Here is a 72,089-nt window from a genome sequence, read left to right as displayed (position 1 = left end):
TCTCTAGATACAAAAATTATTGAAAAAACAAGGCATAATAGGTTAAAAAAAAGGGATGGTAGCAGAACTACAAATTCAAACAAGCATCAACTTAGCTATGATACTTAGCATTTCCCTTCTTGCATACTCTGTTGAGTTGCAGCACATGTCATTTGGAAAGAGGAAATGGAAGTCCACTGATTAACCTTTATTCTTATTCATGTGTTTCCTTCCCTTTCTTCTGAGTATTATTTTCAATTTGATAGATCATGGTAAACAATTGAAAGTCTTTTTGGAGACACTGACTGTTGCTTTATCTGATCAAGGAAAATACCACATCACTGATGTGTGCAGCCAGCCAATCGGAAGTTATTTAGGGACTAATCCTGTCTTCTTAAATATCTTGAGTGGAATGATAAAACAACAATCTAATTTTCACCCAGTTGTAATATTATATGAATGGGATTACTTAGGAGAGGCTTTTCTTGGGGAGACAAGAAGTGAATTCTGTTTATTTAGGCTTCTTAGTCTGAATTTACCAGATGCTTTAGGGGGCACTGTAATCCCACATCAAAATTAGGACTTTGTCACAAGGTGTCAATAGCCAATTGATAGCATCCAGCTTCACATTTCTTATGATCTTTCCCAGTGATTTCATGTATATATTGGAAAAAAAAAATAGAGAAATAGGAATGGAACAATTACAAAAGGAATGTCTCCTAATCCCTGATCACTTCAGTGAGTCAGAAGGATACCATGGTTGATTGATTCAAACGTTCAGAAATCAAGAAGAACTATTAGAATCACAGTTCCTCAGTTGATCTCCAAAGAAATATCCATCAGGTGACTAAGGTAATCTCAATCTTATAGTTCACTTTAAGGCCAACTTAAAATGGGTCATGGCAATCCATTTCCTCTTTCATCTGAGAAACTATAATTATTTTGATCACCTTACCCAACCATATAATGTTAAAGATTAGACTATAAGTGTACCTCTTCAAGAGATGCAATACAGTATTTTTTAGAAGTGGTTTAACAATTGCTCCCTTAGCCAAGCCAAGCTGGGCAAGAATCCAGAGGACAAATGGTGGAGCATGCCTTTCTAAATAATCAAACCACACCCCTGGGTGTCACAAATTGTGGCAAGAGGAATTAGTAAGCATCTTCATAATTAACTTTGCATTTGTGATGGCATCCAAACTAACTTAAATACAAGAGGCTTTTTCCAGCAGGGAAAAAAAAAATCATAACCTGCCTCTGGGGATTTTGTAGTCAAATTCAAGAAGAAGGCAACAAGTCAACCACTCATGACCCAAAAGAATACAGAAGGCTGTATGTCTGCAGATGCCATATATCTATAAACTGCCTCCCTGTCTCCCTGTAACAATTTTTGCAGTAAAATAAGCTGGCTAATGAACTTTACATGTTCTCTGTTTCCTTGATGCTTCAGCTTCTGTATTTGCAGACACAGAACTATCTTTGAGGCAGGTTGGAAAGGTCACCTAGCACTAGTAGCTTTAATGATGACAATGCAACTACAAAAGGATTTCACTCATTGTCCAACAACCCATCTACCAGACAGAATGAATTATAGTTCTTGTTTTACTACTGTTAAACCAGAAGCTATGTAAGCACATCTACAACACTGGAGAGTGGGTGCTGCCTGAACATGCCTATGAGCAATTCTAACTGGCTTGGCAGGAGCCATTGCAAGCTCATGAGACCTAACAGGGCTGGGGTGAATGCCAGAAGCAGCAGGTGATCCATAAGAAAACAGACTGTTTTGAACTGCGCTGCAGTATAAAATCAAAATGCTTTAGGGTAAGAACCCATCAGTAGCTCACATGTTAAAGAGATTTAACTATAATTCTTTTTTGTTTGTATACGATTGCACAATTTTATGTGATTGTGGTATGGCATTGCTCAATTGGCCAGGTGCAAGGTTCTGAAGATTGCTCAATTCTTTCCAGATGTATCAGGGTTGAAATAAATACCTTGTTTTAATACATCCTTTATTAGGTCTTGATAGAGACAGAACAGGAGAGCGAAATGGATCTGCTTACTTGGCTATTCATTTGACTGGTTTCAGAATGTCATAAACGAAGACAATGTGAGTTAAAGATACCAGCAAATTGTGGCAAGCCACAAGAATACTTAGTTTATTGTCCAGATAGATGACCTGCAAAAAAGACAAGATAGAAAAGGCCAGGTTCAAAATATTTTTATGACGCATTGGTATCACTGATATTCATAATAGTCTGTTAAGGCTAATGAATGCAACACTTTCTTGTTTCTTCTTCTACTGCTATTTTAAATATAAATCTTACAGGGGTGTTCAAAGTCTCCCAAAGCATCGGGATTACAACTTCCACCATTCCAATTTAAGAGAACTGAAGTACACTATAAAGTAATAGCATAATAAGGAAATTCTCTCAACATTTGTGGCATTATAGCCCCAATATAGTGACAGGACAATATTATGGGAAATAATGGCTCTTTAGTGGGTGAGAAGTAAACACCAGCCTAGAAGCTTTATATGCAACTGTTGAGCTGAATCCGAGTCCTGGTCACTAGCCTGAGAAATGAATAATAGTTTCATATGGTTGTTTCCAACAGCCATTGGCTTCTGGGGGTATAGAAAGAAAACTTTTGAACAGTTTGATGTATTTAGTTTGTTTAGTATACATATTAATTCTTATTTTCCTTTTAATTTCCTATCACAATATTACCTTCATATAGATAGCACAAAGTAAATAAATTTGGTAAATACTAAATTTTTTAGTGTACAGAAAAAGTATCCAAAACCTATTGAGAAAGATGACTAACAGCCAAGCAACAACATCTCCTTTTAACAAAAAGAAGAAAACGAACTGCAGACAAATTTGGCTCCTCCCCTTTGAAAGTTAGTAAAAATGAGGTAATTCTATTACCAAACATTCTGGGCAAGTCCAAGGCTTACAGACTCAAGTCCTCTCCTGCATCAACACATAGCAGAAAACTTCTGGAAATCAGGAGGGTAGCTGCTCGCCTGTTTATTTTTCCTTGAAGAAAACAATTGACTCTTCAGAACTCATTCTCCAAATGACTGGAAACAGATGGCTTGGGAGATGCTTCCCAGTCTCAAATCCTCAAGATAGTTATGAATTCCTGGGGGCTTATGTTATTGCTTGCTTGCCTAGAGCATTAACGTAGGAGAAAACTTGAAAATAATAATAATAAAAAACCTCTAAAGGGCATTCTCTCTTCTTGGCAAATAGCCACTAGAGCTTCCTCACTCTTCAAACTGCACAGAAAGCCAACAAGAAAAATTTCTCTCAAAATTTGTGGATGATGCTTTTCTGCCCAGCCTGATGCCTGGTGGATTATATCTCCTATCACTCTCAGCCAAGTTAGAGGAGGCTAGTCACCATAGCCATCTCCCTCTCTCTCTCTCTCTCTCTCTCTCTCTCTCTCTCTCTCTCTCTCCCTCCCTCTCCCTCTCCCTCTCCCTCTCCCTCTCCCTCTCTCCTCTCTCAGATCCTTTAGTGTAGCTCATTTTCAATCCCTTCTTCCTCTAGTCATTATGCATAAAGGAGTTATTTTGGATGAGGGACTATAAAGGGAAGCTACTATAAATTTTTAAAGTCTTCTCTGCAATATTAACCATTTTTGCTCCCCAGAACTTTGAAGATCATACTTACTTTTGCTTCAGCCCACCTGCTAATGCTGAGAAAAGGAACTAAAATTCCTGCAGTGACCTCTCCTAAAAACTGCCTCTTGTCTACCAGCAACCAAAATTTCTCACTCTCTTTCCATGCTAGAAAGAGCTGAAATAAATGTTCATCCCGCCTCCTTTTTGCATGTTCTATTTCTTTGGTGACCAGAGGTTTTCTTAAAGAGAAGGAGCTGAAAAGCTGTCAAGCTACCTTTCATGTTTTAGTTTGGCTGCAGCCAGTCCCTGGGGAGGGGAAGGAGCCATCCACAGTGCTGCAGTGTTGTAAAAAATAAACCAATGTTGCAGCAACTGCAAATCCCTGGAACCAAGACAGAAATAAACTTGCTTAGCTGCTGAAAAAAGAGAAAATCATGGTGTTGCAGAAGTGCAGAGTTGATTCAAGAATGGTGTAATGTTCTAACAATTAGATTTTTCTTCTGTCCCATCTATTTTCTACCTCATGATAGAGGTTATTACTTTTTTAATGGTAGTGGTCAGGTAATGGTCATAATTCCTCTAAGTATTTAGGTACAAGTGGGGAAAAAACCCTTTGTATCAAATTAGATTCATTGAAACTGGTTGAGTTATACCTCATTCTCTAAAACATGGCTTCCTTAAGTCCCTGAATGAAACAATATCAAACTGAAGGATGGGAAAACACTTTGTGGCACAGTTCAGCCCCATTTGGCAGATTTGGAACAGAGGTAACCGAAGCAGGATAGGAATCGGCATCAGAGTCACCAGTTTGTAGATTAGACTTTCTCTATAATTTCTCCTCCCCAACTATAGCCCTGTGAGATTGGGTGGGCTGGGCTAGTGAGAAGGATTGGCTCCCAGTTACCCAGTCAGCTTCTTTGGCTGATGGTCCTAATCCACTCCAACACACAAGCTGCCTCAGAGCCCACTTAACGATAGGATTTAGGTTCGTTAATCCAGCACAGCTTTTTTTAAGCTTCGAAAGTGTAGACAAGGCTGGAGATTTATAACCTGGACATGTTTATCCTCTTTTATAAGATGGTGAGTCTTTCCAACCCTATATCTAATATTTCATTTAATAATAGCATTGAGACTTCTTAAGAAGCACATTTCCAGGAAAATGTTATCCTTCATAGGAGCTGAATACCATTCCATCTTTACCATCCTCACCTTTGACCTTATCTTGCCCTGTTGAACATACCAGAAGGTCACATGTAAGCACACTCTTTGGCATGGTCTCCATTGCATGTATATCTTTTAGCAAGGAGGTATATCCATCTGATAAAGTAGCACCAAGCATTGTTGACTTAAAATTTAATTCCTCAAGAGGCTGCAGTGTTTCAAAGTATAGCTCAAAGAAAAGAGTTTTTTAAATATAAAATTAGAAAGTTATACTGTTGAGGAGAATACTTTATTCCTTAATTTATTTATTTGACAATTTCTATACTTCCCTCTCAAAATGACTTTGTGCAGTGCAGAAATATTTACACAGGGTGACATCAGACTTGATTTCTCTGAACACTGTTGTTTTACTGCATGATATGAATCTGGATAAGCAAATTCTTGTTGTGATATGTTAACAAAAATCCCTTTGAATTTGGGTCTTGATTTTTGCTCATATACCAAAATGAAGTTGAAATTATTTGTCAGTGACAAAGGGATTTTTGCTATCTTCTTATATGCCCAGGGGGTCCTTTAAAACTACTCTCCAATATCACAATCTTACTTAGGAATAACTGTAATAATGTTCATATATTTCTTGAAAATTAGCTAAAGATCTTGGTGTATATTTGTTCTAGTCTGTGGATCAAATGCCCAACTTACGTCAAGGGGGAACAGGAAGAATACTTGGCATATGTTGTGCATCTAATCCACAAACTAGAACAAATATAGTAAAGTGATTTCAGAGTAGGAAGTTTAGGCTTCTGTCTTCGTGCTCATAAACAGGATTCACACTTTATTTTGACAAATTCATGCTTGTTATGGACTCCGCCTTAGGTCTGAGTTAAGAATCAGCACACAATAGTGCCTTCATTGCCCCTTGATGACTTTCTCCTTTTCTTTTTTTTTAAAAAAATGAGGTCATATTGGCTATTTTTCAGTCCTTGGGAACAAATGACAATTTTAGGAAAAGTTACATATTTTGGAGAAAGGATTAACAGTTTTGTGTTTAAGTTTTTAAGAACTCTTTAAGAATGCTCTTTTGGCCCAAGAATTACTTTAGTTTTAGCATGTCAGTTTGCCTTATAACTTAATTTCTTATCAGATCTGTTTGTTTCTGCTCATCTGCTCTTCCTCCGGAAAATGCCAGCTTGGACATAGGCATGTGTCATATGTTCTTAACAGTAAAAACAAAAGCAAAGAATTTATTCAGTTTGCCTGCTCTTTGCCTATCCTCCGTTAGCATACCTGTAATGCTTCCTGGCTGGTTTCCTATTCCAAATATATTTGAAGATTTTTTGTTTTTGTCTTAATGTGCTATGTCCCTAGCTATCCTTGGGTGGGGGCAGGCAAGGGAGGGAGTGACAAAATATGTTTTGAGATGTAATGAGAGAAAACCTCTGGCTTATGTACTTGGGCCCAATATTGGGACTCAAGTACCAAGGAATAGGGTTTGCGTTGTGACTTCACCATGCATGTTGCCACTTGTTTGTCCCTGTGGTTAGTTCTGGATCTGATCAAGTCTCTTTGATCAATTTTTATTGGCTCTTTACAGATTGTACTATACATCTGCAAAGATATGTTTCTGATCTATGCAATAACTGATAACCTCACAATTTTATGAATGGCCAGAATGGAATTAAATAGTTCTCTTTAATACAAAATTATGCTATCTATTGATATGACTCAACATCAACAATATATACAGCGTATCTATGTGTGTGCATACACACCCACAAAAACACATACATATATTCTTAAGATGCTGTAGTCTCAGACTGCTTAGAAATTTAAAGCAAAGTATTTTGCTTTAACTGGATATTGTCTTCTTATTGTTAAACCAGAACTGGGGAAAAAAGGATAATGCAGCAAAAATGCTTTGCACTGAATACCTGGGTAAAGCTTTGGTAACTTTCCAGAGTTAAGAGGATGGAGGAAATAGAAAAACAAAAAATGTCATAGAAATGAACCAGGATAAATAGTTGCATATGAAATGAAAGAGTTATCCCACACAAAAAAGAGCTTGTTTTAGTATTAATATCTATCTGCCAGAGAATTAAACACTTTCCTGATGTGAAATCAGGCTAAAGTTAAACAGTTAACTATCCCTGTTGCTTGGTGTTGTATACTGTGCTCCCGCAATCTTAGTATGATTGGGTTGTTATATTTTATCTTCCCAGCTTGCAATCTTCCCTTTTTTAAGGTCATTTCATGGTTTATGGCATGATATAAATTGATAGCATTATCTGACAGTCTTGAAAATGACCCCAAGTACCTTTTTGTTTTCTTTTAAACCTCATGTCTTCTTGAATTATTGAGACTAACATGATGTCCTTGATGTAAACATGGACTTTTGAACCGACTGTATACAGAAATTCATTATGTTTGTATTGCTAAGTAGGGACGGTGGTGAGAAAAATAAAAGGCTGGCTGGGACCCAAAGAATTGGAAAAGCAACATGTGTCAGATGTACCTGTTGATAAACATTGCTTTGAATACCAACTTGGAATGCATGGGTGCTCTTTGAAATAAGGCAAGAGCCAGCACATTCAGATATGCTTGGTGTAGCTTCCATTCCTATTTGCCAAATATGCTTCAACAAAATCTTTTTCAAAGCGTGACTAATAGTCATTTAATGAGCCACATGATTCATAGTTCAAAATATTCAGAGCAGGGTAACCATATACCTTCTCTGGCTTTAATAGGTGACTCTCCACCAACAGCCTATGCATGCATGTTACCCAGGCATTGGAAGAGGATTTAAAACTTGTCTGCATACTGTCTGCTGAGGATGAAAATATTCTGGCTGAGGAATTCCAGGAGTTGACGTTCACAAGTCATAAAAGGGCCAAGTTTGAAGACCCCTGCACTAATGGTTCTAAGCCATCTCTGTCATATTATACTCATTTGAGGATTGTGGATGTTTTTTTTGATGCAGGTCAGTTACTGTTTTGTATTTAATGTCTACAGCTGAAAACAGATGAATTTCTTCTCCTTGCTTTATGTGATGATCATCAACATTACCAAGGCATCTACCAGAGCTGAAAAAACAAAGCTATCAGCAGATGTTCTTTACACTTAAGTTTAATAAGTGAAAAGATATTAAGGCGAAAAGAAAACCACAAAAGATCTATTAGTACAAACCATGCTTTTCTTACAGAGGGTCCCAGAATCAGCTTTTAGTTTTTACAAATAGAAAGAAAGAACTTTTCTGAAATTCTTCAAAGATCTACTGACAATGTAACAATGTGCTTGATGGACAATATGCTTTCACAGTTTAGAAGATACATTGCCAATTGTCTGTAATTTGTATTGCTGAACAATAATTAATTGACAGCTAGAGGTGCTTATACTTTAATTCCCAAGACTAATTTTAAATGTAGCAGAAGGGGGAAATAATTAAATATGCAGAAAATATTTACAGTACTTGTATTTATATTTAACAAGAAATAGCTGTTTCTTGGGCTGCATATTTGTTTGCTCTAGCTCCATGTTTTGAAGTATAGTGCTTACCCAAAATTTTGTTAAAATAAAGATTGGAGAGCAAGCAACCCTACACGGTCCTGTTTGTGTCCCCACAGCTGTTTGTAATGAGAAGGCCAACAGTTCTAGAAGTGTGTGTGTTTGTGCACATTTGTGCATGTTACAGTTATTGGATTAGGCACAATGGTAAACACTAGGAAACCCAATCCATTCACTCCACCACCCTGTTTTGTGCATTTTAAAAGGCATATAGGCAGTGGTGGGATTCAAATATGTGAACAACCGGTTCTCTGTGTGGATGCCACTTCTGGAAATCCATTCTGGGCCTGGGCAACAAAAAATTAGCTACCGGTTCTGCCAAAGTGGAGTGAACCTGCTGAATCCCACCATTGCCTAAAACATTTGGGAATATAAGAGGAAGGTCTTACCCCTCAAAATATTACTCAGCTTGTTTTTTTTTTTTTTAAATTCTTCAACTCTAGTTATGCCCTTTTTTAAATTATGGTGACACTGGCAACACACACAGACACTCCCTGCCAGCCTGGTTATAATGGTGACCAATTTTTGCCAGTAGTTTGTCAGAAATTTTATGGAATGATTATGAGTCATCAGGTTCATAGTAACCACATAGATAGTAACCACGCAGATAAATTTCCTTCATGACAATCTGTCCCTAACCTAGTCTTGCAAGTCTTCTAATGATGCTCTCATCAGTATTGTAACCGAGTCCATTGACCTTACTGCTGAACATCCCTTCTTCTCTGTCCTTCCCCGATTTCCAGAGAGCTAACTTTTCATATAATGTTTCTAAAAGTAGGTTATTTGAGCCTGAAAATGTATAGGAAGATTATACAAAGCCGAACAGTCTAAAATTTTCATTTCCATTGAAAATGCGATATGAGATCCAAAATATTTCTTACTGAGCTTGAGGCCTTGGATGTGTGATTGAATCCATATATATTAGCGTTAATTGTTGTTGGCGCATTGATTTTTCTTTTAATATCAGCATATGTTATTTATTACTTGCCATAATTTATTTTTATCTTATTTTAATAGTTGTTAGATACCCAGAATAATGTATTTGAAGTGGGCAGCTACATAAATAGAATGAATACTAAATAAATAATTTTTAAATACTATAACTCTCATCACTTAACATCACTACTGCCTGTACAGTAGTAGCCTCAATAAGTTGAGAAAATGCCTAGGCTGACAACATCAAGCACACTGAAGTCAAGAGTAAGCTTATACATAGCGGTATTAGAGTGAAGAACATCTTAAATTCCAAACTCAGCGACTTCCGGTGGATCTGCGCGCGCGATGGCGGCTACTTTGTAGCCGTCCTCCTGGGTAAGTGTTTGAATCGCTATGAACAGCGGACATCAGCTGTTCTGCGGTTCAAAATCCCCCTCCCAGGCAAAGGGAGGGGGAAGAGGATTGTCTGAATAGTGGTAGAGCCTCTTATGCACCCCAAGGCTTTTTTGGGGGGGTGAGAGGAGTGCTCCCATGGAGTTCAGACTGTCTCTGCTTCCCAGCTGCTTTTGTCTCTAGGGACAAAACAAGCCGCTGCAACAACCTCCGCGATTAAAGTGATCTGGTGAGTTTTTCTTAGAAGTGGACAGAGCTGAGTAGAGGATTTTGCTTTTGCTTTTCTGATCTTATTTGGATTTTAAGTTTAAAGATTTACTTTTATATTCCCTCTTTTTATTTTTTTTCCTTTGTTGAAAGGGAAAGTAAAATGGCGATCGGCAGGCTTTTCGGTGGTTTTTTCCCTTTTTTTTAATGACTGGAACGGAATGTGGACTTGATTATTTATAATGATTTTTTGATGTTGGGTTTGGATTTTAGGAGGATTATTATTTTTGTTTAACTTTTTTGTTTTGTTTTTTGTACTTTTAAAAAAAATGGAATGGATTTTTTCTATTTAATCATTTTTTTCTCTTTCCCTTTTCTTTTTTTTAACTTTTTTCTTTTTATTATAATGATCTCCTTTTGAAGGATTTTTTGATTTTTTGGAGTTAATCTCTCTTTTTCTTTTGCTTAACTTTTTTTCCCCTTTTTTGGGGGGGGGGTAATTTTTAAGAAGGAGTAAAGATTTTTTTAAGATGGCTCCAAAGCGTTCAGTAATTCCTACAGCTCCTAAGGTGGTTTCTTCTTCGGTGTTATCATCAGCGCAACAACCTAAATCAATAGCTTCACCCTCTTCTTTGGCACAGTTAATAATGGTGAAGGATTTGCAAGACATGATGGGAAATGTTATATCTCAAATTAGGGGAGAAATGAAAGAGATTTTAGAGTAAAATAATAAGATTTTGAGGCAAGAGATAGTTTTGGCTTTAAAAGGAGTTGCCTCTGTTCTTGAAAAACTGAACTCTCGTGTAGAAGAGATAGCAGAAAAAGTGGAATTGATGGAGGGAAAATTTGAAAGCATGGAAAAAGAGATGGAAAATTTTCAAGATGAGATTCTTATGCTTCAATATAGACAAATGGAATATGCTTTAAGAATTAGAGGCTTGAGAGAGTCTGTGCAAGGAGATCTGAGAGAGATGGTTGCAAATGACTTTGCTGTGATTTTGAATAGAGAAAAAGAGGAAATACTTAGTGAAATTGAAAAAACATTTAGAGTTAACTCTGTGGTGGCAGAGCAAAAGAATTTGCCAAGAGATGTGGTAATTTATTTTGGGAAAAGATCCCTGCGCAACGAAATTATACAAGCTTTTTATAAGAAGAGGTTTCAAATTGCTTCACAAGATGTTATAATTTTAAAGGAGATCCCATCTAAAATTTTAAGAAGAAGAAAGGAGTTTGTTTTTTTAGCAGATGAACTTAAAAAGAGGCGAATCTTGTTCAGATGGGATGTTCCGACTTTAATGGTGGTGAGTTACCTGGGGATACGTTATAGACTTAATACTGTTTCTAAAGCAAAAGACTTTTACACTTCGGTCCTGGGGGTATGTTCATCGCCATCTATTACGTTTAAAGCTTTGGAAGAGAAGAAGGTAGAATTGCAGTCCGAAGAGCCTATACTTATGAAAATTGGGAAATCTCAGTTCGAGGGGCCTCAAGAAGTTGAGATAGAGGAGCAGAGGATAACCTGTGCAACATATAATTGTAAAGAAAAGGAGCAACAGAAGAAGGAGGTCAAGGAAGCCTCACAAGTATTGGTTTCTGAATCTGCGGGAGAAGTAAGATTTATAAACTTTTTGGAGCAACATTTAAGGGTAGAATTGCAGTCTGAAGAGCCTATATTAATGAAAAATGGGAAATCTCAGTTTGAGGGGCCTCAACAAGTTGAGATGAAGGAGCAGAGGACAACCCGTTCAACATATAAACGTAAAGAAAAGGAGCAACAGAAGAAGGAGGTTAAGGAAGCCTCACAAGTATTGGTTCCTGAGTCTGCGGGAGAAGCAAGATTTATAAACTTTTTGGAGCAACCTTTAAGGGCAGATTTCAAAGCACTTCTTTCGAGGTTTATGGATAAGAGAGACTGATAAGGAATGTGTTTATTGTGGATGGAATTGGTTATTGGTAAAGATTTAAATATGTATAAGGGAATTTTAATGTTTTAAGTAATGTTTAAATTTGTGTTTTGGAGGGAGTTTATAAAGAATGATGGATAATAATATAAGTATGATATTAGAAAATGTTTAGAGTATATTATAACGTGTTTAATGATTGTAATTATTATTTTTAAGAGAAGATAACTTATTTAATTTAATGTATTTAGATTTGCTTAGGATTTATATGTGTTTTAAGTTTTTTTGAAAATTTTTAACTAAGCCTGTACTCAGCTCTGGGAAGGTTGGGGGAGGGTATGGGAGGTTTGGGGAGGTGGGGGAGGGTTTGGGAGGGTTGGGGGAAGGGAATTGTTTTGTAAAATTTAAAAATTTTCAATTAAAAAAAAAATTCCAAACTCAGTGGTGGAAATACCACTAAGGCAATTAACACCTAGGCAATTCCAGTCATTAGATACAAAGCTGGAAGAGTGGTCTAGATTCAAGTAGAATTAAAGTTCTGAATAGGAAGACTGGAAAATGATGATAATGAATTATGCCTTTCATCCACACAATGACGTTGACAGATTCTACTTACCAAGGTACGCAGATAGGCATGGAATGTTGCAAATACACCAAACATTTGAAGAAGAAAAAAGGGCGTTGGAAGAATATCTGTAAAGAAGTATACCAGGAAGATTTACTAGGTACTGGAGAGACTAAACTGGCCTACAGTCCAGTCCAAATGAAGAACAGAAGAACAGAAAAGAGACATCTCAAGGCAAAGTGTTACATGGCTAGTACATTAAAAAAAGCAGGTAAAGCAGACAATAACAACAGGCAATAGCGAAGAGCTGAAGAAAGAGATAGAAGGACTCATTCTGGCTGTGCAACATCAAGCCTTAAGAACAAATGCACAAAAAGAAAAAAATTAAGTATATTCCTTTTTCTCTTGCAGTTTAGTAATTGTGTCAAAGCCTAAATCATCTTACTCCTTATATTTTCCCCAACATCTTCAGGAATAGCTCAAAACCTTAAATAAAATATTTCTTGTTGAGTCCTCGGCTAATGGCAATGACGACGCGAGACATTCTTAATGTTCAGTAACCTTCTTTATTTCTCTTCAGCAGCCCCGTTACAACTCAAGGCAGCACGGACTTCTCAGCCTCTCTTAAGGACGTTTTCCCTGGGCCAAAAGGCAACATTTAGGCGTGCGAAGCGCCTCGTGCATGCGTGTGAGCGCTGGCGCCAACCAGTCTGGTCCCAGGCAACTTGCAGCTGCCCGGGACCATTGCAACGTCCTGAGCCTGCCCTTTTGCAGGCTCAGGACATAACACCCCTTTCCCCCCGGCTAAGACTACATGACAATTTTAACGCGACCTCAACACGAGCATGGTGTACACTTTTGTTAAATGGTACCACGCTATAGTGCTGGGGATTAACTCCAGTGTTCCCATTTCCAGCTTCCACAGAATACACTTAAGTCTTCTGCCTGGCCAGTAAGGTTATAAAATCTTCAAGATATTTGGGAGACCTCTTATCTCTCTGTGACCTACATAGGCCTGGATTATTTACAAGTACACCTTGTCCTGTGGAGGTTATAGGTTCACCCCCCTTCTCATACCCTGGTGGCCCCCGTGGACTGTGCCCTGATGCCTGCTTGCTTGCCCACCGGGCTCGTCAGGCCAGGACTTTGCTCTCTCTCTAACCTGGTTGACCTGCCTAGTTGCAGGCGATCTGACCCTTCTATTAAGCTGCCATTGTTGGGTTGCTCTGAATAGCCTCTCAAGCCCACACTGGACCTAATGGGAGGCTGGCTTCCTCCACTCCCCAGTTCCATAGCAGGACTGTCTGTTATTTCAGTATTGTCCCAAAACTCAGTTCCCCCCTCCGTTGAACCAGAGGGTCCAATGTCTAGAATTGGCTCTTCTCCCACTTCCCTGTGGCAGTGTCCTTCTCTGGGGACTGTAGCTGTGTTGGGCCACTTGTATTGATTGTGTGCCAGCTCTCTTGCAATGTTTGAGTTATTAGGATGCTCCTGGTTATTCTCCCTGACTGGAGTGCTGAAAGGTGTACGTGTGTAATGATTATGCCCCCGGGGTGACTCCCTGGCTGGAGTCTGCACTGTAGCTTGTGTGCTAACTGGTTCCCTTGAATTCCTGTTTGGAACACTTGCGGAATCATGTAACAGGCCGTCTGTGGCCTCACTGTGAGAGTCTGAATGCTGCCAACACCCTTCCCTTTGCCCGTAAGGGTCCCCCTCCCCCCCTGGAAAAGAACCAGGAGTCTCTGCAGGTGAGTCCAGTCTTGTACACAGCTGGTCAATATGCCGTCGCAGGATGCGGCCGTCTTCCAAGGAGACCTCATAAGACAAAGGGCCTGTAACCTTGCAAACAGTGGCAGGAACCCATAAATGGCCTGGCCCATAGTTATAGGTCCATACAGGGGCACCCACTTGCAATTGCCGCAGTGCCCTGGGCTGTGTACCCCTAGGTGGCAGTCTATCCGGATGCAACCAGTCAAGTTTAGTAATGAGTTTGTGCCTCCATCGAAGTTCAGCTGGGGTCCTCCCAATAGAAGTGGAAGGTGTAGTGCAGTATGAAAGGAGGAAGTCAGCCAACCTGTGATGCCAGTCCCCATAGGTAAGTCTCTTTAAAGCATCCTTGGTGATGCGGACCATCCGTTCAGCCATCCCATTGGTGGAAGGGTGGAAAGGAGCAGAAGTGGCATGACGAATCATGTTGGCCTGTAAGAAAGCTTGGAATTCGGAAGAAGTGAATTGTGGGCCATTGTCAGACACCAAAACATCCGGAAGCCCATGTGCAGCAAAAATTCCCCGCAGTACTTGGATAGTCTTTGCAGTGGTGGTGGACGAGACAGGTACAACCTCAAGCCATTTTGAATAGCTATCAACCAGGACCAAGAAGAATTGACCCTGAAAGGGCCCAGCGTAGTCAATGTGCACCCTAGACCATGGGGCCTGTGTTTCCTCCCACCTATGTACAGAAGCCTGAGGCATTTCTGGGTGGGAGCATTGACAAAGGTGACAAGCATGCACCTTAGCCTCAATTTCCTTATCTAACCCAGGCCACCACAAGTGGCTGCGCGCAAGCGCCTTCATACGTACAATGTCAGGATGACCCTCGTGAAGGGACCCTAAGACTCTAGACCTCATTGAGGTAGGAATGACAACTCTGCTACCCCACAGCAGACAGCCCTGGAAGGTGGACAACTCGTTCCTTTTTAACCAGAAACTCTGAAACTCAGTACCTGGACAACTCTCTGGCCATCCAGACAAAACCCAGGATAAGACTCGAGAGAGTGTAAGATCCGTGGCTGATTCAGCAGCCACATCCCTGGCGGTAAGGGTTGACTCAGGCAGTGCTTGAATTGAAAGAATATTGATTGCCGGGGCAGGGTCAGCCTCAACTACCTGTAAGGGTAATCTACTGAGGCCATCAGCATAGCCCATTTCTTTGCCCGGTTTGTGAATTAAAGAAAAATCATAAGCTGACAGGAAGATTGACCATCTGAGCATCCTGGGAGAGATAATGTGAGGGGTCTGTTTGTTAGTTGTAAACAATCCCAACAAAGGCTTATGGTCAGTGTAGACCGTGAAATGTCTGCCATATAAAAAATCATGGAATTTTTTGATTCCAGCAACAACAGCTAAGGCCTCCCTGTCTATCTGGGCATAATTCCTCTCAGCAGAGGATAAAGTTCTGGAGTAATATGCAACAGGAACCTGAGTTCCATCAGGTGTGAGATGGCTGAGTACAGCTCCTACGCCATAAGGGGAAGCATCACAAGCAATGCACACAGGGAATGTTTCATTAAAATGTGCAAGCATATTGTTAGATGTTAGCAAGGCCTTAACCTTATTGAAGCTTGCTTCATGTGCTTGTGACCATTCCCATACAGCTTGTTTGTCAAGAAGCCTATGAAGTGGTTCAGCTACATCAGCCTTGTTAGGAATGAATGAATTGTAGAAATTCAAAAGTCCCAGAAAAGCTTGCAGTTCAGCTTTGGACTTGGGCCTGGGAGCTTGTGTGATAGCTTTTAATTTGGACTCAGCAGGATGAATCCCATTGGCATCAATTCTGAACCCCAGAAAATCTGTAGAAGACACCCCAATTTTACATTTGTCCTTTTTGAGTTTGAGTCCTGTTTTCCGAAACCTCAGCAGGACAGCCCTCAATCTTTCAGCCAGATTTTGGATAGACTCTCCAGCAATTAAGATATCATCAAAATAGGGGCAAACCCCTGGAATACCCCTCAAGGTATTTTCCATTACTCTTTGGAAAATTCCAGGAGCTACGTTTACTCCAAATTGCAGTCTCTTGACCTTGAATGCCCCCCTATGAGTTACAATGGTTTGTGCCACAGCAGCAGCTTCGTCCACAGGCAACTGTTGGTAAGCCTGAGCTAAATCAAGCTTTGCAAAAATACGCTCCCCTTTGAGGGAAGCCAGAATGTGGCTGACAATAGGCACAGGATAGGCATGTTGTTGTAATGCCTTATTGAGCGTGCATTTGTAATCTGCACAAATGCGAATATCCCCATTAGCCTTAAGAGGCGTTACTATGGGAGTTTCCCATGGACTGGAGTCAACAGGTTCTAAGACTCCTTGCTGAATCAATTTGTCCAATTCAGCATCAATTTTCCCTTTTAAGGCAAAAGGTACCCTTCTTGCCTTTACTCTGATAGGAGTGACAGTGGGGTCTAATTTCAAAGACACTGGGGGACCCTTGTATGTGCCCAACTGAGGGCTGAATACATCTGCAAATTCCTTGCAGACTTCCTGTAAGTCTAATGTTTGCAAGCTGTTGAGCCCTGTAACTTGTATTCTCAGGGCCTCAAACCAATCAAGACCTATGAGACTCATACGATCACCCCCCACTACCAATACATCTAATGGACCTTCAAAATCCTTATACTGCACGTTAAGGGTGGCCTCCCCCTTAACACAAACTTTGGAGTTTTGAAAGTCTGTTAGTACTATGTTAGAAGGCCTAAGCTTGGCCTGGAAACCACTACCAGAACAAATCTTTCTGAATGTGTGAATGGAGATGATTGAAAGTGCAGACCCAGTGTCTAGTTCCATGACCAATGGAACTCCTTGCAATTTCACCCTAAGTGACAGCTTCTTTTTAAGTGGTCTGTGTGTGCCTGTCTTAAAAATGCTTCTTCGTGAAGCACAGAAACCCACCCTGTTTTGGCTGGGGACCCTGGTACCTTTCAGGCGCAATTCTTCTCGTGGTTGTACCTTCTGTCGGCCCAGACACACAGCTGCTATGTGGCCTTGCTTCCCACATGCTCTACAGATTGCAGAACGGAACTTGCAGTCGGTCCTCTTGTGGCGACCTCCACACCCGAAGCACTTGGGTACAGGTGAAGACTTTTCTTTGCCTTCCCTCTGCTTTCCTTCTTTGGTTGGGTAGAGATGATCTATTTCTTCATTAGGCTCCTCTTCTGAGCTTCCTTGAACTCCCTCGTGATGCACGGAAACAGCTTCTGGAAAGCTTTTGATGTGCCTCATATTCTTGATTGCCCCACTTGCTGCCTCTTCTGCAGTAATCTCCCTCAAGGCATCTTGGAATGATATGTCCTCTTTGGCAAAAAGCCTTTGTTGTACATCTCTGTTTCTCAGTCCACATACAAATCTGTCTCTCAGTCTTTCCTCTAAGTCTTTAAATTCGCAATGCTTAGCTGCCCTTCTTAATGCAGCAATGTACTCTTTAGTTGATTCACCAGCCCGTTGATCCCGCTGTTCAAAATTATGTCTCCAAGCAATAACAGACAACTTGGGTTGAAAATGCTCTTTCAGTAATTTCTTAAGATCTGTGTAGGTAACAGATTCAAGAGGTGCAGGGGCTACTAAGTTTTCAGCAATTTCAAATGCATCTTGACCACAAACGCAGAGTAGGGTGGCGGCCTTTAAGCCCTCTTCTCTTACTTGATTAACTTTGAAATAATTTTCTGCTCGGGCCACGTAAGATTCCCATCTTTCGGGATGTGTAATATCAAACTCTGAAAGTTTTCCAATCTTTGCCATTTTAGTAAAGCAGGAAGGGTCTGTCAGCCAGCTTACCTCCAATGAAGCTGTACTGGCAGGCAGTTGCTGAATTTAACGCCGTTTCCTCGCTGTGCTGGACTCCAGGGTAAGCTTACAATCATTTGCGTAATTGCAAGGCAATCCCACCTTCGTCGCCAGTGTTGAGTCCTCGGCTAATGGCAATGACGACGTGAGATATTCTTAATGTTCAGTAACCTTCTTTATTTCTCTTCAGCAGCCCCGTTACAACTCAAGGCAGCACGGACTTCTCAGCCTCTCTTAAGGATGTTTTCCCCGGGCCAAAAGACAACATTTAGGCACGCGAAGCGCCTCGCACATGCGCGTGAGCGCTGGCGCCAACCAGTCTGGTCCTGGGCAACTTGCAGCTGCCCGGGACTGTTGCAACGTCCCGACCCTGCCCTTTTGCAGGCTCAGGACATAACATTTCTCATGCTGTTCCATCAGGGCAGTGCTATCCAGATTATTTTCCCATTGTCTTTATTTTCATTTATATTTTATATTAAGATTTTTTAAAATTATATATCTATATATACATATAGAATAAACACCTAAAAATTGAGTATTGAGAGGAGAGCAACAGAAAGCAAATGCCATCTTTGCAAAGAAGCTGAAGAAATAGTAGACCACCTAGTTAATTGCTGCAAGAAGACCACACCAACTGACTACAAACAATGGCATACTAAGTAGCAGCAATGGTACACTAGAATATCTGCAAGAAATACCACTTGCCTGCAAGCAAGAACTGGCTGGATAACAAAATAGACAAAGTAATAGAAAATGAAAAAGCTAAATTGCTCTGGGACTTTAGAATTCAAACAGACAAACATCTGCCACATAACACCCCAGACTTAATAAGTGTTGATAAAAAAAAAGACAAAAGAAAAGTCTGTATAGTGGATACTGCAGTACCTGGAGATAGCAGAATGGAAGAGAAAGAACTGGAGAAAATCATACATTATAAAGACCTGCAAATAGAAGTAGAATGACTATGTCAAACGAAAGCAAAGCTAGAACCAATAATAATAGGCAGTTTGGGTGTAATCCCAAAACATTCTAGAGTGTCACTTGAACACCATCAACACTGACAAAATCACCATCGGTCAATTGCAAAATGCAGTTTTACTTGGAAGAGCTTACATCCGGCGACAACATCTCTAATACCCTCAAACAATATAGGCCTATCCCAGGTCCTTGGGAATGACTTGATAAGTGGTTAAAATGCCAGATCCAGTCTATACATCCTGCTGACTGTGCGATCTACATAATAATTGATTAAGCTTGCATGCTGCCTGACTCTTATTGAGTAGGAAGCTCACATAAATGAAACAAGGAAATTATTGTACAATAAAAATCAACAAAACATACAAAATAAAGATAAAAATGGCAATGAAGCAATGGCCTGGACGAAGAGGCAGGTCTTCATGCATGGTTTTTCTAAACCACAACAGGGTGGGGGTCATCCAGATCTCACGGAGAATGTCATTTCAGAGGACATTCTGGAATGTCACACTTCTGGGATCCTGATAGACGACATTGTTTAATTGAAGGAACCGGGAGCAAACCTGTAGGGTCTAATTTGGCTTGGGCAGGTGTTATGTGAGACAGTCAGTTATCCCTCCAGTATCTAGGCTCTATGCCAAAAACTCAATTTATGATATTCAGAGGGTGGCTCTATCTTTGAAGCAGCCTTTTGTAGGCTGTTGTATTCCTGGAGAAGACATATTTATCATTAAGGGGTTTTAAAAAGGAAATAGATTTTTAGAAAGGTCTGACCTTCAACTGTTATAAATCTCAGACAGGAGTAAAAACGTTGCTTTTCCTAGCCAGAAAAATCTTTCAAATGATAAAAGTATTTTCAACTGTTGAATAAATCAACACCTAAGCTCTTTTTTCATGTTCCTGTTCAACATGTGATTTAAAAAAAATATACATGAAGCGAATTTTGTTTAATGCCTTTGATGTTTAAGATATTTTGGCAACTAAACTGCCTGCAGTCTGCAAGTTGTCATTGCTAACATTTAGCTTGCATTGGCTCTTCTATTAATCTATTAGTGTTTATTATTTTCACATTGATTTACTCTATTGGTTAACCACCCCAATTTTGCAACTCTGTACAACAAAATAAAGCAAACCAGAAATAATATTGAAAATAAGATATTTATCAGTTAAGTCAATTTTTTTTTTTTGGGTGGCAACCATAGAGGTAATGAAAGTTGTTCACTATTCCATTTCAGTCTGGCTCCAAAGAAGTCATTTTCCATGTTGGCTTTGGAATATAGCGGCTTCAAACTCCTGCATATTGATACAAATGCACATTTAAGTCATCAGGATGGAAGTAAAACCAAGTGAATACCAGGTTAAAGCAATTTTGAACATTAATGGTATGATAATATTAGAACAAAGATAGCAGAGATTCTCCCCTCCCCAGCCCCGCACATATGTGAAATTGCCCAGAAATTGATAACCATGAAATATCAGCTAAATATTTATATCTCTCCTTTCCTGCAGGGAGCTTACATAGTATGCCCTTACCTATTTGTTGCCATAATAAATTTTCTGTGGGAAAAATTGGACTGATTGACTGTTGTTTTTATAGTCATCCAGCGAGCTTTGGAGGCTGAAGGAAGTCTAGATCCTGGAACTGTCTTTGTCTCTATCACTATTTGTTTTAAAGTCTTGGATACCACTTTAATTTCCTAGCTTATCAGACTCAGTTCTTGCCAGGCAGCAAAGAGGAGATTCAAGGAACAAGTGACCTTAACAAGAATGTTGTGGAGTGGGAGGCTAGCAAGACAAGGTCTATGGCAAGAAAATAAAGTTGAGGGTTGTTGCTCACAAAAGAGACTGGCTGCCCATGTTGATGGGGAAATCTGTCCTGTGGCCTCTAGCCAAGGACACCAATTGAAAAGTTATTTAGACAGTCATATCTGGCATGTAGCCTTTCCAGACAGATCTTAAAAGCTCCTGTGAGTTTCTGGGAGTTTTCTCATACTTTCTACAAACTTTCTCTACATCAAAGTAAAAATGTGAGATATTCAGTTGTTTATCACTTTGTAGGATAAAAATGTATTCCCAGTCTTGAGACAAAGAGGAGTAAGACCAGGTCAAGGTTACAGGGAGCCTGCAAGTTTCCAGTTTGGCATCTTTGTGTCGAATAGTTCTCCTTTTTTCCGATAAAATCAAAGAGTTATTCTGCAATGTGTAATTGGGTAGGTGCCACAAATCCATTCTGTTCAGGCTTTATTGATGGCTAAATTCAATTCTGGATAAGTGGAAACACATGGCTATAGGAAACGTGTGAATTTCCAGATAAACAAAAGACACTCATATAAAATGTACTGAACTATATAGCATGACAATAATTATACTAGCAAATTGCAAATGAAGTGTTTTAAAAATATTATTTTTTGGTAAAATATGGTGTGTGAAATAAGAAAAGAAAGAGGCCTATTTCATTTAACATCTTGTTTCTATAACAGCCAGCTAGAGGAAAACCGACAAGCAATTTCACTCTCCTCAAATTCACTCGCAAATCAGCATTGAGAGCTATCATGACAAATAATGACTCCTATTGATAGCCTAATGCTCCATTTCTCTCCTTATCCCCTTTCAAAGCCCTGGACACCATCTGGGAAAAAACAACTTCAACACTCACAGACTGGTGCCACTGAACTGAAACACTGAATGAACTGCTACTCTCTTGGCACAACCCTTTGGGTATATGGTGACTCCATGAAAAACCTGGACATGATGTGTCATATGTTAAGAGTCGTGAGAATTTGATGGATTTGCTATTTGACATGATTAGCTACTTTCAGCTAAAATTTGAATCCTGCATATCAGTAGATGCACGTGACCAGTTTCATAATAGCTGAACTGGGTCAATATTTTAGGTAATGTTTTATAAATATGAAAATATACAAGTAAATAGAGGTTTTGCACTGCAATTCATTCACCCAAAACAGCATGCATTTTACAGCAATTAAAGCGTTAACCTAGATATGGTACAATGATACTATCTAATATTAGATGAGCTGTAGTTAGGTGGTAGCCAACTTTCTAAAGTTTGTGAAAGCCCATGTTAGTTGAGAATTATTTAGTACACATTTAGAACAACAAGGAAATGTTCTTGAGCACAGATGCTATTGTAATCCACACTTGTGGCCACACTTTTGTTAGGCAAATTCAAGATAGTAAAATCAAACATTAACAAAACATCAAAACTTCAGCATATGCAAAAGACAACTCATACAATTCCACTTTTATTCATCTTTCATCAAAAGATGAAGTATTGGAGGTCATCCTTTGTTAGTCATCATACCTGAACTGCTAGAGTCATCAGGATGATAAATTGATAGTTTCCTTGCTCAGTTTTATCCAGTATTTCCCTAACAAAGATTTTCTTCATTTCTCTTTCTCTTCCTTTCCATGCACTTGTAATCTGACATACAAATACTTATGCACACCCTGTTATTTAAATCAATCTTCTTCAATTTAGTAGAGGGCCTTGTATAGCTGAGGAACCAATTGTCTTCAATCATTTCTGCCCACCAAGCATGTTCCAGCAGAGTGGGTGTGCTTTAGATTCCCTGTATCAAATGTTGTCACCTTGTGGGTCCAAGGAAACGTGCCTTCTCTGTTGTGGCTCCCACTCTCTGGAACAGCATTTCACCAGAGATAAAGACTCTGTCCTTTCTCTGTTGTGAAAGATCTTAAAATTTGGCTTTGGTCCCAGGTCTGGTGCTGATGTATTCTTTTTGTTGTTGTTTAGGGTCCCTGTTTTGTTTGATTTGTGTCATTTACAGATTATTTTAATCTGGCTATATGTGTGGTTTTAGGTTTTATCTCATTTTATGGATGGAGAGTGGGGTTTATATGCCACCCAGAGTTCATTAAACTTAGATGGCTATAATAAATTTAAATAATAAATAAATAAGCAAACTTAGTACCTTGTAGTCTATGAGAGTACCACATAGTTATTTCTAGAATTGCAAGAAAATGGTGTTTATACAACTCTGGAATTTTATCCCAATGAGAAAACAAATACATATTTTAAAAACTATATTTATTAATTGACATAGTTGGAAGGGCCTAAGACGGGGAAGTCTGATTTAGACCTTTCATAGGAATTAGTCCTTCTTTTACTAATGCTTTCTAGGCTGGGCATTAACTGCTTGCCATGTGGAGGCTAGCAGCCATCTCTGGAAAGTGACATTTAAATGGGGCTAAATAAGTCAATGATCATGTGAACACCAAATGTATAACATGCAGGAAATGTATAGCATGTAGGACTCTGATGTGAGGACTTTAAAAGAATGGTCATACTGTACAGTTAGAATGATGGGGATGTACAAGAAGCAGTTCAGAGATACTTGCAATAATCTAATTCAAACATTTCCAATTGGGGCCAGTCTGATGTGTTAGATTACAATTTCCAGAATTTCTAGCCAATGAACGCTCCGACTAAAAGTCTGAGAACTGCTCCAAACATTTGTAGAACATCAAGTTAGGAAAGTTTAATATAGTTAAAGAAATGGACAGAGGCTTCACAAAGATAATCATAAAATAAACTAACCAATCTCAAAATGAAATATTGAAAGGAACAGGTAGTTGAAAGAAAAACAAAATAAATATGATGGCTAAAGGTTTTGTATCAATCTGTCTAGTGCAAACTTGCTCAGTTATGGGCTTCTTGAAATACTCCATTAGAAGTGTAGCAAATGTATCTTTCTCAGCAGTTATGTGAAATCTAGTTGCCTTTTATCTACTAGTGCAATTATTGAACAGAATTTGCTTGACAGTATGTTCAGGAGCACCTACTGAAAAGAGCCCCAGTATGATTTTAGTGATGCTATTTCTTCTCTCTCTCTCTCTCTCTCTCTCTCTCTCTCTCTCTCTCTCTCTCTCTCTCTCTCTCTCTCTCTCTCTCTCTCTCTTAACTAGTGTTACACTCAACATTAATTAATTAACCAATTAACTATAGATGAATGTGGTTGGCTGTTTTGCTCAACATGAATGAACTGAAGGGGCAGCTAACAAAAACTGAAAACAGCACAACATTTATGTATTTATTTATTAAATTTTTATGCCACCCATCTCTCCTATAAGGCGTCTCTCAGCAGCTATACAAGAAACTACAGGAGCAACAAACATAACATGAGCCAAGGAAAACATGCAACCCCAAAATAACATGGGGTCAACTACTAACCCTACCCATGAAAGGCCAGCAGGGTCAGGCTAGGTGGTATGGTATTCTATAGGCACCACGACAGACAAGGCATATGCTCCTGAATCCTGCAAGATGACATTTTCTAATCAATGGCACCGTAAGTGAGCTCCTCCTACTAAAGCTAATCGGATGAGTAGGAACAAATGCAGAAAGGGCTAAAAAAAAACTGAATAAGTTGTCTATATTAAAGAAAAAGTGCATAAAAACCATGTGCCCATTTCATATCTGAATGAAAAAGGTTTAGCGGCTTCTCCCTCATGGAATTTCAGATGTGTTGAACTTCTGGCTGAGCAATCGCTGTCCTTATTGCTCTCTACTCTACTGTTTTGTAAGCATGGGCAGCAGTTTGGATTTAGTCTCTAAAAAGTGCTTTTAAGTGTAGAAGAGCACAAACGTAATACCCCTCTGCAGTACCTTAAAGCAGCCACTCCTTTTCCCTCAGATCACATGGCTGAATCGTAGGTGTGGGAGGTCCCCAAAGCATTCCCCTTTTGTCCCATTAAATGATGTATCCTTGGCACCGGATAAATTCCCTTGACTTTTTTTGTGCAGATGTTATAAATTAGAGTAGTTTATTGGTTAGCATGCTTCAAAGTCTAATGTTAATTTCTAAATAACCTTTCTGGCTAAAAGAAATATTCCTTGCTTCCTGCTCATGAATCTTCTTAAAAAATAAAAAAATGTGAATGGCTGCAGCCTGGTGTTTGAAAAGCTCCATCAGAGCAGAAGACAAGAAATATGGGAGACATAAGGAACATCCTGAAGAATTAATTGAGTGGCATCCTTACCGGGTTGTTTTGGGTAAGTGGAGAATTTTTGGAGGCTGCTTATTGTACCCAGGCAGCCAGTTTTTGAATATGTGAGCTTTCCTATAACAGCTACTTTATGAGAGTACAGTCATCCTTTCCTCCAAATTCCAAATATATTCACTGGCTTCAAAGATTGAGAAAGATCTAGCCGCTACATCACGCTAGTCTTCAAGAGAAAAGAAAATAGAACATGTAGTTTGCCTTCTTGTGTACATACAGCTAAAAGGGTTTCTTATATTTATTCATGATTTCATCAGATAATTGTTTGCTGTGTTAGAAAAACATAGTATTTGTTATATTAAACCCAAACTTTTAAAGCGATCCTGATTTAACAACTGGCCTCCAGTCTGGTTTGTCACTAGCCCTGGTTGTGACAGCTGTACAGGGAATAGAAGCTAAGCATAGATTGAAATCATTTATGATGTGGGACTATTGGCATCTGGCTTGTATATCAATCTGTGGGAATACAAGGGACCTTGTAAGCAAGTGGACAGTTCAACAGCTGGAGATATGGCAGGGGGGATGGCTTTAGCTCAGCGATCTGTAGCATTTTACCACATGGTTTGCATCTGGCATGATTTTTTCCTCTAAAGTATTGAGTTACACAAAACTCCCCCCCCCACACTATGAAACACTTTGCACATCCATTCAGACTCTTTTGCATGGATACAGAGAGTTTGCTTTGCTAAAATAGGCACAAAGATTCTGCAGGGTTGTTGTTCAGCCTGGACAGAAGGACACAGGAACTCAAATGCTCTAGAAGAATGTTGAAAAAGTGACAGGTTTGGAGTTCAAAGTAAATCTGCACTTTTTTTTTTAAAAAAAGCAAACTTTATAGTGCACTACTATTGCCATTTGCCCAGAGGTGGCTCTAAAGCAAAAGACATCATGAAACCATTTTCCTTTTAATGGAAAATAAATTGAGAACTATAACCTGGATTAGCAAAGTATTATTTCTCTCAGATTTTTTAAAAAAATCAGCTACTAATGCTAAGAACTGCTATTATCTTCACCAATAAATATATATATAGATGGAATTTTAGAATGGATAATATAACTGTAGAGTGCTAGTGAAACAAAAGATTAAATATTACTGCCAGATATATATGTTTAAAGTTACTAATGTAAAATTAATCATGGCAATGGGCCCTATTCAACAAAATAAACTTTATTGTGGAGAAAAGCAAAGTTTTACATTTAGGCAGGAAAAATCAAAGATACAAGTACAGATTAGGTGAGACCTGACTAAAAAAAAATAACTGTAAGAGAGACCTTGGAATCCTAGTGGATGATCACTTGAATATGAGCCAGCAGTGTGCAGCAGCAGCCAAAAAAGCTAATACAATCCTGGATTGTATAAACAGAGGCATAGAATCAAGATCACATGAAGTATTGATACTGCTTTATAAAACCCTGGAAAGACCACACCTGAAATTCAGCAACCAATTTTGGTCACCATACTACAAAAAAGATGTTGGAAAAAATTCAGAGAAGAGCAACTAAAATGATCAAAGGCCTGGAGACTAAAACATATGAAGAACAGCTGCAGGACTTGGGAAAGAAGAAATAGGGGTGACATGATAGCAGTATTCCAGTATTTGAGGGGCTGCCACAAAGAAGAGGGGGTCACATTATTATCCAAAGCACCAGAAGGCAGGACAAGAAACAATGGTTGGAAACTGACCAAAGAGAGAAGCAACCTGGAATTAAGGAGAAACTTCCTAACAGTGAGGACAATTAACCAGTGGAACAGCTTGCCTCCAGAAATCGTGGGTGCTCCCTCACTGGAGATTTTAAAGAAGAGATTAGACAGTCACTTGTCTGAAATGGTATAGAAGACCTCCATGATCCCTTCCAGCTCTATTCTATTCTATTATCCTACTCTACCATCACCATAGACAGGATTACACAATTTTTTCCAATTCAGTAAAATCATCAGTGTTCATTTCTAAGGCAAAGTAATTCCAAAACTGTCAAGAAAATTACTTGGACATATCACCAGGAGCCAAGACTGACTCAAAGGGACCCAAAAATAATAAAATAAAAATATTAAATATAAATGTTAGGCTGTATGAGTTCTCTGTACACACACACACACACACACACACACACACACACAGACTTTCCATTTTCACAGGGCCCAAACTTTTTGTAGATTCTAGTCTTTTATATCTGTGTGTGTGTGTGTGTGCGTGCGCGTGCGCCTTCTCCTGGTGACTTTCTAGTCCTTGCATCCTGCAGTTTTTTTGACAAGATTTTGGAAGTGGTTTGCCATTGCTTTCTTCCTGGGAGAGTGACTGGACTAAGGTTACCTAGCCATCTTTCATGCCTAAGGCAGGACTAGAACACATGGACTTTTAGTTTTTCTCCCGATACTTTAATCACTACTGTTATGTCCTGAGCCTGTGGAAGCAGGCTCGGGGCATTGCAATGGTCCTGGGCAGGTGCAAGCTGCCCGGGACCAGACTGGTTGTCGCCAGCACTCGCGCACATGCGCGGGTGCTAGCGCGCCAAATGTTGCAGTTTGGCCCGGGAATCGCCTATAAAAGAGGCAGGGAGATTTGGGCGTTGTCGGCGTCTTGTTACCAGTATGCTGAACAGAAATAAAGAGTTCCTGAGAACTACAACTGCTTCTCGTGTCGTCGCCATTTCACGAAGGACTTAACACTGGCGACGAAGGTGGGATTGCCTTACATCGACTGAAGACAGATGTAAGCTTACCCGAGAGTCCTGAGCAGTAGGAACGGCGTTGACTCGGCAGCTACCCGCCAATCTAGCGAGCATCGGGTGTAGGCTGGCTGATAGACCCTTCCTTTTTCTACAAAAATGGCAAAAGTTGGAAGACTTTCAGAATTCGACGTCTCGCATCCAGAAAGATGGGAGTCCTACGTAGCCAGGGTGGAAAACTATCTTAAAGTCAATCAAGTAAGAGAAGATAGTTTAAAAGCCGCCACCCTGCTGTGCGTTTGCGGTCAAGACGCATTCAAAATCGCTGAAAACATAGCAGCACCTGTACCTCTAGAATCTGTTAACTACACAGATCTCAAAAAACTACTAAAGGAACACTTCCAGCCCAAGTTGTCCGTCATCGCTTGGCGCCACACCTTCCAACAGAGGGATCAGCGACCCGGAGAATCAGCCAAAGAATACATTGCTGCGCTGAGAAAAGCCGCTAAACACTGCGAGTTCAAGGATCTAGAAGAACGGCCGAGAGACAGATTTGTATGCAGACTGAGGCATAGAGAATTACAGCAGAGACTTTTTGCTAAAGAAGACTTATCATTCCAAGATGCCTTGAGAGAGGTTACTGCAGAAGAGGCAGCGGGCGGCGCCATCAAGAACATGAGGCCGATCAGAAGCACTCCAGAAGCTGTGTCCGTGCACCAGGAAGGAGTCCAAAGGAACCCAGAGGAGGATCCTGACGATGAAGTAGACCGTCTCTACCCCACGAAAGAAGGGAAACAGAAAGAAAGCTCTTCAGCTCTCCCCAAGTGCCTCAGTTGTGGAGGTCGCCACAAGAGGACCGACTGTAGATTCCGCTCCGCTATCTGTAGGACATGCGGAAAACAGGGACACATTGCAGCTGTGTGTCTGGGCTGTCAGAAGGTACAACCTCGGCAAGAATTGCGCCTGAAAGGTACCAGGGTCCCCAGCCAAAACAGGGTGGGTTTCTGCACTTCGCGAAGAAGCATTTATAGGACAGGCACACAGAAGCCCATCAAGAAAAAGCTGTCACTTAAAGTGAAGCTACAAGGGGTTCCATTGACTATGGAACTGGATACGGGGTCTGCACTTTCAATCATTTCCATGCACACGTTTAGGAAGATTTGTTCTGGCAGCGGATTTCAGGCCAAGCTGAGGCCTTCCGACATTGTGTTAACAGAGTGTGTGTTAAGGGGGAGGCCACCCTTAACGTACAGTATAAGGATTTTGAAGGTCCACTAGATGTAATAGTAGTAGGGGGTGAACGAACGAGTCTCATAGGACTCAATTGGCACAGGGCTCAATAGCTTGCAAACAATTGACCTACAAGAAGTCTGCAAAGAATTTGCAAATGTTTTCAGCCCCCAGCTGGGCACGTACAAAGGACTCCCTGTGTCACTGAAGTTAGACCCCACTGTCACCCCTATTAGAATTAAAGCAAAAAGGGTCCTTTTTGCTTTGAAGGGTAAAATTGACACCGAGTTGGACAAATTGATTCAGCAAGGAGTTTTAGAACCTGTTGACTCCAGTCCTTGGGAGACCCCCATTGTCACGCCTCTTAAGGCAAATGGGGACATTCGCATCTGTGCAGATTACAAATGCACTTTAAATAAGGCATTGCAGCAACATGTCTATCCTGTCCCTGTGGTCAGTCATATCCTGGCCTCCCTCAAGGGGGGGCACGTTTTTGCAAAGCTTGACCTAGCTCAGGCGTATCAACAGCTGCCTATTGATGATGCTTCTGCTGTAGCTCAGACCATTGTGACCCACAGGGGGGCATTCAAGGTAAAGAGGTTACAATTTGGAGTAAATGTCGCTCCTGGAATTTTCCAAAGCGTAATGGAAAACACACTACGGGGTATACCAGGGGTTTGCCCCTATTTTGATGATGTCTTAATTGCAGGAGACTCTACACACAACTTAGCTGAGAGATTAAGGGCTGTCCTGCTGAGGTTCAGGAAAACGGGCCTCAAACTTAAGGACAAATGTAAAGTTGGGGTGCCTTCTACAGATTTTCTGGGATTCAAAATTGATGCCACCGGGATTCACCCTGCTGAATCCAAATTGAAAGCTATTATGCATGCTCCTAGGCCAAAGTCCAAGGCTGAACTGCAGGCCTTTCTGGGCCTTCTGAACTTCTACAACTCCTTCCTTCCAAACAAGGCTAGTGTAGCCGAGCCTCTTCATAGGCTCTTGGACAAACAGGCAGCGTGGCAGTGGTCACAAAAACACGAAGCAAGTTTCAATGAGGTTAAGGCCTTACTCACTTCTAACAGTGTGCTTGCACATTTCAATGAATCCCTTCCTGTGTGCATCGCTTGTAATGCTTCTCCTTATGGGGTGGGAGCCGTACTAAGCCACCTCAGATCAGATGGAACTCAGGTTCCTGTTGCATATTACTCCAGAACCTTGTCTTCTGCAGAGCGAAATTATGCTCAAATTGACAGGGAGGCTTTAGCTGTTGTTGCTGGAATCAAAAAATTCCATGATTTCCTATATGGCAGGCATTTCACGGTTTCACTGACCATAAGCCTTTGTTGGGGCTGTTTACCACACATAAACAAACTCCCCAAATCATCTCCCCCAGAATGCTGAGATGGTCTATCTTTCTGTCTGCCTATGATTTTTCCTTACTTCACAAACCTGGGAAAGAAATGGGCCATGCTGACGGCCTCAGTAGATTACCCCTGCCGGTAATAGAAGCTGACCCTGCACCAACAGTCAATATCCTCTCCATTCAGGCCTTGCCTGAGTCCCCTTTAGATGCCAGGAATGTGGCTGCTGAATCAGCCACAGATCTCACACTTTCGCATGTCCTTTCTTGGGTTTTATCTGGATGGCCAGAGAGCTGTCCAGGCACTGAGTTTCAGAGTTTCTGGTCCAAAAGGAACGAGTTATCCACCTTCCAGGGATGTCTGCTTTGGGGGAGCAGAGTTGTCATTCCTGCCTCAATGAGGACTAGGGTCTTAGGTTCCCTCCACGAGGGTCATCCTGGCATTGTACGTATGAAGGCGCTTGCACGCAGCCATTTGTGGTGGCCTGGGTTAGACAGAGACATTGAAGCTAAGGTGCATGCATGCCACCTTTGTCAACGCTCGCGCCCTGAAATGCCCCAAGCTCCTGTACATAGATGGGAGGAAACACAGTCTCCATGGTCTAGGGTGCACATTGACTACGCTGGGCCCTTTCAGGGTCAATTCTTCTTGGTCCTAGTTGATAGCCATTCAAAATGGCTTGAGGTTGTACCTGTCTCTTCCACCACCACTGCAAAGACTATTCAAGTACTGAGGGGGATTTTTGCTGCACACGGGCTTCCAGATGTCCTCGTATCTGACAATGGCCCTCAATTCACTTCTTCCGAATTCCAAGCTTTCTTACAGGCCAACATGATTCGTCATGCCACCTCTGCACCTTTCCACCCGTCCACCAACGGTATGGCTGAACGCATGGTTCGCATCACCAAGGACGCCTTGAAGAAAATTACCTATGGAGACTGGCATCACAGGTTGGCTGACTTCCTCCTTTCTTATCGCACTACACACTTCTACCGGGAGGAGCCCAGCTGAACTTCGTTGGGGGCACAAACTGACTACCAAGCTTGACCAGTTGCACCCGGACAGACTACCTTCCACAATCACACACCCCAGGGCACCTAGACAACTGCTTGTGGGTGCCCCGGTTTGGACTCGTAACTACGGGCCTGGTCATTCATGGGTCCCTGCCACTGTATCCAGGGTCACAGGTCCTTTGTCCTACGAGGTGTCCCTGGACAACGGTCGTGTCCTGCGACGACACATCGACCAGCTCCGCACTAGACGGGACCTTCCCACTGAGACTCCTGGGTCTTTTCCAGGGGGGGAGGGGGACCCCTTTGGGCAAAGGGAAGAGTGCGGGCTGCCGCCTATCAGTAACGAGGGAGCTACAGACAGCTCATTCCGAGATTCCACGAGTGCTCCAAACAGGAATCCATGGAGCCCAACCAGAACTCAGGCACCAGTGCCTACTCCAGCCAGGGAGTCACCCCGGGGGCATAATCACTACTCACCCGCATCACTCAGTACTCCAGTCAGGGAGGATATCCGGGAGCGTCCAAACAACCCACACCCTGCAAGAGAGCTGGCACACATTCCGTCTAGTTGGCCCGACACTACCCCTGTCCCTAGAAGGGGGCAAGCACACAGGGAGGTGGTCAAGGAACCAAATCCCGACTACAACACCTCTGACATCACTCAGGGGACAACTGAGTTTTGGGACAGCACTGAAACCCCAACAAGCCCGGGTACAGAACGGGAACAAGGGGAAAGACAATCTCTTGACAGGTCTAGGACAGACCTGGGAGGTTCTACAGAGTTGCCCAACAGTGCAGAGAACCTGCAGCCAGGCAGGACAACCAGGTCAAACAGAGAAAGAAGCCCTGGCCTGACGAGCCTAGTGGGCAAGCAAGCAGGCCAGGCATTGGAGCACAGTCCTTGGGAATCACCAGGGTGTAGCAAGGGGGACAAGCATACATCACCCCTCCATCAAGGGATACTTGGCAGGTACCCAGAAGTCAGGAGGTCACAGAGAGCCAGAAGATCTCCTAAGTATTTAGAAGATTTTGTAACTCTACTGGCAAAACAGAATTAACAGAGAGTATTCCTGTACACATAGGAAAACAGAACACTGGGAACAATAGAAGCAGAGGGGATAATTGGTACAAAGTAGTATGGCCACCACGCTCGTATTGGGTTGTATATTATTATTGTATGATCATAGTCTTAGCCGGGGGGGAAGGGGTGTTATGTCCTGAGCCTGTGGAAGCAGGCTCAGGGCATTGCAATGGTCCTGGGCAAGTGCAAGCTGCCCGGGACCAGACTGGTTGTCGCCAGCACTCGCGCGCATGCGCGGGTGCTAGCGCGCCAAATGTTGCAGTTTGGCCTGGGAATTGCCTATAAAAGAGGCAGGGAGATTTGGGCATTGTCGGTGTCTTGTAACCAGTATGCTGAACAGAAATAAAGAGTTCCTGAGAACTACAACTGCTTCTCGTGTCATCGCCATTTCGCGAAGGACTTAACAACTACATCAAACTGAATCTCTCTAGACCAGTGGTTCTCAACCTGTGGGCGGGACCCCATTTGGGGTCAAACGACCATTTCATGGGGGTCGCCAAACCATGCTTTCCACCATTTTGTTCCCTTTTCCCTAGCTGTCCTACTCCCTCTTATTGGTGGCCACACCCACTTGGGGGTCACCACAACATGGGGAACTGTATTATGGGGTCACGGCATTAGAAAGGTTGAGAACCACTGCTCTAGACTATTGTACCTAATGGATAATACCCACATTGAGAATATAAAAACAGAATGATAGGATAATTCAGGACAAAATTAAAAATACAGCATCGATAGGATTCTTCCTGTATGATACTGCCCTTAATGATAGGGCAGTGATGGCGAACCACCCTGCCCCAACCATCGCACAGAGCACCCTGCTCCCACTGCCCCACCCCAACCCTCGCACAGAGCACCCTGCTCCCGCCACCCCGACCCAACCCTCACACGGAACGCCTTGCTCCCGCTGCCCACCCAACCCTTGCAGACTGCCCTGCTTCTACAGCCCCGACCCAACCCTTGCATGGAGCACCCTGCTCCCACCCCCCTAACCCAAGCCTCAAAGAACGCTCTGTTCCCGCCACTCCCCCCACCCTCACGTGGCACCTTCTTTCCAGCTCTGACACAGTCCCGTCACTTCCCCTGCCACTGTGTGGGACTAAAAATAAAGTTCAATCAATCAATTCCAACTTTGTGAGATCTTTTTTTCCCCCGTGAGAAGTTGAAGTTGATTGATTGGTTGAACTTTTTTTTTAGGCACACGGTGGTGGAAAACTAAAGTGAAAAGGTTTTATAAAACCCAGCTTAAAAAGCCACTTGCCTGGGGAGATTTTGATGCAGGTTGCTCATGGATGGGACTGAAGGCCTAGAACTGGGGCAACGGTGCGCGTGCCCACAGAGATGATTCTGCGTGCCGCCTGTGGCACATGTGCCATAGGTTCACCACCACGGTGATAGGGCATATCTTTTTTGTTGGATTGGACAGCTTGAGGCTGAGAAGAATTTTTCATCTCTCTGAAATGACCTTCATAGAACGCCTTCATTTGTCTCGATATAAACTTAGTTTGACACTTAATATAAGTTGCTGAGTGGTGCCAATGACTGATCAATGCCCTGGTGAAGATAAATGGAGTATATCAAAGTTGCAGAATGGGAATGAGGCTAGGCAAAGTCTGTCTCATCATGAAAAAAGGCTCCTCTCCCTCTCCTCCCTGTCCTCATTGTCACAAACCTGGCACAAGGGTTCTCATTCAGTAACCTGGTTCCAAGTGCAACCAACCTTGGAAAAGATAAGTATATAATAGGAAAGAAACGTGAAATAACCTTCTCCCATATCAAAGAACTCATGCACTGAAAAACGAGACTTCGGGAAACCAAAATATTGGGAGAAGGATTAATTCAAGGGTTTAATATCATGTTATTTAGATCAGTGATTCATGCTGTATTTCTTTCCTGACTGTTATGATTTTCTCTTTCCGTAATCTCAATTCTGACACTTGTTTTTTTTTTTTAAATAAAATTCTTCAAGGAATATGAGATAATATTTTCTTTGGCTTCCCACTATTTGATTGCTTACTTTGGCCAATGTTGTCTTCATTCCAGAAATATAGGGAATTGGAAGACATTGCATTTCTGAGTACTGTACCTGATTGGGTGGTTTTAATTCAGGTCTTCTCCACCTTTCTTAAAAGGGAGGAGCCTTTCTTGAATCCACATGCTCTGATTGGAAGGTGTCATTTTAATAATGAATGAATGCTAAACCTATGCCAAGAATTAAGGAATGATATGATTAAAACCTAAGGGTTTGAAGTCTTGCTTTGTAATAATCACTGTAATGGGTGAAAAATGAGGCTGTCGTGTAAGGATATGTAGGTCAATGTGATATTTTAGGTTTCCAGAATGATGATGACATGAGAGCAATTCTTCTTGATGGCTTAATGGCTTAAGCAAATATAAAAACTGATAAGGTGTTTTTCTCCTTGCCCTCCTTCAGTTCTATGTCCCCCATTCATTAGTCAGTACAGAGAGCAACCCAGGAATTCTTTGTCGAGACAGCAGGATGGAAGAGAAACAACTGAAGAAAATTACAAAATATAAAGATCTGCAAAAAGAAGTAGAACTACTGTGGCAAAAGAAAGCAAAGATAATACCAATAGTAATAGGGACTAGGGTGCAATCCCGAACAACTGGAGCTCCAAATTCACTGTCTGTCAATTGCAAAAGGCAGTTTTGCTTCAACAATTTACATCCTGCAACAATAGCTTTAATATTATTCAAAAAATATCTGCCTAGTCCAAGTCCTTGGGAAGGATGTGAGAGATGGACAAAAATGCCAAATCCAGTCTCAACATCTTGGTGACTGTGACCAACCATAACAACATCCAACAAGTTTTGAGGAATGTTTTGTAAAAAAAAAAAAAGGTTACTTTTGCAGTGGTGAAATGCAGAGGCAACTAAATTTTATTTCAGTGAGCAATCTGTGTTGCTGTTAGAGAAAATGCTGGATGAATTCATCCACTTTCCAGCATTTGATCTTTTGGCATAGTGGCAATACAGTAAAACTGGGTAGAAGGACCAAAATAAAACACTGTCCTACCAGGTTATATTGATGAGCAAGTCAGCCGCCTTCATTTTGTTTACTTTGCAGGAAGGAGAAATTGGTTTATTGCAGGGCATAATACTGAGGGATCTGGGCAAGGCAGGTCAATAGCTGAGCATTGATTAGCTGACTAATTGCTCACTCCCTGATTGGCCCAGAAGCACACATTCTGAAGAACCTGCCTTACAAGTGCACAAAAATACCTGAAGTGCTTTAGAAACTAAGCTTGTAGAAACTTCAGTGCTGAAAGAAATAAAACCCAACGATTGTTGATCTGGAAGGTGTGGAGAAACCCTTTAACTTTGTGGCAAACAATTACACATTAACAGAGTGGCATACAAAGGGAGATAGGTATTATTTTCTATGTAGCAGTCCTAAATTTAATTGCAGAAGATCAGTCCCCACATCCTACAGATATCAGCACAAGGGCAATCCCCTCTCCACTTAGTAATATACATTAAACAGTGAAGGTTCCATTCAAGCATGATCTCTGGGGCCCTCCTGATTGTGACTGTATAATTTTTTTGGAAATAACATTGAGTTATTGGTAGAAATTGAGTTGGTAGAAATTGCATGAACAATTGAGCAGCCTATAGGTAAGGGAGAATTTCAGATCAAAGCACAAAACACTGGAGTGTGTCATGGAATAAATGCATGAAGCCATATCTAGTTCTTGAAGGACAGAAAAGCAGAATGGTGAGAGATGAGGGAGGGAGGAAGTTTGAATATCTGATCTCATTTTCAAGGCAATGGCTTTGAGCTGTAATAGATTGAAATACCTTGAAGCTATCCTTGGATGGTAATACTTTAATATTAGTACAGCTGAGGGTGGCTTAAGTCTATAGACAGTTTTGGACAGCAAGATGGATAACATATAAATGTAATTAAACAATAAATACAACCAATTTCATTCATGGGCTGCGGAAGAGGTGGAGGCAATACTATGGGAACAAGGAGAAACATTGATGATTTCAACCACAGCGTGATTGTGCTATGCTAAGATGCAAGTCGAAAGTCAGTCAGAGCCTAAACAAGTTGTGTGTGCAATGTGTGCTATGGTTCACATCTGATGAACCCAGAAAATCTGCTTAATTAGGAAATCCTGGATAACTTAACCTTGAGGAAGCATGTTATAGGAACACAGCCAGTCTTTCTTTAGTCTCAGAACTCTTCTTTTTCTTATCCATCAGTATGTTTGCTTGATAATTTCAGCAGAGTCAATCCTAGAATTCCTCTTTTGCTCCAAATTACAAACTTTTCTCATGGGACCTATCATGAAAAGAGCTTGAGCAACAGAAGAGTAAGCATCACATAGCTCTCTTTTCACTAAGTCCTCTATTAAAACTTAGTTGCTTCAGTTCTTCTTAGTTTTAAAGACAAAAACAATCTTTCAAGGAAAAAACACACAGCTGTGTACAACCTTATTCATATACAGTAGTTTGACCCATTGCCAACAACAGACAACTTGTTCAGTATTACTAATGGATTAGTTTAGGCATCAAGGTGGGAACTGAGCAAATTTTTATGCAATCTAACTTTATGACAAAATGCCAACTTGACTAGTTGGCCCCTCATTCAATAACCCAGTCAGCCACTGATAGTGATCTGTCAAATATACATCACTGTATTATGACTGTGTATGAATTAAATTAATGATGGAGCACTTGACTACACTATCTGCTTGAATCAAGATTCATCTGATCTTGAGCTAAAGTCCAGATTTCAAAAAGAAAAAAAGATAGTATCTAATATTTCCAAAGTACAACATAGCAAAATAAGATTAAGATTCATTGACGAAAATCTACGAATGTGTGAAGATCTGCTAAAGCAGTGGTTCTCAACCTGTGGTTCGGGACCCCATTTGGGGTTGAATGACCATTTCACAGGGGTTGCCAAACAGTGCAGTCCGCCATTTTTTCCCCCTTTTCCTTAGCTGTGCTACTCCCTTTTATTCTATTGGCTTTTGAAAGCCAATAGAATAGACTCTCTTGAGTACAGTCTAGTTCTATTGGCTTTCAAAAGCCAATAGGAATTGTCCAGGTTGTCTCTGCCCTGCTGAGCCTGCCAAAAGTCCCATTCTGCAAACGGTGTTGCACCAGTTGAGTAGTCCTTGACTTATGATTGGTTGAGTAGTCCTTGACTTACGACCGGTTGGGGGTCGCGGCATTAAAAAGGTTGAGAACCACTGTGCTAAAGTAATTCTAAAAGTCTGCCAATACACATAACATCTTCACTTTTCCAGAAAGATGATCTAATGTTCCACAGTATCACTATTCCCGAGAGCTGCAACAGCATATCCAGTTGTGCATGCTTCATAAACAATTCAAAACATGTATTTCAGACGTTACAGGAGGATGCAGGCAGCACCTCCCTGTTAATCATAGAAGCAGCACCAGATTTTCTTCAAAGTTCTGCATGAGTATAGGGAAAAAAGAAGATGCAATTGCTTTAAGCACTGTATGAATTTAATGCCTGGGTCCTTGGAATCTGCTCTATACTTAACCTAATTCATTGCCTGTCAAAATTTGAAAAAAGACTAGCTACTTCAATACATAAAAAGAGAAGTATTGCAGTTCCACGAGGACTGAAACATGGGAAGCATGCGCAACCTTAAAGCATGCACTGCTAATGTTCAGTCCAGCTGCTTCCATCTCTTACCAGTGTCTATGTTAACTGCAGCTGGCTAATCCCTACCAAATGACTGATCCTGAAAATTATTTACTTATTTGAGCAGAAGGTGGCTTTCTGAAGAATTGCAGGGCTACTGTGACTGAGGGTGGGGATGGTGGGGGCAGGCAGGGGAAGCTTTTTCTATTTTTTATTTATTATCCATATTTTCTGAATTTGGATATTACTTAACACAAAAAGACAGGTTTTCAGATATTATCCCATGTCTAACCTCCATATTCCTTCCTTATCTGGTTTTCCATATTACTTCTGAAGAACTACTTTTTTTTTTATTTCGTTCTGGAGGTTGAAAAATCTTTGCTTCTTCTTGACACATTCACCCTTTTTAGCAGAAGTCTTGTAAGATTTACCCAAATAACATCTTACCAACAAGAAAATTGCAAAGAGAAGAATAGCAGGAAACCCATCTTAGGCATCAAGTACATCAGTTTTATTCCCTGCTGTTTTTTTTTTTACCACACAGCCCTAGCTGCTCGTAATAAAGAAAATGTGAATTTTCCTTACCTGTTTGAATCATGATGGCAGCTCTTTAAAATAAATTACTTTTAATTAAAAGCTGGTCTCCATGATTTGTAGCTTTGTATACTGGAAATGGGGCCAGAGCTGTCTCATTTCATTTCTGCAGAAGAATGTAACCCTAGTCCCTTGCCAGTTTATACCACTTCCATGTCCAGCCATAGATAATTTCTCATGGGCTCAAAACTTTCAACAATACCCCATTATGTTTCATGACTCATAAAATGGGCTGTTGCCCGTGAAAAACCATGTGTCTTAGGGCAGCTTGAACTGCTCCCTCCAGCATGTTTGAACGGGTTGCACACCGTTCAAGATCTTGCATGGTTTATTATGCTTGTGACTCGCATATTCTTCGCTGTTGGAAAGAGCATATTGCATCAGAACAGGAAATAAAAATTATAGGCTGGGATGCATTTCAGTGGGAAATTGTACGCTCACAAAATCTGCCACAAACAAACATCAAACAAAGGACAGAGCTGGGATAAACATCAAACTTTTTTTGACATCAGCATACTTTCTAAAGCTGTGTTCTAAGATGGTAGAAAGGAGAATGTGTTCACTCCCACATAGATATTAATTCTATTTTTTATTTCTATATTAGGTTATCCCAGTAAAAAAAAATGCATATTAATTAAGGCCCTCTCTAGACAGTGATGAAACTGTCCTCACTGAATACTTATTCAGATTAGCTTCTGGTAATCTCTATTTGACTTTTAAATGTACTGTTTTATGAGAAAGAATTCTGCAGCACCACTTAACTATTTGAAAACAACAGTGTTTTGCTGGATTCGCTTGTAAGGGACATTGAGTGACATCAGTGGTTCTCCAGTGGGGAAATGGGTCACCTTCAAGCTTGGCCAAGCTCTGGCATTTCCGCTGAACACCGCAGTTCAGAGCAATGCCTCTTGTATACCACAACCAAGCTAAAAGTAAAATAGTTCATTGGCTAAAGGGAAAAGGCCTATGGTCACAGGGGTGTGGAGCCAATTCAAGAGCACCACAGAGGCCAAGAATGGAAGTGCCTTGATTCTCCATGTGGTAATTAGGCATTCCCCCATGCCAATCATTTGCCAATGATACCTGTGACACTTTTTCAAATGTCCAAAAATGCTAAAGAAATGTTGAAAAAAGTCTGCTTTAACCCCATGTTTGTGTGATGAAGCAACAGATTAAAAGAAACAAACTATTCCTCTGCATTACATTTCTATCTCTGCGTTAAAAACAAGACCACAGATTATATGATGGAGAAGGCACATTTAAACATACTTTAAAAAAAAACCAAGGATAGAGGCACACAAAACATTTCAGAAATAGTAAGGAGGCAGCAGCCCTCATTTTGCAGGCACACACTAGCTCTACTACCAAGTAGGGAGAGGGAAGCCAAAGAAAATGCTGATTTTATTTAATTAACACAATTGTAATTACATCATGTTAAACAGTTAATAGGATTGTTTTTCTATATATTTAATATTTTCTCCCTTCTCTTAAGTTCAGCATAACAATTTGCAGCAATCTTCAAAGAAACTTAAGCAGTTGTAAACCAAATTTTTAAAAAACAGATTGCAGCCTCTGCTGTAAAGAGATTGCCTATTTATCGATTTATCACTTTCAAAAACCTTTATTCTATAATCATAGGAATGCATACTTTATTTTAAATCTTAAGACGTCACATTATTAACCTCCAAAAACTGATTGGAGTTGTTTGTGCAAAAACACTGATGCAAAGCCAAACATCCAAATCCTAGTCTTGGAAAGTTGGCAGAAATAAGAGCAGGCAGGTCTATTATGGTATAAATAATGAGTTCATTTAACTTGGGTTAATGGTTATATGAAAAATTATAGCTTCAGCCAAGAGAAGAAATAAATAGCCCCAGTACCCAAACAATTTCATACACTTTTCCAAGGATTAATTAGTAGAAGCCAGTTTATGGCTAGTTCACATAGCTTGGAGACTATAACTCCTCAAGGTTAGAGAACAGAGAAGTGGGAGCTTATTTTATTTTGATTGATTTGTTTACATAGCAACCAACCAAGGCTAAAATAAAGTCAGTTCAATCCAGAGTTGAAACAAGGGTTCAGGTTAGTTTAGTCTGGAATTCTGTCTCTCATTTTTTTCTCTCCACCCTCCCCCTTTCTCTCTCTCTCTCTGTGAAAGAATAATTACTACACCAACCACAGTTAGGCAATACTTGTGCAGGGTCAGCCGAAATGTCCAGCAATTACTTATAAGCTTTGGAGGTTCTTCTGCACTTTTCATCAGATTGGATGGGAGAAAGAATTGCAAAAGGGCAGAACAGCAACAGGAAGTTCTAATAGGTCCAATTTCACAATCCCAAGAAGTGACACTGTTTAGCTGATTTTTGCTACTGTTGAAAAAAGCTAAACAGTAATTAATGAAGTAATTAATAGTAGATTGGTGAGAATCTAATGGGGGAAGTTCAAAAAATCATAATCAAACCATTCCGGATTGTTGCTGAAAAAAGAATGTAGGCACATCCCAAAAAATGACTAGGAATCAGTCTTGATTTTAAGAAAGACTTGATTATAAAATGAAAATTTCAGATATAATGAATTGTACTCAAGTGATTTACAGATTTAGCAGATGAACTCAGACGTTGTCCAAATGGTCTGATTTTGGGGTGAAAGCAAGCCTGAATTTGAATGGACTGTTCTAATTATTTATCAAAATGTTATTCAAACACATAGTTGGCTTTAGTATCCTGTCCCTGCCTCTCTCAACCCAGCAATCTCCACTACTTGCTGCAACGATGAAATGACAGTTAGAGTTCTTCAATGGAGAAATACTGGGTAATCCCATGTTCCATGTAGAAAAGTTTCTAAACTGCCTGCTTATTTAGGAAGTGCTAGTAAACCAGCAAACAAAAAAAGCAGGGATTATAAGATGCTTGCCATTTTTACCTACATTAACTTCATTGCCCCTGTCCTGCATCCTTGCTTTTTGCATAATAAAAAGGTAAAGGTTTCCCTGTTGAGCCGAGGTGGCGCAGCAGTTAGAGTGCAGTACTGCAGGCCACTTTAGCTGACTGTGTTCAGCAGGTCAGCGGTTCAAATCTCACCGGCTCAAGGTTGACTCAGCCTTCCATCCTTCCGGGGTAGGTAAAATGAGGACCCAGATTGTTGGGGGCAATGTAATATATATATATACATTGCTTACTGGTGTACACCGCTTAGAGAGTGCTTGCACTTAAAGCAGTATATAAGTCTCATAAATAAATAAATAAATAAATCAAGGGCATGGTGCTCATCTCTGTTTCTTGCCTGAGGGAGCCAGCATTGTCTGAAGACAATTTCCATGGTCACGTGGTCAGCGTGGATATATGCCAAAGGTTCATGGAACACCATTACCTCCCCACCAAATTGGTACCCATTAATCTACTTGCATTTGCATGCTTTCGAACTGCTAGTTGGGCAGGAGCTGGGGCAAGGAACGGGAAGTCACCCCATCACATGGAGCTCTGGTTTCAAACCCGGGCTGTCCGCTCTCCAGCTGACAAGCTCAGCATTTTTAATTGCTGAGTCATTGTGCCCTCTTTTTTTTTTTGCATAGTATGGCAAGATAAATACTCTAGGGCAGTGTTTTTTAAACTTGGCAACATTAAGATTTGTTCTCTTCAGTTCCCAGAATTCCCCACTCAGCATGCTGACTGGGGAACTGCCCCTCCCAAAAATATACCCCACTGCTCTAGAGCAGAGTCCCCAAATCTTTCTGGCTTTGCGGACCGGTGGGGGGGAAAGAGGGGATGATTCTGGGCAAGTGGCAGGCAAATGCACGCGCGCAGCTCCATTTGTTTGAGCAGTGAGCACATACAATGGCTGCTTGCACAAATGGAGTGTTCATACGTGCTTGTCCGCTTCTCTTGCAAGTGGGGATGCCCATGTGCTCACCAGCCCTGAGGACTAGAACAACCTACATAGTATTTTATGACCTTGGAGCTGGTCTTATTTTCCCAAGAATCACCCATTCCTAGGATTGAGATGCTACCATAAGGTTAAGAAAAGGAGCAAAGCATTTTTTTCTTTACTATAAAATGTAAATTAAAAGAATAAAAGGAAGGCCTCCATAATCTTACATCTAAATGTGAGATTTTTCCCTCTCCCTCCCATAGGATTTACTCTAAAAATTGATTTGATTTTTGACTGGAATAATTTTAAGTGCCATTTTTTCCCACCTAAATCTGCCCACTCTTTAAATTAGTAATTGGAGACCTTTCTTGGGGATGTTGTTTGCCTCTATGGCCTTTTCAGTTGTGATCCCAAAATGTAAATTCCTATTTTGGAAGCTTGCTTGCATTAATTTCACCAGCTGGGCGAATTTGGGCCAGTCACCAGGCATTCTCTCTCACCTCACCTCACCTCAGAGGATTCTTGTTGTGGGGAAAAATAGGACGAGGAATACATATTAGGTATGTTCGCTGCTTTTCATTATTTAAAAAAATAATAAAGTAGGATAAAAATAAGTAAATTTCCTTAACGTAAGCCTCCTTGAGTGTTCTTGAAATTAAACTTTGGGATATAAATTTTCTAAATGATGAAATAATCGATTTTGCATTTACAAAATATTGTAACATTTTAGCACAGACATGTCAAACACAAGGCCCGGGGACTGGATGCGGCCCGTGAAGTGGTTTCATGCGGCCCGCGAAGCCATCCTGGAAACAGTGAGGGAACGGCCCCCACTGCCTTGGCCCTGGCCCAGGCCGGCCAGGAGCCAATGTACAATTTTGTGGTGGCCATCTATGCTGAAACGCATTCAGACTTAGTTCCACAAGCCTGTCTAGAAACAGCGAGGAACCAGCCCCTGCCATGTCGGCCCCGCCCCCTGGGTGCATGCTAGGGAGGTGTCACCCTTTATGAGGAATGAAGAAATGGACCATGCCTTGGCGCTTGCCCCGGTCCCACTCCCTTCTGCCAGAGACCCTCAGATCTGTCCCACTTCTGCCCAGGCCCCCACAGGCACCCTTGACGCGAACGAGCTGGCCATGCTCACCCAGTAGGACACAACCACTCCATCCACGCCCACCCAGTAGGCTGCACCCACCTTGGCCACACCCACCTGGCCCCCCGAGGGCAACCGCAATGCTGATGCGGCCCTCAGTGAAATTGAGTTTGACACCCCTGTTTTAGCACATACTAATATACCTACTCACAATCTGCAAAATATATGTACAATAATGTCAGATCATTAAAGCAGCCTTGGCTTTTTCCAAGTTCACATGAAAATTTTGGAAGTTGTTCCTGGCTGTTTCTGTTTGTGTGTGTGTGTGTGTGTGTATGTACAGCCACTTTCCATTGCAGATTTTTCCCAGCACAACTATTTATTTATCTTAAAAAGAGTATGGCTTAAACTCACTGAAAGTATTCTTGTCACACTTTTTTTCTGCTGTCTTATCGGCCTCCCCTTAACAAGTGCACCTTCCTCCCCCAGCGTTTAAGTCCCCTGCAATAAAGTCTGATTTCTAAAAGAAAACTTTCTCCTCTCACTCACTCTCTTTTCTCAAAATCCAAAAAAAGGACACCAAGGGCAAAGGTCTTGAAATTTGCCTGGTTCCCATGGACAGTGCTGGGACTCAGAACTTGTTCAGGTTCTGGGAACAAACTGTTCCTGACTGTTTGTGCATATCTGGCAGCTACTCATCTTGGTTCTTTGGTGTTGTTTGTGGAAATCCATACACCCGTTTGTAATCAAATCAAGAAGTTAGAACTGTCAATTTTGTAGGCACTAGTTAAATCAGAACAAATAATTTTATGCACAGATTCATTAAAAGAACCGATTTTTAAGAGGGAAAGCTCTCCTCGGTTCTGTTTTGAATGTGAGTATAGGATAGTAACATGGCTGGCAATTTCACTAAGTACTTGCAGACTTCACATATGGGAAAGTCTATTAGAAGTGTGCAAAACTGATTCAGATGTTGGCTAAATGCAGTATCTCTCTCTGTCCCTTAAATAAAGCAGCTGGTCTTTTATTTTTTATTTTTTTTAGGTTTTCACAGGGTCTGCTGCATCAGGAAACCCACCCATTAAAATTAGTGTAACTTTTAAAGTAGCATCATTTTTTTTTCAAATCACAGGGAATAAAGTCAAGCTGCTTTAATGAGTGATAGAAAGGTGCTGAGATTTGGTGAGATTTCCAACACTTCATCTGGATGTTTTGTTAAGTGTATTTAGACTTATTGATCCAAGGGGTTTGCTCAATTGCATAAAAGTTCCAACTTTTTATTTGTTGCCTCCCAAACCCATTATCCTGGCTTCCCCCCTCCCAGGGGCTGATTAATCAACCTTTCATCATTTATATAGCACATCCAACTTAATATAACTGAAAGTGATCCACATGTTTTAAATAGCTTAATTCTTTTATAAAAGTAAAATGCCATAGCTCAGGGTTGAAATGAGGGGTCCTTGGTGCTAATTATGAGCACTGGTGATGTTACTTAGTTTGTGTAATGAAAATCTGCAGGGAAAAATACAAGCTCAGAGAGCACCAAGGACCCCTCAAAAGTAAAATAAAATAAACTCCCAGTTTCTGATCCAGTTAAGATCTGACTATGGTATACTGGAAATCAGAGGACCATATAAGGAACGATCCCTGGGCCAGTATAAAAATATCCAGTTTTACATCATGGTCTTAAGTATTTTCAAAGCTATTATAAGTGAGATTTAATAGACCTGTGATGAGGATGGTTTTTTTAAGGATGGAATAGCTATGATGAGATACATACACATAAATATTTTGTTGTTGTTGTTAATTGCGAAGTCGTGTCCGACCCATCGCGACCTCATGGACAACGTTCCTCCAGGCCTTCCTGTCCTCTACCATCTTCTGGAGTCCATTTAAGTTCACACCTACAGCTTCAGTGACTCCATCCAGCCATCTCATTCTCTGTCGTCCCCTTCTTCTATTGCCCTCAATCTTTCCCAGCATTAGGCTCTTCTCCAGTGAATTCTTCCTTCTCATTAGGTGGCCAAAGTATTTGAGTTTCAACTTAAGGATCTGGCCTTCTAAAGAGCAGTCGGGTTGATCTCTTACACATAAATATATAAGTATGCAAATTTTAGAGGTAAGCATTTTGACCATTTTTTTTTCAATCTTCTCTTAGTAATGAATAACATTTATTATTCAGACTTCTTCGGTTATCCATCCAAAATAAACCAGAGAGGAAACATAGGTACATGAGCTAAATCTATTTTATTGTAAGGCTACATTAACAGAAACTTGCCCTTTGGAAGGTATAAATTTCCACCACTTTTAAGTATCTGCTCAGTTAGGGCAGGCCCTCCCTAAGTTTATTTCTCTGACTGTTAAGTTCTTGGAGGATCCTTTCTCTCTGATCCTAGGCAGCAGCTCTTTCCTTTGTTCCCCAAGGTTGTCTACATGTTCCATTATAGCATTGGTTAAGTTCCTCTCAAATCAGAAGTGTCCATAAGGCAGACATGTCAAACACAAGACCCGGGGGCCGGATGCGGCCCACGAAGTGGTTTCATGTGGCCTGCGAAGCCATCCTGGAAACAGTGAGGGAATGGCCCCCTCTGCCTTGGCCCTGGCCCAGGCCGGCTGGGAGCCAATGTACAATTTTGTGGTGGCCATCTATGCTGAAACGCATTTAGTCTTAGCTCCATAAACCCTACCCCCCCTGCATGGTCTGAGAGGAACAGTGAGGCTCCTCCAATGGACCATACCTTGGCACTTGCCCTGGTTCCACCCCCTTCTGCCAGAGACCCTCAGATCTGTCCCACTCCTGCCCAGGCCCCCACAGGCACCCTTGACGCAAACGATGTAGAGCTGGCCACACCCACCCAGTAAACCACACCCACTCCATCCACGCTCACCCAGTAGGCCGCACCCACTCAGCCCCCTGAGGGCAACCGCAATGCTGATGCGGCCCTCAATGAAATTGAGTTTGACACCCCTGCCATAAGGAGTCAGAATTCAATCTTTAAACCTTAATGTAACCAAAAGCTTCCTTAATGTAATATTGGGTTTAGTGGTTAATACAATTTGGGAGATCTGGGCTGACCTTTGCAGCCATAAGAGAATCTGGCCTGTTCTGGAGGAAAATGGGATGGTATTGCTGTGTGTTTCTTGCAAGAAAAACAGCACAAATATTTGAGAGATGGGAATTTTTGAATTCTGCCATATAAGCATATTTGATGACAACAAATTTAATCTAGCTTTTGAAAAGGGTAATGCTCTTTGAAAACAAAGGCTTGGTTAAGACTATTGTTTTGATTGCAAATACATATTTTTTAAAAAATTTAAAACAAGGAAGGATTGCTTTAGGAAATCCCAAATGAATCTTTTTTTGATATGTGGTTCAAGTTAAACAGGTGACTCAAAAGATTAGTCAATTTGTCATTAATCCAGATTATTTATTCTCTAAGGGGTATGTCATCAGCATTTTATTGTATCAAACAAAGATTATGAGATAATTCAGTGCAGGAATTAATGGCTAGAATCAAAGTTTCATTTTCATCTATAACATTTGGAATTAACTATAGATATATTTTTAATTTAGTATCTGAATAGTTTATAATAGCTTATAATATTTGAGTAAATACAATGTAGCCATATTTTCAGATGCCAGATTAAATGTATTTTCTTAAAAGTAGACAGAGCAGCAGAGTGAACTTTAGTACTATTGCCAATACTAAAAAAACAGTGTTTTATTCAGCTTACATGGTTTACTCAGGATATTTTTCTGTTGACTAGAATGAACAGGTTTTTGCTGCTCAACATTTCAATATTATTTTAAAATACTACGCACGTTTGTTTTTTCTGTCCTTTACTTTCACCCTATTTTGATGTAGCAAGTTCTCCTGGTTTCCAGTGAATCACTAAATGGAGTAGTCATCACAAGTGAACATTTTGGATAGTTGTATTGGTTGCTGTATTCTTAAATATTTATGTGAATGGGAGCTTAACATCAACCATATTTGAGTTCTTACTTCCCAGCTTCCTACTTACAGCTCTCCTGTTGCAGTGCTTTAAGAATATTTCAGATGGTGATAAATGAGAAAGTGGCTTTAGAGGCATTTATAAGGTTTATGCTACTCAATGAGAGCTTAGTGTTATTGAAGGAAAAGTCTTCATCATGGTTCAGTCCAAGCCGGGGATAAACAACATGGTGACTGCTTTAGAAAGAAGGTTGCGGTTTATTGAAGAGGAGAGCCAGGCAGAAAGATCGCTCTGGAAAAAAAAGAGAGAGAGAGTAAGCACATGTAGGTAGTGGGTTTTTATACCCTCTGGATCTTTTTGTTTGGAGTTGTTCCTGTGGCATGAACTTTGACCTGAGTCTGAGTGTGCCTTTCTGGTATTCTGATGGTAGTGGATTAATCCTATTATGTCCCAAGGGTCATATCCTGCTTCCCTGTGGCTGTGGCTGATGACTCTTAGATTTTTGGTGTTGATTCTAAGGATTTTTCTTCCTAATCCCAGTTTCCTGACCCCAGTCTTTCTGACAAGATTATCATCTGCATTTCTACAGAGCTGATTTCTGCTTGGGGGAGGGAGATTTGGGGCTATTAAGAAAACTGGGCATGCTTTTCTGCCTCTTTAAGATCCTTTGAGGAAATATATTTTTCTGCCCTTTTAATATTTCCTTCTCTGAGTGTGTGTGCTATCCAGGTTAAAGCCCTGAACACAGACAGCCTTGGCAATTGCTGGTAGACATGGAAAACAGTCCTGTTTGAAATCCAGGATTTTGGGATTTATTGATAAAAAAAAACTTGGTCTATGGGGAGAAGAAAATCATGTTATGTACTTTGGGAGAGTAGAGATTGTAACTGCTATGTTTCTAACTGTAGCAAAGAAGATTGAAAGTTATCTCTTTCTTTTTCTTTTATTTCTATTACTCTTTTATATCTCCTTTCATGTTTCTGTAGTTTTTAAGTATCTACATAAAATCTGATTTTAAAAAGATGAAATCTAGGAGACTTGCCACCAGTTGAAGCTATTAGGGCTTGTGCAAATCCTCAGTGGATTTAATTTAAAGATGATTTGATCAAATTACCCCACTGAAGCTGCAAATCCATCAAGTGGCACAGCATAACACTTGTCCTGACTTGTTAAGTTGGGTTTATTTCCCTGCTTCTCTGTCTCTCTGGGGGGGGGGGTCTCCAGTCCTTCTACAACACATGGGCAGAAGCCACTTGGCTCTAAGTGGATTGATCTACCATGACTCAAATGCTTTGCTCAAGCCCTGAGGCAGATCAGATTGCCTCAGACATTTCACTGGCAGGGTTGAGGCAGGGCTCATAACTTTTGCATCAATCTATCAACAAAACAAAACTCAATATGTGATTTGGGAGAAAGACCTTGAAACTGTGGCTTTTTTTCTAATTTTGTTTTTGAGATAATGATCTGTGAATGAAATTGAGCACCTGGAGTTTTTTTTTTTTCTTTTACAATAAAGCTATTAGCCTAGGCTAAGAGCAAGCAACTCATGACAATGGCACTTGTAAGTTGTTTTTTGTGACTCCTAAAGTCTTCAAGCAAATTAACTTCCTTGAAATTGAAACACCATCCTGCCCACCCACCCCCCAGGTCAGGGGTGTCAAACTACCGGCCGTGGGCTGCTTGCATCATATGGAGACCAGGCCCACCCCAGCTCTGTCAATGCAAAAAAGTCATGTGATGTGGTGAGTTTGACAGCTATGCCCTAGGTAGAATTGGCCTCTACTCTGTTGCTTTTCCAAAAAGCCCAGAAGACATGCTTTTGTCAGCAGGCCTAGGGACCATGAGTGGAGATGAGCCAATCAAGTAGTTGATTTCCTTGTGTTGCTACTGTCATGGGGCAGGAGGTTATGAGTTTTTATGAGGTTGATTTTTAATATTGTAAGCCACCCTAAGTCACCCTTGTGAGAGTTGGGCGGTCATATAAATTTGTTTAATATAAACAAACAAATGGGGCTGCAATGTGATAGAAGTAAATAATCCTCAAGCGAAAGCTTAACACATACAACTCAGAAGCTCTTTGCACTTCCTATAAACATTTCACCCAAGAGCCTTCCAGCATCCTTTGTGATATTTGGATACCACTGCCTGTCAGAGACAGTGTGGAGGCATGGAAAGGAATGGAAGAGAACTCAGACATCAACAACCAAGAGGCAAGAAAAGTTAGTTGGTGGCTTTAACTGATCAGAGCATTATAGCTCAGGTGGACAGAAATGCTTCAAATCATTCAAAGAAAGTCTGTCTTAGTGAACACATTTTAAAAGAAACAGGGAAATGCTTCCAGTGTTTTCCAAGGTTTTTTTTTTTTTTTTTTTTAAGTTCTGGCTTCCTTGATCTTGTCCAGCTGTGTGGTGTTTAAAGAAGCTCCGTTTCTCAAATTGGTCCTTGGTCTTTCTCTACCATTTCATCAATTGATTAAAAACTGCACCCCTACTTACAAAAATGTTCTTCTCTGTGCTTGAGGGTGAATAAATATTATAAGTGTTACACAAATATTAGGAATTAACATTCATGTAAGGGAATAGATCTCTGAGCTTAAAGGATGTTTCTGATCCCAATGTTCTGTTGTAATAGCACTATCACACATATTTACGGTGTTCCAATTAGATGACCATTTGAATCTTATTTCAGTGCTGTCAGTTTTGCCACTTTAGACATTTAGAATACCTGGAAAGATATATCTCTTTCAGCAATAATTTAATTTTGGCATTAATCTTAATTGTTTTACACTTTTTAGATATAGAAAGATGGGATATAAACTAAATAAATAAGGACAGGGTGAGAAGTGCTGTCTTATTGCTACTTCTGTTCCATCACTTCACAACAGCATCTTCTGCCTAGGGACAGGACCACTCTCTATTCACTTACCTTCTGGTACTAGTCTGGAATAGAAGGCACCACATTATAATTTTATATTTATAACAACGCAACTTCTTCAGGTCTTTCAGATGGCTTGTAATAAAGATTAAAGATCTGCCCCTTACTCTAGGAGCTGGAAAAAGGAATTTGACTTGGATGTTTTGGAGGCTGTTGCTGTTTCATTGAGAATTTCACTTTAATCTTTTGAATGGTTCCATTTAGGAAATTATAAGCCAAGTCACCAATGTAGGAGGGTGGGTGTGGACAAGGATGTTAGTAGAACAAAGTCAGCCAACAGACTTGTGCAATTGTGTCTAAGAATAGACCTACCTGCGTCATGTAAACATGTGGTGTGTATTCCTAGCACTTCTGACTTGGTACAGAAATCAAAGTGAGGAAATTTGGTCACCATCAAACACATTAAACCAAAGAGTGAAACCGATTCCAAGAATTCACATCCCAAGTGCTGGGAACTGAAGTCAATGTCTTAGTGGCGTAATGAGCAGGGCTAGCCAGACCTACTCTACTAAAAACAGAGCCGCTCCCTGCCACATAGCAAGGCAAATTATCAGGAGAAGATGCAGATCTGTAATCAGGATATTTTGGGAAATGTTTAAAACAGAGCTGGTGAAATAAAAGTCTACACAGATTTCAGAAATGCAAGCTCCAAACACAGGTTAGAGAGGCAGAATGCTAATTATAACTCAATTTGGTAAGTTAGCCACAATACTAACTGGTAAAAATATATTTTAGAGATGTGCTCTGCATGTCCTCCATGCATGCTTGGTATTCCTAAGGAGCATCTATACATAGAATTTTTATGGGCCATATGTTCTCACGCAATGTGTGACATTTCTGCAAGACCTTCAGTTTGTGTTAGTCGGGTCTCTAGTCACGTAGCTAGCTTGCAACTAGATGGCCCAATTTACATGACTAATCATTGTTATATTGTCTCCAGAAAATGGCTGCAGTCACCCATAGTGCTTAACAATGGTCTTTCCAAGGAATGCCTTTAGTACAGTACTTCTTTTATATTGCTTGAGTAGGACTGCAGAAAGGCAATGCAGGTAGTCCTTGACTTATGACCACAATTGAGCCCAACATTTCTGTTGCTAAGCAAGACAATTGTTAAGTGAATTTTGCTCCATTTTACGTTCTTGTCACAGTTGTTAAGTGAATCACTGCAGTTGCTAAGTTAGTAACCTGGTTATTAAGTGAATCTATTTTCCCCATTAACTTTGCTTGTCAGAAAGTTGCAAAAGGTGATCACATGAACCCGCACAGCAACTGTCATAAATATGAGCAGTGCTTTTTTGTAAAAAAAAAAAAAGGTGCCGGAACTCACACACGTCATACAACCCACCTTGCCTACCCTACAAGATTCCATCCAAAAAAGGTGCCGGAACTCCGTTCTGAGCATTCTATGAGGAAAAAAAGCCCTGAATATGAGTCAGTTGCATCTGAATTTTGATCATGTGACCATGGTGGGAATGCTGCAATGGTCATAAGTGTGAAAAACAGTCACAAGTCACTTTTTTTAGTGCCGTTGTAACTTCGAACAGCCATTAAATGAACTGTTGTAAATTGAGGACTCTTTATATATATACTTTTAGCAATTTCTTCCCAATTTACTTCAGTAGAATTCTGAGACTTGAGCATTTACTATTTTAAACCAACAGTTGATACCTAAACAAAATTTGCAGTTGGAGGATATATTTTATAAGAAAATAGATAACCCTGGGACCGACTGGGTCTCCCTTTGAGAGAATGGTAGCGCAGTCTGATGTGACCAGAATGAAAATTACATTTTAGGCTGATTTTATTTTAACCTCAGTGCTATGATCATTTTAGTGGCAAATGACCTTCAATAATAAATCAATACTTATTTACCTAAACAGATAAATAGAAAACCCACAGGAAGGCAAAAAAAGCAATGGGAGCAGGAGCAACGTCTGACTTCCTACCAGCCTCCCCATTGACTTTGCTTGAGGGAAGCTAGCAGGGGGCATCGGAACACATGATCACATGACCAGAGGGTGGTAGTGGTGCAATGACCACAGCTTTACAAATAAAACTGAACATCATGGAAATTTCAATTCCTCAGGAATAATGAGCCCCAGATTTTTTTTTTACATATTCTTTAAGTTAGTGGATTTCAGGTACCTTGCTTCCAAAATGGTTGTGTACAACGGAAGGTGTGGATGACTTTGGAGAACAAAAGGAAGAGAGGTTGCCTAGCAAAACAGTCAGACAAGAGAGGCAGGACTACTCAGTGGCTTAATAGTAAAGAGATGGAAACTTAGGAAGAGCCCAATCTAATGGATCAAATAATTAAAAGTGATGGAGGGAAGTCTGTACTTTCAGACTTACAAGATTCTGCTAATGTAGCCTTACAATAAAGTAAAATTAGTTCGTCTGGTCATGTTCCCTGTCTGGTTTACCTAGGAGAGCTGACATTTTGGCACAATGCACCATTTGGGCTAATTTGGAGGTATGAACAAAGAGATAAAAAAATGAGTTTTAGTATAGATACATAAATAATAATAATAATAATAATAATAATAATAATAATAATAATAATCCCCCAGTGAGGCACTACCTTGACGTGGTTGTGGGGCTTGTGTACTCTGAGGAAGATGAGAGCTATGCCAGAGGTTCAACCATACTGGACAGGTCTCATCAGAGGAGTCAGACAAAGAGTGTCTCTCCCATAAAAAATATGGTGAGACGTAAATTTCAGAATGCCATACCTGCTCGGATGTCACCCGGGTTATCAAGGTTCATGCTAGATATTGGAGTTCCTGGATATCTGGTGAAAAATGGGTTACAGGACTCAGGACTGTTGGCTGAGCAACCAGGGCCAGCAGCTGCAGAACTACTGGAAGAAAATGTGTCTACCCATCGCAGATACACAGTGATTGAAAATAAAGAAATAATGATCTGTCCAACAAGAAGAGGATATCTAAAACGAATGCACCAGTTCTGGAAAGAACAATATCCAGAATCAGAAATAACAGAACAGAGACTAGCAGATCAACGCCGATATATAATACAAAATAAAGTATTCACAGAAACAGAATTGGACGAACTGCAAAGGTTTACCCAGGGCAAAGAAATCAAAGCCTTACCAGAAGTAATTCAGAATGTAGAGGCAAACCAGGGGGAGTTGGCAGTGAAGGAATCCAGCAGAGATATACAACTGTTCTCATTTGAAAACCAGGCACCTCTTCCTCAGGAAGAACAAAACCCTCTAACTAAAGAAATAAAAGAATTGAAACAAAGAATAACTGAGCATCTAGAACAGCACAAAAACAACAGAATAAGGCTGCCTGCATTGAAGCTTGTTCCAAAGAAACAGCTAGCACAAGCATTAAAAGATGCAAATACTGCAATATCAAGTATAAGCACCAATTCACTGCAAGAAACAAACCAACTAATGTACAGCACAGCTGCAGTTATAACTGAATACCTGGGATGCAAAATCAACAAAGAAGAAAAACAAACAAACAGTGCACCACAAAAATGGAAGGTTAGACTAGAAAATAAGATCAGCAAGTTAAGATCACATGCAAGCAAGCTAGAACAGATGAAAGAAAAGAAGCTGAAGAACAAGAAGACCAAAGAATACCTAATCAAGAAATACCACTTAGAAACAAGGAAGATCAAGGAAGCACTGGAAATAATAAAGCAACAAATAACAGCTATAGCCAGGAAAATCAGTAGATATGAAGCTCGAATTGCAAACTATAGGCAGAACCTCCAATTTCAATCCAATCAGAAACGTTTCTACCAGTCCATCAATGGAGAAACTGCAAATGAATCAGTCAGTACCTGACAAGGAAGAAACAGTGCAGTTCTGGAAGCAGATATGGGATAAACCCAAAGAAATACAACAAGGATGCGGCTTGGTTAAAAGAGGTGGATGCAAATAAAACAGAAGTTGCTCTCTCAGTGAAGCGGCCGATGTGATGGGCCGTTGCCTCGAAGCCGTGAGGGTCTGGATGGGGGTTAACAGACTCAGGCTCAATCCTGACAAGACCGAGTGGCTTTGGATATTGCCTCCCAAGGATCATGTTGACTGTCCAGTGTTGACTCTTGCGGGGGAAAATATACCTCCTTCGGAGCGGGTTCGCAACTTGGGTGTCCTCTTTGATCCACAGCTGAATTTGGAACATCAATTGATGGCTGTGGCTGGGAGGACCTTTGCACAAGTTCGCCTGTTGCACCAATTGCGACCCTACCTGGACCGGGAGGCTCTCCTTACAGTCACTCACACCCTTGTCACCTCACGTTTGGACTACTGCAACGCGGTCTATATGGGGCTACCCTTGAAAAGTATTCGGAGACTACAGTTGGACCAGAATGCAGCTGCGCGAGTGATAGTGGGTGCTCCTCGATACACCCACGTTACACCTATCCTCCGTGAGCTGCACTGGTTGCCTATTGGTCTCCGGGTCCAATTCAAGGTGTTGGTCATTACCTTTAAAGCCCTATATGGCTCAGGGCCAGGCTATTTGCGAGACCGCCTACTACCTCATAGTTCCCTACGTCCGGTTAGATCCCACAGGCTGGGCCTCCTTCGGGCCCCGTCGGCCAAGCAGTGCCATTTGGCGGGGCCGCGGAGGAGGGCCTTCTCTGTGATGGCGCCCACGCTTTGGAATCAGCTCCCCCCGGAGATTAGGACCGCTCCCACCCTGTTGGTCTTCCGTAAGCTACTTAAGACCTGGCTTTTCCAGCAGGCCTGGGGTTTATAAAACCTTACCCCTGGATGATTGTTTTTGTATTGTTGTTTGTTATGTTTTATGTGTTTTTTATTGTTAGCCGCCCAGAGTCCTTCGGGAGTGGGGCGGCTTATAAATTTTAAAAATAAATAAATAAATATGGGATAACCCAAAGAAATACAACAAGGATATGGCTTGGTTAAAAGAGGTGGATGCAAATAAAACAGAAGTTGACATGAAAGAACTAGTAATAACAACAAAAATGGTAGAAAAAAGAGCAAGGAAAATCAAAAATTGGTCAGCACCAGGTGAAGATGAACTTCATGGGTTTTGGTTGAAACATCTAATTGTTATACACCCACTCATTGCCAAGCAGTTCAATAATATACTACAAGGAGGATAAATTGAAAAGTGGCTAACAACTGGGAAAACCTACCTAATAATGAAAAATCCAGCAAAAGGGGCAACACCAGGCAACTACAGGCCAATTACCTGCTTACCAACAACTTTCAAATTACTAACTGGTGTGGTAGCTGATGCAGTACAACAGCATCTAGTTGAAAACAATCTCTTTCCACCTGAGCAGAAAGGAAACCGCCCCAATAGCAGAGGAACAAAAGATCAACTCCTAATAGACAAAATGATCTTGGAAAACTGCAAGAGAAGGAAGACCAACCTGAATGTGGCATGGATTGACTACAAAAAGGCATTTGACTCTCTGCCACATGATTGGATAATCAAGTGCCTAGAAATAACAGGAGTCAGTAGAAACATCAGAAAATTTGTGCAAAGATCGATGGCACAATGGAAGACACAGTTGCAGATCAATGGTGAGAGGCTGGGAGAGGTTAATATCAAGAGAGGAATATTTCAAGGAGATTCATTATCACCATTACTATTTGTTATTGCACTGTTTCCTCTGTCAACAATACTGAATAACTCAGGACATGGCTATCAAACATCAAAAACATCTGCCAGACTATCCCATCTCCTTTACATGGATGATCTGAAGCTGTATGGAAAAACATCATCTGAAATAGAATCGCTGCTCAACACTGTCCGTATATATAGCCAAGATATTGTAATGGAGTTTGGCTTGGACAAATGTGCCACACTTACTATCAAACAAGGAAAAATAGTGAAAACTGAAGGAATCAAGATGCCCCACGAAAATAACATTAAGAGTCTGGATGAGGAAGAGTACTACAAATACTTGGGTATCCTTCAAGCTGACAACATCAAGCACACTGAAGTCAAGAAAAAGATTAGAGGTGAATACATCAAGAGAGTGAAGAAGATCTTAAAGTCCAAACTCAATGGAGGAAATACCATAAAGGCAATCAACACCTGGGCAATTCCAGTCATTAGGTACACAGCTGGAATAGTGGACAGGACTCAAGCAGAACTAAAAGCAATGGCTAAGAAGACCAGAAAAATAATGACAATGAATCATGCCCTTCATCCACGCAGTGACATTGAAAGACTTTATCTACCAAGGCAAATAGGTAGGCATGGAATGCTACAAGTCCAGGCACTGAGTTTCAGAGTTTCTGGTCCAAAAGGAACGAGTTATCCACCTTCCAGGGATGTCTGCTTTGGGGGAGCAGAGTTGTCATTCCTGCCTCAATGAGGACTAGGGTCTTAGGTTCCCTCCACGAGGGTCATCCTGGCATTGTACGTATGAAGGCGCTTGCGCGCAGCCATTTGTGGTGGCCTGGGTTAGACAGAGACTCTGAAGCTAAGGTGCATGCATGCCACCTTTGTCAACGCTCGCGCCCTGAAATGCCCCAAGCTCCTGTACATAGATGGGAGGAAACACAGTCTCCATGGTCTAGGGTGCACATTGACTACGCCTGGGCACTTTCAGGGTCAATTCTTCTTGGTCCTAGTTGATAGCCATTCAAAATGGCTTGAGGTTGTACCTGTCTCTTCCACCACCACTGCAAAGACTATTCAAGTACTGAGGGGGATTTTTGCTGCACACGGGCTTCCAGATGTCCTCGTATCTGACAATGGCCCTCAATTCACTTCTTCCGAATTCCAAGCTTTCTTACAGGCCAACATGATTCGTCATGCCACCTCTGCACCTTTCCACCCGTCCACCAACGGTATGGCTGAACGCATGGTTCGCATCACCAAGGACGCCTTGAAGAAAATTACCTATGGAGACTGGCATCACAGGTGGCTGACTTCCTCCTTTCTTATCGCACTACACCTTCCACTTCTACCGGGAGGAGCCCAGCTGAACTTCGTTGGGGGCACAAACTGACTACCAAGCTTGACAGGTTGCACCCGGACAGACTACCTTCCACAATCACACACCCCAGGGCACCTAGACAACTGCTTGTGGGTGCCCCGGTTTGGACTCGTAACTACGGGCCTGGTCATTCATGGGTCCCTGCCACTGTATCCAGGGTCACAGGTCCTTTGTCCTACGAGGTGTCCCTGGACAACGGTCGTGTCCTGCGACGACACATCGACCAGCTCCGCACTAGACGGGACCTTCCCACTGAGACTCCTGGGTCTTTTCCAGGGGGGAGGGGGACCCCTTTGGGCAAAGGGAAGAGTGCGGGCTGCCGCCTATCAGTAACGAGGGAGCTACAGACAGCTCATTCCGAGATTCCATGAGTGCTCCAAACAGGAATCCATGGAGCCCAACCAGAACTCAGGCACCAGTGCCTACTCCAGCCAGGGAGTCACCCCGGGGGCATAATCACTACTCATCCGCATCACTCAGTACTCCAGTCAGGGAGGATATCCGGGAGCATCCAAACAACCCACACCCTGCAAGAGATCTGGCAAACATTCCGTCTAGTTGGCCCGACACTACCCCTGTCCCTAGAAGGGGGCAAGCACACAGGGAGGTGGTCGAGGAACCAAATCCCGACTACAACACCTCTGACATCACTCAGGGGACAACTGAGTTTTGGGACAGCACTGAAACCCCAACAAGCCCGGGTACAGAACGGGAACAAGGGGAAAGACAATCTCTTGACAGGTCTAGGACAGACCTGGGAGGTTCTACAGAGTTGCTCAACAGTGACAGTCACTTAAGAGGGCCAGAGAGCCTGCAGCCAGGCAGGACAACCAGGTCAAACAGAGAAAGAAGCCCTGGCCTGACGAGCCTAGTGGGCAAGCAAGCAGGCCAGACATTGGAGCACAGTCCTTGGGAATCACCAGGGTGTAGCAAGGGGGACAAGCATACATCACCCCTCCGTCAAGGGGTACTTGGCAGGTACCCAGAAGTCAGGAGGTCACAGAGAGCCAGAAGATCTCCTAAGTATTTAGAAGATTTTGTAACTCTACTGGCAAAACAGAATTAACAGAGAGTATTCCTGTACACATAGGAAAACAGAACACTGGGAACAATAGAAGCAGAGGGGATAATTGGTACAAAGTAGTATGGCCACCACGCTCGTATTGGGTTGTATATTATTATTGTATGATCATAGTCTTAGCCGGGGGGGAAGGGGTGTTATGTCCTGAGCCTGTGGAAGCAGGCTCGGGGCATTGCAATGGTCCTGGGCAGGTGCAAGCTGCCCGGGACCAGACTGGTTGTCGCCAGCACTCGCGCGCATGCGCGGGTGCTAGCGCGCCAAATGTTGCAGTTTGGCCCAGGAATTGCCTATAAAAGAGGCAGGGAGATTTGGGCGTTGTCGGCGTCTTGTAACCAGTATGCTGAACAGAAATAAAGAGTTCCTGAGAACTACAACTGCTTCTCGTGTCATCGCCATTTCGCGAAGGACTTAACAACTACATCAAACTGAATCTCTCTAGACCAGTGGTTCTCAACCTGTGGGTCGGGACCCCATTTGGGGTCGAACGACCATTTCATGGGGGTCGCCAAACTATGCTGTCCACCATTTTGTTCCCTTTTCCCTAGCTGTCCTACTCCCTCTTATTGGTGGCCACACCCACTTGGGGGTCACCACAACATGGGGAACTGTATTATGGGGTCACGGCATTAGAAAGGTTGAGAACCACTGTAGTAAACTGAAATGCTGACTTGCATGGCTTTCTGGAATCCCTGACAAATCATCAGGGGTTGATCGAATGGATCCATACATAACTTTTTAAGTGATTCTTCCATAGTGGAATTATTTACCTATTTACTGTATAACCTTTCTTTCCTCCAACAGTTTCATCGACTAATCAATAGCATTTAAGGGCATTGCCAGACATGGCTTCAAACTTTACAGGGAATTAATTGAGCCCACTGCATATTTATTAATATTATCATGGGGTGATGGTGGTACTATATCTCTCTTTCTCTTTCAACAGATCTATCCTGGTTCCACAAAACATGCAATTGCAGGTGGAAAAAGCCAAAGACAGGAAAATGGAAAATGTCCAGCGACACTATCAATTCTAAATTCACATTCAGATTGGACTGACTGATAACATTCTTAGACAGCCTTTTATCCAATAAAGCCTACACATATTTAGCTTCAGTAAGGGTGTTGTATTACATGTAGTCAGTTGTACTGCAGGATGGTGGTGACACATTTTTTTTGCATATCAAGAGTGCATAAACATTATTAAAATGCTCCTCTCAAAGTCTGTCTGTACACTGTGAGAGCTGGTTCTTAGATCAGTAAGCAATGAATTAATAAGCAATAAATCAATTTTATTTACTAAAGCCTTTAGCCAACTAATAAAACAAAAAGACAGAATTCTTGGATTCTTACTTCTATCTTCTTCTACATAAATCTTACCAGTCAGATCTCAGCAAAGCTTTTTGGAGGGATTAACTCAGTGGTGGGATTCAAATATGCGAACAACCGGTTCTCTGTGTGGATACTCTTCCAGACGTCCAACAAAAAAATTAGCTACCAATTCTGCCGAACTGGTGCAAACCAGTTGAATCCCACCACTGGATTAACTGCTTCCTGAAGTCTGACAAATTACCAGGAAAACAGGCAAATTACCGGCTGTTAGTTTGATGTGATTAATCTGACATTTGGCTAGCGGCTGATGAAAATTCATTCAACGTTTATAAATGATAAAAGAGTTATGCATCCCTTTTGAATCCAGTTCCATGTGAAATGTTTTCTAACTAAACGTCTTGTTTTTATTGAAAGAATCTTTAGCTCGGATATAGGAAGATGGTATAAATTTTAAAATGCAGCTGGAAGTGGTGGCTCCTATGATTTATTATTTTTTAAATGCAACTCTGTGTCTTTTGTCAATTTCCCTGGACAAGAGTACAGCCTTGTACACAAGAGGAAAAAATTTGGGATGAAGTCATCTGCCTGCTTAAAGTCCTTGAATATTTAAAGTTATATAGGTACTTTTAGCAGAATGGGATCCAGTAACCCCTTTCTCACCAAACCTTTATGAAAACTTGATCTCTTTGAAACAATATTTCCAATAAAAGGATGTAAAGTCTTCCTGGGGATGCCATGGCCCAAACTGCTGCTATTGCAGGAAAAAGTAAGAAGAGATGTTTCTAGAGGGTTTGGGTTATCTACTTCTTTTGACTTGAGCAGAAGCAATTTGATTTCGACCAGACTTTCCAAATATCCTCTTCTAAGTAATGTTTTCCCTCACCGGACCCATTTTGCTGACGATTAAAAGACAGGAATCTCCTAGGCTCTAAGCAGCTACTAAGTTTGAGATATTCACCATGGGAGGGCGGTGTTTAGCTGCTGGAGGTCTTTTTCTTACAATTTTTCTTTCAATTTTGCCAGTTGCTAAGGGCATTTTCTATAGCAAGTCAGACAGCAGATTCTCTTCTGTGAAATGGTCTTGCCTTCTGCACCTTCCTTTGATCCAGTGTTACTACTGTAGAGTTGCTTCAGCATTATTTACTCTTCGTGCTTAAGACAAGACCCAGTCTTTGGCCTCCAGAAATACTCTGGATGGACAACCTGGATCTTTTCCTCCAGGTTCTGAAGCAATTAAATAAAGCGTACGAGGGCTTGATCTACCATGGCACGAGCAGAACATGTATGTGTGAGAAACTCCTAACAGCAAAAGGGAGACGGGATGGAAATCTGCATTTTTCTGAGCCTTAGTTCTTGTTACTTCAGCTTTTGACAACTTAGCTCTGGCCAAAATTAGCTGAGAGTTGTTGAAGTTGCAGTTTCTAACGTATTTGGAGATCACTAGTGGAAGCTACTTTAATTACTTGCCTCAGACATTTTCTTACCTTTTCTTTACAAAGTTCTGATATCCAAGCTAGGTGCAGAGTTCTTGAACATTATAGCAGAGTGAAGGCTGATATAATGTGGACGTGCAGGAGGGGGAAATATCAGGATTTTTCTTACACTTACTCCTTCTAGTTTAAAAGAAATTCAATTCTCTCCCCTTTTATATACAAATAATATAGATCTTAAATTATGATCTGATCACATCTTCTCTAACTATAGAAGAATAGATTGAAAAATATATTGAAGAACATCGTTGTTTTCTCTTGCCAACTTCTTCATTTCACTTCATTCCACTTCGCTTCAGTTCTTCTACCTACTTTTGATTTGTTTGCAGATCTTGGCCTACCCAGTTTATAATTTGTTTTGATCTTTGTACTTCCCTCTCTAGAAGGATGTGGTACAGTTCAAAATAGCAGATCAGTAAACACAATAATAGAAGTTTGGTAGACCCAGTTTCAGAGGTGTTTTTGTAAGGAGAAGGTAGCAAATAAATGAGGAATGAGGAAATGGCAACAGGAAAAGCCAAGTCAGCTTGTCTTGTGTTCTTAAGGTGAAATTGTTTCACAGGGAAGTGTGACCCTTCCCATATGGCTTTTTCCAGACGTCAAAGCTGCTGAGAACATTTCAATACCAAGGCATTTTAATGATGATCCCTTAGGGCCAGCAGCCCCATAATTCTCTTCTAACAAGTGCACGGGAACATAATGTTCTTCTCTGTCTACATGTGAGCAGAAGGCGGGGGTGGTAGGGGGAGGTAACCTTGGCCCTGTGGGAAAACATTGCTTTTCTAGGATACGGCATTTAAACAGTGCTGGATCATGGAAGTGTAGATTCAAGGATGCTATCTGCGGGCAATGTCCTTTCTGTACAACTTTACTCTTTCTACCCTTTATCTGTTGTGGCAAACTCTAAGGAGATGTATGAAGGAAGTAATTTGATGACTGGAAATTAATGTTTCAGCCAAGAGTTCTAAGCAAAGAAAAGAAATAATCTAATTCAGTTTAATTCAGACCACATCAAGGTAATCTTAATTGCAGGTTAAATACTAGTGGCAGACATTGGAATTCTCATAAAGACAGTAGATAAAGCAGAAACAAATCAAATACTAGCTTTGTTAATTCATCATAGAAGGAAATTCCTATACAAATGGATGAAAACCTTCCAGAAAATAACTGGTATATATCAGGATGGAGAAGTCTTTGCAAAAAATAACACTGGCAGAAACTGATAAATATTTTTAAATAAAAAATGTTGTCTAGTCCTCATTTTCTTTGTACATTCCCAGAAAGTATCTATTTGAAATGACATTTCTTCTTTAAATGACAAATTAAGCAAACTGATAGATAAGGTTATGGAGCTAGAGATTCTAAATTGATATATATATGGTAAACATAGTCATTCATTCATTAATTTAATTTTGATGATGCCTGGCTTCAATTAATTCTGGGTAGGTCACAATGTATGGTTTTTCTCAAAAGTTCTGGGAATGGCATTCAGCTCTTATTTAAACTAGATGTATAGGTTATTTTCCCAACTAAAAAAAATAACTAATAACAAAGAAAAATAACATTTATTATGATTATAATTATTATGGTTGGTTGCACAGTCAGCCAGAGTTTTAGACTGCATTTAGTATTTTTGTTTACCTATCAAATCCTTCTCAAGGGATCTACTTGGGATAGGCAGATCTTGTTTAATAATATTAAATGGGAGGTAAACTGTTTTCATTATTATGAACATAGCAATATGAAATCACAGCTATGAGTTCTTTAGCTGGTATTGGCCTTCATATGCCTTGAGTTCTTCCTAAGAACCTAGGATGTTGTAATGTATTGGTGTAGTACACGTGCAGGTTCAAACAGTATGGCCTTTTGTAATTAATAGAAAAGCTGTACATTGACAAAATTTTCATCTAAGTGCTGTCTAAGATTTTTGGATATGGCATCTTGTGTGCCGATAATTATTGGAACCACCATGGCTGAGCTATGCCATAATCTTTCAAGTTTTATTTTGATAATTATTATTATTATTTTACTGACACTGATAAGTTGCACCAATTCCATAGAACTCCAAGTGGCTTACATTCTGTTTTACAGTAAAAGGCCTAAAACACAACACCAGAATAATAAAAGGAAACAATAAGACAAAACAAGAACAACAAAAAATAATCCAACTCTCCAATCAATAAAGGAGCTGTTGCAACCATCCTCAACCAATGATTTTGCCCTGCAAAGGAAAACTTGCTGCCTCTCTAGGATTTGTGTCCCAGTGATGAGGCACTCTCACCATTAGGAAGTTTATGCTCTTTTTAGCTAAAATCTGCTTCCTTGAAAAGAGCACATTAATGTTTAACATGTTTGAATTGGCAGCTATCAAGGATTGCTCTTGCTGGGCTCATATCAATTGCTTAGCAAGAATGTCCCATTTTCCTGCCTGTTAATAATGAAAGAAAGCTGGATCACAGGTAGATAATTTGTGTCCCTTCAAATGTTGTTGAAGTCCCACTTCCAATAACTTAGTTTGTGTGACCAATATAAAGGAATGCTAGAAACCATTGCCTAGCAACAGCTAAAAGGTTGAGATTTCTCTCCACTGCAACCAAAGTCTTTGTTTTAGTAAGTGCTAATAATTTATAACATCCTATTGGTATCTTCATTATTTTGGGGGAGAAAATTACAATTGCAGGCAAAAGAAAAAGCCTGGGACAGAGGGTGTATAAGTATGTCTTGAACTAAAGTAATTTGAATATATATTCCATATGAAGGCTTGAGAATCTATTTGAAAAATGAAAATATTAGAGATGGAAAGAAAGAAAGAAAGAGAAGAAGGGAGGAAGGAAGGAAGGAAGGAAAGAAAGAAAAAAGAAAGAAAGAGAAAAAGAAAGACAGAGAGGAAGGAAAGAAAAAGAGAGAGGAAGAAAGGAAGGAACGAAAGAGAAAGAAAGAAAGAAAGAAAGAAAGAAAGAAAGAAAGAAAGAAAGAAAGAAAGAAAGAAAAAGGCCATTGTCTATGCCTTTAATGACCTTTGTTGCATTGGAAATTCTTTTTTCCTTCAAATAAAATTTTTTTTCTTTGTTCTGAGGAGAAAGAGAAGTCTGGATGAAGGGACACCATGACCTTTGCAAATAAAAATAAAAGTAAAATAGAGACAGAAGTTTCATTAGGAATAGAATGAAACATTAAAACTTTGTATAGTGGTTGAGTGCCTTGTTTAACTTTTGTGTAGTTGTTGAGTACCATTTAAAACCCTAATACTGCAATCTTGTATCTCTATAAATTTTGCACAGGAAATTGTTTCACTCTTTCTCTATGACATTCAGTGTTGGGAGGGTTTTCCTTTTTCATGTTGGCAGTATACAGTTTTGGAAGAAAGGGGTACTTTCTTGCAACTTGAAAATATTATATAACAGAGTCACTTTGCATTGTTCATTATATGTAATTCCTGCACAGAAAGCAGTCCTATAATTCCTTTCCCCCGGTTTTATTTTTTCCAACAAAATTCAAAATCCAATAGTTACTGAACATGCTCACATCTAATTCAGATGATTTTACGGCTCTCTCTTTTGATTGATTTATTAGAATCAAGAAGTGTTCCTCTTCCTGATTCTATCCATTTCTTCAAGAGGTTGAAATCTTAGGGGCTTAAGGGGTAAAAATTTCCTCTGTTCAGTTGTGCCCGATTATAGGGAGTGGTGCTCATCTCCGTTTTTACCAAGGGAGCCAGTATTGTCTGAAGACATTTCTGTGGTCACGTGGCCAGCATGACTACACACCAAGGCGCATGGAACGCTATTACCTTCCCACCGAAGTTGTAACTATTTATCTACTCACATTTCCATGCTTTTGAACTGCTAGGTGGGCAGGAGCTGATAGAAGCTCATCCCTCACTCAGCACTTGGGTCTTGAACTTGGGCTGTTAGCTTTCCAGCTAGAGCAGTGTCTTTAACAGCTGAGCCGTTGTGTCCCCTTGGGGGGGGGGGGTTATACGTAATACTTTATATAAGCATAGACAGTGAAGCTTGTCTTAACTTAGAAATATATGACATTGTGAATGAAAACTGACTTATCTGTATATACCCTCTAGTCAAGAACTGGTCATTTTTGAGTATTTTGCAATTAGATGGCTAGCTTGTGTCCTTATTATAGCAACAGAAAATGTCTGCATATCACTAGAGTTTTCCATTGTGGCTGACCCTTTCCCCACAGCTCACACTAATAGCTCACCTCTTTGCTTTCTGTATAAAATGGAAAATGTTACTAACTTTAAAATGATTACTAGAGAGCATATTGTAATTCTGGTGCCTGAGTCATACAGCAAGAACTTTGTATAACGTCTCATGTTTGTTCTCCCTGCGAATGATTACATTTTTTGAATCTCAAGAAGACATCTGAGATTCATTTCCTGCTAAGGGATAAAGATGCTACAGACCATGTTTCTCCCCTCAGCATATGAACCTGCTACAAATCTTCTGCTGTTGAGTGTCAATGGCATAAATATATGTTGCATCTACATCAAGAATGTAATTACTCACAGCAGGTTCTGGATGATATAGTGGAGATGTTCCTTACCATGTAAGGAATGTACAACTTTGATATAAAGGAGCTCATTTGAGAACCTAAAAAAAAAGAGTTTCAAGAATGATCTAACAATAAGTATCAAAAGGTGCTCTAGGAAAAAGCTGGCAAATAGTTTTCTCATGCAACAAATTGATAAATACAAACTAAGTAAATCTTATCCTGTTATTTGCTTTTTATTGATGTGATGAAGCTGTCAACCCACATTAAATGTTGCACTGAACTAACAAATGAAAAATAAATTAGAATTGCTGATAAACATACATTCTTGACAGAAACCTACTTTGTGAGAATTATATGAGAATTAGGCATATTGAGAATTATAAGCCAAGAGTTGTTCTTTCTTCCCAGCCCCAGTGTTTCATAGTCATATTTTCCAGTGGTAGATGTATGAAATGCTGATAAATTATAATTGTACAGGATTTGTCATGCTGTATGCTATAGGGTGGCACAATATTTTGTGCAAAGGATCATATTTATCCTTAAAGTGGAGGCACATAGAACGAATCATCCCACACACTCCAAACATTTAAGAAATCTTTAGAATAACCCAAAAATAGAAAATCTTTGCATAGCATGTAGTACTTTGCATTCTTTTAAGTTGTTTATTGTACTTTCTGCTCCTTAAAGGTAACTGCTGCTATCAAATTATTATCAAGAAACAGAAGTTAGCCCAGCTTTATCTTTTCTTGCTTCTCTCTGTCATTCTTTCTGAAGATAAGTTGTAATAGTTCACTCTTGATAAGTGGAATATACACTGCTTTGCTCCAGTCATGCAAACAAGATGACACAGTATCTACTACACTAAGAAATTCAAGTGGGATAGACTCCTTCATCGAATCACAAAGTTTATATTGGGCAAATGCCAGTACATCTGATCCTCCATCTTGAAATGAAATTCTAATCTGGGGGATGGTCCAAGGTCAAAAACTAATAGCTTCAATTCTTTTTTCATAAACTCTTCTCTACAAACACACTTAATCATGCATAAATAGACATATAAGCATATCCAAACAAAGCAAGCAAATATACAGGGTTACACATACTACCTGAGAATAAATATGACATTTTCCATCATGATCTCAGTCCATGCTGATGAAGAGTCAGAAACGCTTTCTTCAAGAATCTTGGGTTGGCACGATAGCCTCTTCATTACTCATGGCCCAGCTGACCCATGCTGAGAAAGCTAAGAGTATAGTAGTGTGCTTTGTTGCCTATTTCCAACACTATCAATTTGGCACTGTAGAATGAAGGCATGCGATGGATTAACTGTAGAGGTACTTTAAGACAGTGGTTCTCAACCTGTGGTCCGCAGATCCCTGGGGAACCTCAATGTCATCACAGGGGGTCCGTGAAGGCTTGAAGAAATATTATGAATTAAATCTTAAGTCTTGGGTCCATGGCTATGGTCTGTGGCCACAAAGGGTATTTAAAGGTCTGTGGTAAAGAAAAGGTTGAGAACCACTGTCTTAAGACATAGCATCCCAAAGTGCTAAACATTGTAACAGTTCATAAGATCTGCATTTTCTCAGTAAAGCTACTTTCTTGGCATACTTCAAAATTTTTCATAGGCTTCCCAACTTTATCCTCTGCTTCATACATCAAATCAGGTTTCTCCAGTAACTCGGCATAACTATCATTCTTTCCTCTCTTAGCCAAACTAAACATGTTTTGTTTTCCAAATCCCAGTTGAATTGCTTTATAAGGGAGTTTATAACTACATGGTTAAGGTATGAAAAATCAAAATTCCAGAGACATACTTCGTTGGCTTTTATGAGCATTGCAAGCACAGACGTCTGATGAGGATGCTCTTAATCAAATGTCCAGCAAACCAGGGCTGCAGGAAAAAAAAGGGGGGGAAGGAAGGGGTCAATGTAAGGTACTGGCCATCTAAAGAAAAAGAAACCAACACCAGTCACATATTTATCAGGGGGAAAGAAAGGGAAAGGTATTAAAAGAAGATTGCCAAACAAAATAGCATGATGTTATTTGATGCAAAATGTGGTTCCCAACAATAACTACCTAAGTTTTTTTGATATGGCAAATGTGTAGCTCTTCTTGATCCCTGTCTGTGAGTTGCGGCTACTTTTGACTTCAAATTCCTTTTTTCAGGGTTAAGGCTAGGTGAGCTGATTGCATTTGATAGGGCTAGTCTGGAAATGGAACTCCCTGAGTTCATACTTGAAAATGTTTTCAGATGAGTAATATCTGTTAGAGAAAGATACACCCAATTGAATGCAGAATTCCAGAGAATAGCTAGAAGAGATAAGAATGCCTTCTTAAATGAACAGTGCAAAGAAATGGAAGAAAACAACAGAATAGGGAGGACCAGAGATCTCTTCAAGAAAATTGGAGATATGAAGGGAACGTTTCATGCAAAGATGGGCATGATAAAGGACAAAAATGGCAGGGACCTAACAGAGGCAGAAGAGATTAAGAAGAGGTGGCAAAACTACCCAGAAGAACTATACAAGAACGAGCTTAGCATCCCTGATAACCATGATGGGGTGGTCACTGACCTCGAGCCAGACATCCTAGAATGTGAAGTGAAATGGGCCTTAGGAAATCTGAGCAATAACAAAGCTAGTGGAGGTGACAGTATTCCAGCTGAGCTATTCAAAATTTTAAAAGACGATGCAGTAAAAGGGCTACACTCAATTTGCCAACAAATTTGGAAAACTCAATAGTGGCCACAGGATTGGAAAAGGTCAGTTTACATTCCAATTCCCAAGAAAGGCAATGCCAAAGAATGTTCAAACTATCGCACCATTGCACTCATTTCAAATGCTAGTAAAGTTATGCTTAAAATCCTACAAGCTAGACTCCAGCAGTATGTGGATCAAGAACTACCAGAAGTACAGGCAGGATTTCGAAGAGGCAGAGGAACTAGAGATCAAATTGCCAACATACGCTGGATCATGGAGAAAGCTAGGGAGTTCCAGAAAAACATCTACTTCTGCTTCAATGACTATGCAAAAGCCTTTGATTGTGTGGATCACAACAAATTGTGGCAAGTTCTTAAAGAGATGGGAGTACCAGACCATCTTATTTGTCTCCTGAGAAACCTATATGTGGGTCAAGAAGCCACAATGAGAACTGGACATGGAACCACTGATTGGTTCAAAATTGGGAAAGGAGTCCGGCAAGGCTGTATATTGTCGCCCTGCCTATTTAACTTATATGCAGAGCACATCATGAGAAAGGCAGGGCTAGATGAATCAAAAGTTGGAATTAAGATTGCCGGGAGAAATATCAACAATTTAAGATATGCAGATGATACCACTCTAATGGCGGAAAGTGAAGAGGAACTAAAGAGCCTCTTGATGCGGGTGAAGGAGAGTGCAAAAGTTGGCTTGAAACTCAACATTAAGAAAACCAAAATCATGGCATCCGGCCCTCTCAATTCCTGGCAAATAGATGGGGAAGAAATAGAGATAGTGACAGATTTTATTTTCCTGGGCTCCATTAAAAGATGCTTGCTCCTGGGGAGGAAAGCTATGGCAAATCTAGACAGTATACTAAAAAGCAGGGACATTACCCTGCCAACAAAAATGCGTTTAGTCAAGGCCATGGTTTTCCCAGTTGCAATGTATGGATGTGAAAGTTGGACCATAAGAAAGGCTGAGTGACAAAGAATTGAAGCCTTTGAACTATGGTGCTGGAGAAGACTCCTGCAAGTCCCTTGGACTGCAAGGCATTCAAACCAGTCAGTCTTAGAAGAGATCAACCCCAACTGCTCTTTAGAAGGCCAGATCCTGAAATTGAAACTCAAATACATTGGCCACCTAATGAGAAGGAAGGACTCACTGGAGAAGGGCCTAATGTTGGGAAAGATTGAGGGCAATAGAAGAAAGGGACGACAGAGAATGAGGTGGCTGGATGGAGTCACTGAAGCAGTAGATGTGAACTTAAATGGACTCCAGAAGATGGTAGAGGACAGGAAGACCTGGAGGAATGTTGTCCATGGGGTTGCAATGAGTCGGATACGACTTCGCAATTAACAACAACAATATCTGTTAACATAACTTAATATAACTGGGAAAAATAATAGGATCACTACCTAATATTTTTTAGTTGCAATAATGCAAGGGGACATTGGAAGCTGGCTCTGGATTCAGTATTGTGTGATGATAGATAATAGGATAGATAGATGGATGGATGGATATTGGGACTTCTGGCATAGTGAAGCTGGAAAGAATATGAACAAAGTTGTCAGTGATGAGGAACACAGCACAGATCCTTGTCTCCACTTCATTCAAGTTGACTATTACAAAGCCGAACAAGCATTGTATCCAGCTTTTCTTAATATACACAGAATAGCATTTTTTTTTTTGCAGGATCTGATTTATTTTGGCATAAAATCATGTCTCCTTGGCACTGCATCCATCTTTGGTTATGTCCTTAACAGAGCCATATCCTGTACCAGTCATGTTTGAAATAGTAATTACATCATTAGCATTTTAATGTAACTAGTAGTATGCTTTCTAGAAGAGGGATGGCCCATACCACCTCCTGGATGTTCTGCACAACTCACACAACACCTTTTGTGTACCCAGGCATCCTTCCCAACCAATGCTGCCTCTCACGCACCCTCCCGACCTGCATAGCATCCCTACCTTTGCAGCACCTCTTATGCACACTCACATATGATTTCTAACCCACATTCCTGTACATTTCATACCCTCTCCCATCCAGCAGCAGCCACTTACCCGATGCTGCCCTTGGAGTTGCAACTTCCTGCTGGCTTCCCACATAAAAATAAATGGGGAAGCAGGCAGGAATTTGAGGGAGGGAGGGAGGGAAGGAAGGAAGGAAGGAAGGAAGGAAGGAAGGAAGGAAGGAAGGAAGGAAGGAAGGAAGGAAGGAAGGAAGGAAGGAAGGAAGGAAGAAAGGAAGGAAGGAAGGAAGGAAGGAAGGAAGATTTCTGATGCTCCCTACCAGCTTTCCACAAGGGAACTCAATGAGGAAGCCAGCAGGTAGATGGAAATCACTCCTGCTCCTTCTGCTTTTTTGCCCATCCATGGTCATTCTGGGACTTTGTTTAGTTAATGAAATATATCTGAAACAATGACCCAATGGGTTGTCCGGTTTTTATTAGACTCAATTAAAATATTACAAATTAATGAGAAAATATCCAAAATTCATGGTTAAATAAAGTGTGAAGATGTATTAAACATATTAGGCCACTTCACCCATCAACAAAAGCAAGGACAGATTTGCAGCTATTCATTTATGTTTATAAATGGACAGCAAAAATAATACAAAAGTAATCCTCACTTAGTGATAACAATTGGGACCAGAAACTCTATCGTTAAGTGATAAGAAACATATTCTCTTGCCAGTTCGGAAAAAATTATCCTGCTATTACTCTAGAACCAATTTAGTCAAGAGAGATAAGAATAATTAATGCCATCGGGAAACAGTGTAAAAGTCTAGCCTTTCTTGGGTCTTTCTCAAATACCTGCCATCCCTCAAACAAATTTGAACTACAGTCCGAGCTAGTATTTGCTGTAATTCCTTTAATCCTGCAGATAACAACTTGGGTCCCTCCTGTGAGCAGATCCCTCCTCAGTGCTCCTTTCTGCATTGTTGAGACTACTTCTTCTTCTTCTTTTTTTTTTTTTAAGGTAAGGGGTTCTGATAATCTCTATAAATTTAACAAAGGCCATTGGGGCCAAGATTAACCCTTGTATAAATGTTTTCTTATATATTATGAGTAAAGTTTTGTGGACGCTTGATTATTTGGTATTCTGTTGAACTGCATTGTGTTTATTTTATTTCATGTTGTTATCCATTGCTAGTCATCCACAATCACTAGGTTGAGACAGGTTTTTAAACTCTTTATCTAACCAAATCTATATTTCATTGCTAGACCTTTGCCTTTTGATCAAAGGACTCCCCCCTTTTTGGTTTTAAGCTAATAACTTGAAAAAGTTTGAAAATGCCTGTTCTGTATAAATTGTTCCAATGTCTGGAATGGGCTAGGTCAGTGATGGCGAACCTTTTAGACACCAACTGCCCAAACTGCAACCCAAAACCCACTTATAGATCATTGAGTGCCGGTGGGCGTGACCTACTGGGTAGGCGTGGCTGCAATGGTAACAGCAGACTGGGTGGGACTAAAAAGTTCAATCAGTCAATTCCAACATTGCGAGATCTTTTTTTTTCCCTGCGAGAAGTTGAAATTGATTGATTGAACTTTTTTTTTTTTTGCACATGGTAGTGGAGGCCTAAAACGAAAAGGTTTTATAAAACCCATCTGAAGGCCTAGGACTGGGGGATGGTGCGCGTGCCCACAGAGAGAGCTCTGTGTGCCAC

Source organism: Crotalus tigris, unplaced genomic scaffold (assembly GCF_016545835.1).
Source record: "Crotalus tigris isolate CLP2741 ecotype Arizona unplaced genomic scaffold, ASM1654583v1 scf7180000017568.12009008, whole genome shotgun sequence".
Classification (NCBI taxonomy): Eukaryota; Metazoa; Chordata; class Lepidosauria; order Squamata; family Viperidae; genus Crotalus; species Crotalus tigris.
The sequence above is the reverse complement of the archived record's forward strand: the minus strand, read 5'-3'. Positions refer to the sequence as shown.